This window comes from Dipteris shenzhenensis, chromosome 23 (assembly GCF_047967505.1).
Source record: "Dipteris shenzhenensis isolate YYH24624 ecotype China chromosome 23, Dip_SZ_1.0, whole genome shotgun sequence".
Classification (NCBI taxonomy): domain Eukaryota; kingdom Viridiplantae; phylum Streptophyta; class Polypodiopsida; order Gleicheniales; family Dipteridaceae; genus Dipteris; species Dipteris shenzhenensis.
In genome coordinates, this window is record NC_141618.1 from 36,687,012 (window position 1) to 36,759,100 (window position 72,089).

General features: G+C 38.7%; 1 protein-coding gene and 1 pseudogene across 2 annotated transcripts; both read right to left on the reverse strand.

Moving 5' to 3' along the window:
• Nucleotides 1-23,735: 23,735 nt before the first annotated feature.
• LOC147887324 (agamous-like MADS-box protein MADS2) lies at nt 23,736-24,812 on the reverse strand. Its single transcript, XM_087394875.1, has 5 exons — nt 24,712-24,812; nt 24,568-24,609; nt 24,446-24,487; nt 24,205-24,346; nt 23,736-24,116 (listed from the first exon to the last, which is right to left on the reverse strand). Exons 1-5 carry the CDS (start codon nt 24,802-24,804, stop codon nt 24,112-24,114), a joined length of 324 nt encoding a protein of 107 aa, XP_087251001.1. The 5' UTR covers nt 24,805-24,812; the 3' UTR covers nt 23,736-24,111.
• A 44-nt stretch (nt 24,813-24,856) lies between these two features.
• LOC147887325 (agamous-like MADS-box protein AGL16 pseudogene) lies at nt 24,857-42,735 on the reverse strand (annotated as a pseudogene). The gene is made up of 3 exons (XR_015543208.1): nt 42,312-42,735; nt 29,229-29,301; nt 24,857-24,949 (listed from the first exon to the last, which is right to left on the reverse strand). The product of XR_015543208.1 is annotated as an agamous-like MADS-box protein AGL16 pseudogene (transcript).
• Nucleotides 42,736-72,089: the final 29,354 nt, after the last annotated feature.

Here is a 72,089-nt window from a genome sequence, read left to right on the forward strand (position 1 = left end):
ATACATGCTCATGCTGGTTGAACGGAACCTCTCTCATCCAAGGTGTGTGCCTAGGAATAAGACCTACCATTAAAACATAGCGCAAGACACATTCAAGTCCAATATGAGTACTCTATAATCATTCTCCTCTGTAAGTGGTATACGATTTACATTAGGGATGCCAATTTCCAAGATAGCCAGCACTCATACAATTTCCTTTATGTCTTCCTCTACTAGTAGTATCATTCTCTCTTATGGCATCTTTCTTTTCTTTGGTTTCCTAGGAGACAGAAGATTTTTATTTGCTAGTTGCCCAAGAGACAACAATGTCTTCAAATGTTCATGACACAATACGATTGGTATGTGTACACATGGAAAAAAATGAAGAGGCATGTATGCTCACAAATACATCAAGCCAAAAATTTTAGGCACCCATGCAACATGCATTAGGACCCCTGATGACCAATCAATGGCAATGAATACGAAGGGAGCTAGCCAGATAACTAGTGTACAACCATATAAAGAAAAGCATCCTGCATAGAAAGATGCAGTACTTAAACACAAAAATCAAAGATCTTGAGACATGCATAAATAGGAAGTTGCAGTACTTAAGCCAAAAAATAAAAGATCAAAAGAGAACATATATCCACTTGTAGATCATCTATCAAAAATACTACCAGCCCAATTAGCATCAGTGTATCCATGCAATTGTATCTGAACCCCAGTCTCATAAAATAGTCCATACTGCAATGTGGACTTCACATACCTCACTATGCATCTAGCTGCATCCAAATGCGATTTCCTTGGAGCCTGCATAAATGGAACTACCAACCCAATAGCATAGCTCAAATCTGGCTTGGTAATAGTCACATAAATCAAACTTCCTACTATGCATCTGTACATAGTAGCGTCGTCCAGAATCTGCATCTGTGCTCAACTTCACATTTTGCTCCAACTGCATTGTGCTTCACCTTATAAACCCACTTGTAGCCAATTACATTCTTGTCTTTAGGCAACGACACCAATTTCTATATAGCATTTGCTTCTAAGGCATCCATTTCTTCATCCATGGCTTTCTCCCATTTTTCTTTTCCCATGGCTTGCTCAAAAGAAGTGGGTTCTGGTTCATGTATCACTTTGACCATATAGGCATAGTGAATGGCTGTAAATCCATTATATTTTAGCCTATCTATAGCATACCTAGCTCTAGTAGACTTGCGCAAAATAGGCTCACTACTAGGCTCAGGGGGGTCACTCATCATATGTAACCCTATCACGTGAGTTCAACAAAAGGATATTTTTTGTTTCTAAAATTTACAGAAATAAATATACATAACGGACTATTTAAAATAGTTTTGGAAAAAATTTACAGATTTGTATAGAAAAGGGGTACATTTTATTAATGAAAAATTTATACAGATAAGGGATTTTAGAAATATGCCTTGAACGCACGTGGTATAGAGGGTTTATACATAGTGACCCCCCTGAGCTACTAGGTGCTCTCAAAACATCCCTTGTCTTCCTTACTCTAGGTGTAACAACAGAAGGAATACCCAACTCATCATCAAAGCTCTATTCTGAGCCACTGGATTCACCATCCACATAAGAGTGACCTGCATTCACATCAACCATGGGCTGATCTATTTCTCTTTTCCTTTTCATGATACTTGCATACCACTATCTGCATTGCTTTGAGGAGATCCTCTTGATCTCAATCTGCCTGTCCATGGCAAAGTATGTGAACCACTGCTAGAGGACACTATAGGTCCACTAATATTTTGTGATTGCTACTGTGAATTCTGTGCAAAATTACCATTTTGTGCATCTACATTATCAATCACATTTACTGGTTTATACCAGCTACTCATCTCATCAAAAACAACATCTCTGCTCACTGTAAACTTACGAATAGAAGGGTTATAGCATATATACCCTTTCTCTTGCAGAGAATAACCAATAAAGATGCACTTTTCAACTATCCAACTTGGATCTCAACTCATCTGGCACATGAACAAAGGCAATGCAACCAAAAACTTTCAAATGAGAAATATCTGGTTTCCTACCAGTATACCTCTCCTATAGTGTCATGCCATGTATTGCTACAGTGGGAGTCCTGTTCATTATGTAGACTACTGTAGCAATTACTTTAGCCCAATAATATGGCAGGTCTTTTTCATTGGAGCATGGCATGAGATACCTCTCCAATATGCCTATTTTTTCTTTCTGCTAATCCATTTTGCTGTGGGGTATAATTGCATGAATATTGCTGCTTTATGCCATGCTCTTGCAGGAAACTTGCAAACTCATTTGAGAGGTACTCTCCCCCTCCATTTGACCTTAGGCATTTTATTTGCAGGCCTGTTTCTTTTTCAACCATAGCTTTAAAAGCTTTGAAATACCCAAACACTTCACTTTTCTTTTTCATAAAACACCGAAAATTTTTTGATATAGTCATCAATAAAAGTGACAAAATAATGACAACCTCCAATAGATGCAGCTTTAGGAGTTCACACATCAGAGTGGATTAATTCCAATGGCCTCTTACTCTCTTTAACATGTTAGGAAATGGTTTCCTTGCCTGTTTTCCAAATTGACAAGCTTCACATACCTTATACATTTCTGCAACCTTGAACTTAGGCAATCCTGCAACAATATTTTGGGCCTGCATTAATTTAAGTCACTGTACATTAACATGACCAATGCGTTTATGGTAGATATCAATATCTGTAACTACATTGGTCCCATGTGCAAACATTGCTGCACTCAATTCAGGCATGTCCACATCCAACGTAAAGATCTTGCCCTTCTTCTTCCCTTTTGCTATCAAGTGACCTTTATTTTTCATATCCTCAACAAAGCATCCATGAGGATTAAATCTGACCTGCAAGCCCTGCTCCACCATTTGACCGACAAAAACCAGGTTCTTGGTGATATTCAGGACATGAAATACATCAGACAGGTATTTCTTTTTTCCATCTTGCATAGACAAATGAATTTTACCAATCTGCACAATACGATGTGCAATATCATCACCAGTCTCCACAAATCCTGGTCTTTCCATTTTCCTTGCATCCTGCATCCATTCTGCATGACCTGTCACGTGGTTTGATGCACCTGAGTCAACATACCACACATCATTGCTTTCTTCTGCACTTGTCACAGAATTGGTCATGTGCTGCACCATAAATAGATGCTCATTTCTATCATCACCCTTTCTACTAGAGGATACATAATTGCCTTGATGCAATTTTCCAGTCATGATGTCATTCTACTTTTTATAGCAGTCTTTAACTATATAACCCATTTTACCATAGTAGTAGCATTCAACATTGTTGTTTGCATTTTGGCTTCTCTGCCATCCACCATGACCTCTTTGGCTCCCCCTGCCTCTAAAGTTACCACATCCTCCTCCATAGGACTGGTTTTCTTAAATTTGCTGCATATTTTGATTTATGCCATGGCTTCCAAATCGGCCTGCTCTACCTCTGCCTCTACCTCTTCCAGTATTTGAGTAGAAGATGGCTTCTTTTGAAGTTCCTCCTGAAGAAGATGCACCACCATTTCTCTGCTCTTCAGATACTAGAAGATCAGGGAAATTCTCACGGACGGCAATGGATGTCCAGAATTGTGCATAATCCTTTCCATTCAAGGTCACAAAAACTAAATCATCATCTTCCACTGGCGACCCAATAGAAGCAAGTGCATCTGCAATCTTCTTCACCTTCAAGTGGTAGTCATTGATGCTCATATTTTCTCTCTGGACATTATGCAACTCTTGCTTGAGGTGCATTTTCTTAGCTTGCATATTTGTGTTATACATTTTTGTCAAAGTATCCCACGCCTCCTTTGGTGTACTTGCATCCTAAATATGCACAATCATAGAATCTAAAATACTGATAGACAGCCAGTGCATAGCTTTTTTGGCTCTCTCATGCTAGCCTATAAATGCCTGCAACTCCTATTGATTGGGAACATTATGAATAACTAGTTCTTGTTTAGCTCCAATAATGAACTCCCAATAGCCTTTTCCCTTAAGAAAATTCGTCATTCTAAACTTCCATGCTTAGAAGTTGTTCTTATCAAGCTTTTCAGTGACAATCTATGAAAGAGCATCAAACTCCATTACAAAACACTGCAAAATATTTTGTCACTACAAAAAAACACAACTTCTGCCTCACAAGGGCAAATCTACAAAACTGACGAGAGTGGTATTTGACCACACAGTCACTTCCTAGTGACGATTATGCATCAACAGGCAATAAGAATGATTCTGTCACTCCCAATATCTCTGCACACAGGCATCGGATGTAATTTTTGTGATAACTTTTCACCGACTTGCAGAACAGTGGTCGCATAGCAAAAATAAGGCACTTTCTTGAGTGCCTGCGGAAAACTTCCGCCACCAAAACGGGCCCCAAAATGGCCTCGAATCAAAAAAAGAATTTCACCAAGGGATTTGCCCTATCTCGTAGCATATATTGCACTCTCGCCACACCGCGAAGGGCATCCCAATCTGAGACAGTGCACTCTTCCACTTTCCGGCTATGCTACCTACACAGATTTGATCCCAAACTGTCAAAAAAAAGGAAAGCAACACTGATCCTCTTACTAGGACAATGTGAACTTGGTTTGCTTTCTTGAGCTCCTTACCATGAACCGAGCTCTAATACCATGTGAAGAGAGTGGGAGAGAAGAAAGGAGTCTCACTTGCAGCCGCTCTCACATACACAATGGTGGAGGCTGAAAACAATTTTCCTCTTCTTAGTTGTATACCAAAGAACTCAACACAATGCCCTAAAGAGTGTGGGCTTTATTCCATTATGGAGTATTTATACTAGTTGGAGAGATTCTCTCTCTGAATGTAGGAATTGTAAGATATTCTCTATCTACATGTAGAACTTGCATATAGAAGTTGCATGTAGGAGTTGCAAGATGCATGTAGGAGTTGCAAGATGCATGTAGGAGTTGCATGTTGCATGTAGAAGTTTCATGTTTCATGTTGCATGTAGAACTCGCATGTAGAACATGCATGTACGAATCGCATGTAGAACTTGCATGTAGAACATGCATGTAGGAGTTGCAAGTAGAACTTGCATGTTGAGGATTCCTAAGAGACATTATTCCTAGCCTTATGCAAGTACATGCAAAGCTTTGCCTCTATTTTCTTCTCTCTTTTCCTCTCTTCTCCCCTTTCTTATTTCCTCTCTTCTCTTCTCTCTTCTCCTCTCTTCTCTTTTTTCCCCTCTTTCTCCCCTCTCTTTTCCTCTTCCACCCTCTTATCTTCTCTGTTTTCCTTCACTCCTCTCTTTCCCCTTTCTCTTATTTTCACATCCTTGTTCTCTCCTCTCCTTTTATCTCTTATTTCCTCTCTTTTGTCTGTTTTCATCCCTTTCTTTTCCTCTTCCATTCTCTCTTTTGCCCCTCTCTTTTTTTCCCTCCCTCTTTCCCCTCTCTTTTCCCCTATCTCTTGTTCTCTCTTTCCCTTTTTTCTCCCCTCTCTTATTTCCTCTCTTCCCTTATTTCCTCTATTCTCCCCTCTCTTCTCTTTGCCCCCTCTTTTCCCCTCTCTTTTCCTCTTCTATCCTCTCTTTTCCCCTGTCTTCTCTCCCCTTCCTCTCTTTCCCCTCTCTTTTTCCTCTATTTTCCCCTCTCTTTTCTTCACTATTTTCCTCTCTTATTTTCTCTTCTCCCCTCTCTTCTCATCTCTTCTCTTATTTCCTCTCTTCTCCCCTCTCCTCTTTTTTCCCTTGTTTCTCCCCTCTCTTTTCCTCTTCCATCCTCTCTTTTCCTTCACTCCTCTCTTTCCCCTTTCTCTTATTTTCACATCCTTTTTCTCCCATCTCTCTTTCTCTCTTATTTCTTCTCTTTTCTCTCTTTTCCCTCCCTTTTTTCCACTCTCTTTTCCTCTTCCATCCTCTCTTTTTCCCTCCCTCTCTTTCCCCTCTGTTTTCTCCCCTCTTTTTCCCCTCTTTTCCCCTCTCTTTTCTCCCATCTCTTTTCCCCTTGCATCCTTGCTTTTCCTTCCCTCCTCTCTTCCCCCTTTCTCTTATTTTCACATCCTCATTCTCTGCCCTCTCTTTCTCTTATTTTCATACAGCATAACAAATAACAAAGAGAGGGATACAACATAATCTCATCATGCATAGAGTATAACAAATATCCAAGAGGGGTTACAACAAATATCCAAGAGAGTTCTCCCTCTCATATACTAGAAATTTAATTACATTCTCCCAATCAGAGTACTTTATAAACTGTAATTACATTCTTCATCGTTTAGTTTTTGATGAAGTGCTACGCTCTCCTTTTTCATCTCTCTTCATCTTCTTATCCTTCACCTCTTTTTTCTTTTGCTCCGTAGCCCAAGGAGCTTCCTTTGGCATGTGGCCTTCCTCTTGGATATAGCTTAGCATCTCGTCAATAGAATCCTCTAGGATCTTGCAATATGTCTTGTCGTAGTTGGAATGATCCTCACCCTCGATGTGTGCAGAGGGACATAGATGTGCAACAGGGAGTGTTGGTACATCTGCCTCCCCATACTTGATATCATAATATTGATGGTACATCTCCTCCAAGTATGCTATCAGAGCTTTTTTGATAGGGTCCATTTGGAATAGCAGAGTTAGAGCGACAAGAAGGGAGCAACAAGAAGCGAGCGATGAGAAGGAAGCAAGGAGAGAGCAACGAGGAGTAGTAGAGTGAAAGGAGTGGAAGGAGGGGAACGATGAGAAGAGAGTAGTGTGAGAATGGATATAGCAGGGGAGTGAGACAAAGAAGACAGGAGGGGAGACTTTAAAGAGTGAGGGAGGATGAAGTGAAGAAGGGAAAAGCAAAGAATCAAACGTACAAAAGCTGAGGATAAAGCAAATAGGGCGATGGGGGATGTCATTGGCATAGATTGTAGAATAAAGGAGAGTGGATGCAATAAAGTTTACTACGATTGTCTTTTCAAAATATATTGGCTTGTGCAATATATATAATTTCTTGAATAGAAGTGAACGTGAATGTAGCTTGTTTGTATCCTAAATTCTTTTACAGATCTTAAATGAGTGTGTGTTTTATATGCCTGTAGTTGGTTCTTTTTTTTCAAACATATTAAAAATGGAACGCCCTCCTCCATGATAGTCTTCCATAAACCCCAACTTGGTTTCCCATGTTGATGTCATTTGAGACATCCAGACTCTGCTATCACATGTAGCTGAAAATATTGTGCATGATGCAGATTGGATAAAGTTTAACATCGAAGTGCATGCACGTGGGTGGGATCTAGACCGATTGCACATGAAGCGGCATTTTTTTAAGGAAGGCACAAAACAACCTACCAGATCTCCAATAAGCTTTAGAGAGACCTCTTGAGTGACTGCTTAGCATGGAGGACACTATCAAAGATATAATTGTTTTTATGTAGTCATCTTCTTGGACATAGTCCAAGAAGAGTATAATTATATATTAGAAGAGGTGGAAGATGACATCCTGAGTGACCCATCTAGCTGTGAGGAGGAGGAAAGTACCTCAGATAGTAATGCACAGTAGTAGAGCTCCTACTTGAGAAAACATGCGTACCTCAGGATCTATGGGGCGCTCTAAGGTGGATGGAACCTATGTGGAAATATGATGAAGAGAGTGCTCATGACATGTACCTCAAGTCAATTAGGTTCCAAGATAGATTAGCTTGGACTCATAAAGAGAATCGTGAGTGAATGTGCTTTTTTCCACTTGTACTCAACAATACATGATAGGCCTCTTATATAGAGAGTGCCCTTTGAATAGTCAACCATGTGGGATCCTCTCATCCACATCTCTCCTTGTGGATATCCTCAATCCACATCTCCACATCTTGTAGTCCACATCCTAGGGTGGCTACTTTAATTCTTTCCTATACCATACCTTAGCCCTTTAATCTATGTGCTCATGGCACCACAACTCTCAACACCTCCCCTTGGTGCCATAATCCTTTGGCTACTACAAGGTGGTCAGATGTGAGTTACATTCCATCACCTCCCCTTAGTGCTTGCATTACTACTTAAGGTGGTCAAATGTGGTTTTTACATGTCAATACCTCCCCTGGGTGCTTTCATAGCTACTCTCAGGTGGTCAGGTTTGATTACAAACATATGGGCTAAAGGTGGCAAGGATGTAGCTTTTCAATGCTTCATGTCAATGGCGTTTGCTTCTTTGCTTGACGCATGATGCTTTGTTCTTCCATGTGCCTTAATGCTTTATGTGTGGATGCCATGCTTATTGCTATGGTCATCTCATGCACTTGCACTTTTGGCATGCTTATGATAGCGATGTGTGCATTCATGCTTTGATTTGTCATTTGTTGCAAAGGTCTTACCAATTGATTTGTTTCAATATTGGCAATGTCTAATTGCTAACAATGATTTTGATCTAATAGCCGGATCTAATAGCCGCGTAGAGCTCAAAAAGAAGATCACTTTTCCTTTTTGGAGTATGTCCAAATTCTTCCTGGATTGCAAGTTACGCCTTGTCGCAGTTTATGTGAAGAAGAGGGGGCCTTGATGATGTGGCACAGGGGTTCATATGCTGCTTACATGGACTGTGCTTAGAAAGGGACTGCACTGTGGTGATCTTTTAACCTAGCTTAGTTAACTAGCCTTGTCTTGAAGGCTAACCTAGAGTAAACTCCACCCTGGTTAAAAATGACCAAACTTGCCTAACTCTAGGCACTCCTAACCATTGTTTAATATTAACCACTTGACTAAACCTTTTCTAACCAAGGTTGGCTTAAAGTAGCTTGACCTAACCAAGGTAGCTGAACCAACCCTATCTCTTAGGTTTGGTTTCAATATTACCACCTGTCATGCAGAGCAAACCTTAGCAAGACAAAGCCTCTGAGGACTCAGCGATGGCGATGGAGGCAGCGTTTATGGAGCTGATGTGAAGGGAGCAGCTTTTAGAGGTTTTACCCATGGGCTCATTTGGAGGCAGGATTGCATGGAGGCTAGCAGTCCAAGTTGAGTGCCTCTGGGAGCGAATTTCTGTTGCCCTTTGATGGAGGCAGTTGGAGAAGGAGCCATGGTTTCTAGTCGATGTGCAGCATTTGAGGAGCTAGTTGGAAGCATCGTTGGCGGTGGCTAGGGGTTGCAAGAGCTGCTAGAACCATCATGAGTCATAGGAGAGCAGCCACTTACTGCCAGATGAGCCTTTGGAAGGTGTTGAGGGAGCTCATGAGCTCCATGTTCTACTATAGAGTCACCATTGAAGTTGGCTGAAGGCAGAGCCTTAGCATAAGTGGCACGGAGTCATTTGTCACTAGAGCTTTGGCAGACAGTTGGTTGAACCGCCTTGCTTTGGAGCTTTGGTGTTGCATACGAATCTGCTGTGGAGATGGTCATTGAACCGCTGGCTGAGCAATGAAGGTTTTGTTGGCATAGCGAGGCTCTAGAGAGGCTACTAGTTAATGGAGAGTTGTAGCATAGCTAGCTATGGAGATGCTTGGATGAAGGTGCGCCATGTGCAAGCCTAAGTTGCCATGAGGAGGCTGTTCATCAAAGTTAGCTTATGGCTATGGCTTAGGAGGCTGTTTTGTTTGCTTTCCTGCTTGCTAGGATAGTCGACTGCTGGGTGTCGACACAGTGGCTAATGAGTTGCCGGCTTGCAAGCATTTACATCAATGCAAGGATTGGAGCCATTTTGGAGCTGTAGGTCGAGGAGACTATAGTCAGCTTGGGAGTGAAGGCCATTTGTAGAGCTAGGAGTCTACAACTCGATGAGTAGCCTTTCTTACAGAGAACCTTACTGAACTCAGAATATCTCTCAAGAGGATAGTTAACAACTCTCGCTCCCAAAAGCACTCTCTCTCATGTGAACGGAAACATCTCAAATGACGGAAATATCTCAAAGAATGGATGAATATCTATCTCTCTCAATCTCAATCTAGGCTTAGCTAAACCTAAGCTCTGATACCATGAGAAAACATGCGTGCCTAGGATCTATGGAGTGCTCTAAGGTGGATGGAACCTATGTGGAAACATGACAAAGAGAGTGCTCATGACATGTACCTCAAGTCAATTAGGTTCTAAGATAGATTAGCTTGGACTCATAAAGAGAATCTTGAGTGAATGTGCTTTTCTCCACTTGTACTCAACAATACATGATAGGCCTCTTATATAGAGAGTGCCCTTTGAATAGTCAACCATGTGGGATCCTCTCATCCACATCTCTCCTTGTGGATATCCTCAATCCACATCTCCACATCTTGTAGTCCACATCCTAGGGTGGCTACTTTAATTCTTTCCTATACCATACCATAGCCCTTTAATCTATGTGATCATGGCACCACAACTCTCAACACTCCTCTCTTTTGGAAGTTTTGGAGAATGTCTCTTTTGGAAACAAATTTTGTTTAAGAATACTATTTTTGCAAGAATTTTTTGTATGAAAACTCTTTAGAGATAAGTTTGTACCTCAACACTCTTTTGGACCCAAATTTGGTATATGAATACTCTTTTGGATACATATGGTAATGTATAATATAGATGGAGTCTCAAGTAAATTGTCTTTTCATAGTTTTAGTAAATTGAACTTGAGTTTTAAGTAGTAAATTGTCTTTTAAGTAAACTATAAGTATTTATTGCTTTTTTTGCTTCTTTCCTGCTCTTATGTTTGTGTTTGTTTTCTTGTTTTTGTCTATGTTTGTCAAATACCCCCAAATTAGACATGCCAGCACATTGCACATCTGGAGAGCATGGACCCCATGATCATGGGGCCCCTCGTAGGAGGAGACGTCATGGGCTATACTCTCCAAAGGACTTTCTTTACACATAGCCAACTACTAAGGGGCCTAACCCTATGACTATCCCTAGGTGGACTCCCCATGACCAACTCCTCAAGGGCCTACCCTTGCGAGACTACCCCTTAGGGATCTTCTTTGCTAGTAGCCCATGGCTTTGTCTCAAGCCCCAATGAGTTTATCCAATCCATGAGTGATGCGGATGCAGTGAGATTCTTCTCTCTTATCTCCTCGAGGACCTCAAATATTCCCTCTCTTGGCACCCCTCAGGGGTATATCGGGGACATCGATAGATTTACCTACTCAATAGCAGTCCCCTGTAGCCCCTTCTAAGGGGTCATCACCTGGGCATACCCATCATAGGTCAAAAAAGGTAGTAAGGGTCAAGGATGTTGTGGTGGCACGAGGGATGTTGATGAGTCTGCACACTCACATCCCTATAGGTCTCCCCTTCCTCATGAGATGTCGTACCAGTCAAGTGCCTTTCTGTCTCCACTCATAGGCTACAGTACTTCAGAGACCACTCACTCCCTTACTCCTCTCTCCTTAAGCTCTCTCTCCACCCCTTGCTCCACCCCTTGCTCTAGCTCTACTACTCCATCCACCATGAATCCTTTGGACTTTGTTTTGCATGAGGACCTATCCTATAAAGTGAGCAGCATTGGGGAGGCTATACAGGATGAGGACGGGAAGGCGATCACAAGATACATGAGGAGGTTGATGAGTACCCACTTTCCCAATGATATATTCAAATCTTGGAACCAACAGGAGAATAAATCCAAGGATTCTATCATAGATGCCCTCAAGAGACAATTTCCAAATCCTAAAGGGTATGATTTTGATCAAATTGCCATTCATACTTGCATGGGGGAGCTCCTTAGGTCTTGTAGATATGAATTAACGGAGGCTATTAAGGAGGGTAAGCACAAGCCAGGGTGGGAAGACTCTAAGGATTGGAAGAGAGCCAAAAAAATTTACAAGGAGAATCCAGATGCATTTGAGCCTCAATGGAGGGAAGCGAGGATATGCCTAGAGACAATGGAACCTTCACACCTTGGGAGCAATGGTAGATTTGGCAAAACAAGGCATGGGTGGTAAGTATATATTTATCTTCTACTAAATTTCTAATATGTTCAATAGTCCAAATGTCTTGTCCTTCATATCTAACTAATTGAATTTGGATCAATTTGGATCCACAGGAATCTATTATTGGAAGGCCTCTAGACAATGAGGAGTACAAAAGGGCATTTGGGATTTGAGCCAGGAGAAGGAGAAGGAGAGAGAAGGACTCCACATTGATTGGAGCCAGGAGAAGGAGAAAGGGCTTAAGGAGAAGGAGAGAGAAGGACTCCACATTGATTGGGAAAGGATGGCAATGTGTCATGTGAGTATACCCTATTCCTCTTCATCATCATTTGACTATTACCATTGTCTTACAATCAACTCTCTTAGTTTTTCTAACTGGTTTCATTCTTTGGGAGGCACGTTTGACCCATCCGGAGATCCGTACGAAGATGTGGGGTCTGAAGAAGAAGCGGTTAGGCTAGCAGAAGAGGAGGTCGAGGGATCAAGCACACATAGAGAGATTGAGGGAGAGGAGGGCGTGGAGGAAGAGGAGGGTGCATGCAAAGAGATCCAGGGCAAGTAGGGCAAGTGGGACAAGAAGGAGTAATAGTAGGATAGGACATTTAGTGGTTCAGTATTTCGGCACTTATGCTCTTTTGTAGCAGATTGCCTCGATGGATTTGTCATTTTTGAGTTTAGCACTTTTGCCATTCTGTAGCACATTAGTGCATTACTCTGATGGATTTTTCATTTTGTAGCACATTGCTTCGGAAGATTTTCCATTACTTTGTAGGATTTCTTTGCAAAATTCTAATGTACACCTCTGCATTTGTAATATTTAATCGTGATTTTAATGGGAAAAAAATTTATGTCGAATAGGATGGGATTGAAACAAGCCCCATCCTACCCCTTTTTTTTTTTTTTGCTTTTGTAAAAATGTCAGTATATACCAATGCCTGTACTGACACTGCAGTGTTAGTATATACCGATGCCCATACCGACACTGTCGGGAATATTTTACCAATGGTGAAACCGACAACTCCCAGACTCTGATGGTTTCTTTATGATGTCCACATTGACGGAGTTTTGGACATATTTCACCTGTTTTTTTAAAAAAACTTCGTATATAGTATTTATATCGGTGTCAAAAAAGCGGCCCGTGTCTTGTAGTGCACCTTGGGTTCGCAGATGCATCAACAAGGATAGTACAAGACCCTCCTAATGACCTCATTCTTGACCATGCCCACCATATTTTTTGGCTCGCCTTCATGCCTCTTGAGTATCTCTCCCAACAATAGCCTTCCATAGAGCCATACCACTTCCCGATAAATGGCAAGGATCATACAAAACATATACCAAATTTCAAAACTCCAACCCTATGTGTTGTTGTGTCCGCCAAAAATTCAAACCTATTGAGAACATGATGAACCTTATCCCTTTTAAGGGCAAGTTCCAATTTTTTTACCTCATGGAGTTTGGAGCACTCAACCCACTTATAGGCTAGTACCTTGATGATGGAATTGGTCCCTTTTTTAGAAATGCAGGAGAATCACCCAAACATGATTTACAATTTTCCTTGCTTCAACTTTCCTCCAGTTGGCACTTCTTATGGCCTTACAATACAAATGATGTACTACATCATCAAGTATAAAGAAGTCCCTGATCTAGTGGTGGTCACCTCAATCCATTTCTTTGACCTCTTGATCATTTTGTTATGGAAGATACTAGAGCAATGGCCAACATTGGAAGAAAGGAATATCAAGATCCTCCATGAGCTCGTTTTCAACTTGGATGAGGGGCTTAGCTTGAAGCAAGTTATATGCATGTACCTCCGAGTCCACAATCTTCCTACACACCATACACAAACATTCAAGGAAAATTCATGACACATTTTTGGGATCCCCGCTTGCCGTTCTATAGAATCTTCCAATGACATTTTGACCATCACTCCCTCTTCAATCCACGCTGAGGCAATTATCCTTCTTCACACCACTTGATCCAAGGATGGATCAAATTCAAGAAGGGTGGCATGTTAAAGCCCAGGAGATACAACAAAGGAAAGGCTAGGATGATAATGGAATTTCAATGCTTGCAAATGTCCAAGTTCTTGTAATATGAGGAATTGGGAGAGTGGTGAGGAAAAGTAGGGTTGGCCCTCCCTTCAAAAACTACTATGTATAAAAACTAGAAAGTTTGAATGTTGGTCTTTAGTTGTATGAATACAAGTTTAAGAAATAGAAGATTTCCTTCTATCCAAGAGGTTTTTCTTATGTTTCTCATGTTCTTGCCTTTGTCAATGCCTCTCACTCCCCCCTCTTTTCCCCTTCTTGCTTCATGTATTCACTCCCCTTTATATCTCTCTTTTCCCCCTCTCCCTTCTCTCTTCCCTTCCCCTTCTCACCTTTGTTCTCTTGAGCATTCACATTGCTACAAATCTGAAATCCATTCAAATGACGGCTTGGACCTCATGGGCTTGCATTGCTCCCACAAGAAGTAGTAGCAGGTGAAGAGTTCCCCTGGGATTCCTCCAAGATCCCCTCAACACGTGGAGTCACCATCAAAGGCTACACACTTCATTTATACATATATACATGTTTTCACCTTTTATGTTTTATAGGAAGCTCCATACCAACTCATCAATCATGGGTTTATAACTAGCTCCACACCTTTCTTGGACTTATAGGTAGCTATGCACCATTTGTGTTGACCTTTGATCTACAAGCAACAACTTACTTTCTAAGGATTTCAAGACTACCCAATACCAACTCCTATGCACCACCACACAACCAATGAGACCTATGCATCAAGCACACAATTGGAAAATCATGTGCATATTCTACACAACTAGGAGGAAGAGAAACCTTAGCACCAATTTCTCAATTGAGAGAAAGAGAAGCCAAAGCATCAATTTCTTGCATGGGAGTAACCGCTTGCTTAAATGGAGAGGCATCAATTATGTCACTCAATTTCAATTTTGCTGGAGGTGGAGACAGCGCGGTAGTAGCATCTAAAGCATTTAATGGGAAATTTTCAAGCAAAATCCTTGCATTTGGAGTACCCTCAGTTGTCTCCTTTGTGGCTAGATTGGGCAAAGTGCAGATGTGAGCTATGCTAAGATAGGTTTCCTTGCTTGGGATGTCTTTAGTCTCAGGAGAAGTCAGTCTGATGCCAAGCACACGTAGCCACCTGAGATTTAACCTTGAAAAAAGCAGAGGGCTGAAGTCCCAGTAGGTGATCCATCAGTATCATTTGTAGATGCTTTAAAGACTGGACAAGATGGCTTGCATGCCATCAACCTTGCATGTTTGAAGCACGACCTCAAGGACTAGTTTGACTGGTCATTCCAAAAAATTAAAGCACATTCTGACAAGTGGTCGGGTAAGACACTTTCCCTTATAGGAAGGATAACTGTTGCCAAGCATGTTTTGGAGTCTTTGTTAGTCTATGTCTTGTCCATTTTACCCTTTTCAAAGAACTATTTAAAGAAGGTAGACAACTACATCAACAACTTTTTGTTGGAAGGAATGTAGCATGCATTTAGTACAAAGTTGATATTCACTGCAAAATATGGAGGGTTAGGATTGATGAGGATGAAAGAGAACAACAATGCACTGTGCTCGAAGAGCCTGATGCAACTAGGAAGCAATCAGCCTTGGGAAAAAATGGCACTCAGTCTCATATGTAGGAGTGCACTCGTCGGGTTCATTCACCATGGTAGGATTTAATCTTGTCATATAGGACCTTTAGAATTATGTCCTTGGGAACTCTACAAAAAATGCTTCTATTGTGGAAAGAAAAAGCAAGGGGATCCACTTGGGAAGAATGCAAAATGCTGGAAGGTGATGCTTCGCTTGGGAGGAGGTCCCTCTAGCTGACTAATTAGGCATTTGAAAAAGGACCAGCTTATATTGAATCTCAACCAAGATTGGCTTCTTGGTTGTTTAGAAAAATCCTAATCTCTTTTAGGCAAATTTGGGACTCAGGAGGCGGCAAATGTTAAATTACACGACGCAACGGAATAGAAACTAAACAAAGAATAGAGAGTACATAGCAAACTCGAGAGGAACAAAATTTTCCTTCAATACTGATGTAGTACAGATGATGGCTCCGTCTACCCATGCGCTCCCATAGTAGAGCTTAGATGGCAATCTAGATAGATACTAGGTGAAGAGCTACTAGCTAGAAGATCTGATCTAATACAATGGATTGGGAAAGTCGCCTCTTTATAGCGATGAGGGCGGTAGTCGGATCAATGTAGTCGGTGGAGCCGACCAGTCAACCTAGTCGGTGGAGCTGACCAGTCAACCTAGTCGGTGGAACCGATGTTGGCTCTTTCCTACAGCTTTCATAGGAAGAGCAGGGTATTCTTCATATGCAGGGTTCTGAGGCATTTTGTTACCTATAGATATATTGGGGTTGTCGTTTATAGTATATGTGTAGCTTAGGACATCGAGTCATGTTCCGTTGAGAGACGTAGGCTTAAGTGTGGTAAGCAAACATAGTACATGCATGTGCAAAAGGAACAGGTATCATCATGGTTGAGATAATGAAGACTTTCGCCATTCGAAATAATCAGTTCTAGGGCAAATAAGACACTATCGAGTTGCGAGTAGTGCATTACGGGTATCTTATGATATAGGCTGAATTTTGATCTACTTTCTAACAAAAGTTATAGAGGCCTTTAAGCTTGATATTTTTTGGTTTTACTTCATCTCAATCTAGCATATATGTCAAAGTTTACTGCTACTACAAGAAGTAACAAAAATTGACTTGCAATAAGCGATAGTAGAAAGATGGTCAACTAGTCTTCTTTTCGAGTTTCTCTTTCTCACTTGAAGGTAGCAAGCGATGCAACAAATCTCTCTCAGAATGGTAGCAGTTAGTAGCAATAAGATGGAAGCATAGCAATAGGATGATCTACTCTAATACCAATGTTAGAACAACCAAAGAAGAAAAGAAGAGAGAGCATGTGATTCACCATTTATCCACGCCATTATATAACAATCCGTGAAGCTTTTTCCATGATTCGCATGACCTACAAAATATAGCTTACTTCATCATACTTAATCGATCCTATCTTTACATGCTTGAATACCACTTTACTATGCAGTAGTCATGTCTACTCGATGAATTTACTAGCTTCGAGTGAACTCCAACTAATGGACATATACCTTTACTTTACGACCGTTTTGATCCTTTACAATCATAGTCAATTTTTGGGTCCATTCCCTTTCTTTCTCTCACTTTAAGTCCAAAAATTACAGTTGTCATAACACCAATCATGGCATACTTCTATAATGTCATGAGTACATGTCTAGAAAATAAGTCTCCCAAGACTACTACAAAAATGGGGCATCAACTACCTACATCCACCTCAAAAAAACCCTTTGTATGCATCATGAGAATGATAAAACGAGGATAAAACACCAGTGTTTAAGATTCTAAGGATACCACCAAAAGTCTATTATATGCCCTCCTTCCTTAAATCTTTGTATTTTATTAGGCATTCAAATTATACCATATTTCTAAATTTTATATTACATTCTCTTAATAATAATGCATCCTACTAATGACTATAAGTGTCGGCAAGTAGTTCTTAAACCCTTGTTCTTATATGCACAATTACTGTCACAATTTCTTTTAAGCCTCCCTTCCCCACGATGAAATGGGCCCCTCAAGGGAGTCATTCATCATATGTAACCCTATCACGTGAGTTCAACAGAAGGATATTTTTAATATCTAAATTTTACAGAAATTAATATACATAAGGGAGATTTTTAAATGATTTTGGAAAAAATTTACAGATTTGTATAGAAAAAGGTGCATTTTATTAATGGAAAAATTATAGATAAGGGATTTTACAAATAAGCCTCGAACGCACGTGATATTGAGGGTTTGTACATAGTGACCCCCCCGAGATGGGCCCCCTAGCTTAAATTTAAGATTGGGATAAAATAAAAAGGGCCTTGACCCTTAACATTTTAAATTATGTCTCATCTAGAAAAAAAACTCTACTATACTTTCACGTGATATCCTAAGTTTTTCCTTGTGAATCCCTTGGGCTTGGATGTATGAATAATTCACCTAGGAAGACTTGTAGAAATTTGTTGAGAAATGACTTGAAGGCAGTGTACACAACTCTACTAGAGCATTTCGTAATCCAAATGGCATGATTATGTATGCGAACCTTTCCAAATCTCTTACAAACGCTAACTTGGATGTACCTTTGGGAGCAATTTATACTTGGTTGTATCTGCTAAACCCATCCAAGAAGCTATCTAATTTTGACCAAGCTACTCATTTTGGAAAAAAAATTATCAATGATAGGGGATAGTGATCTCTAATTGTAGATGAGTTGACATTTTTGGGATTCACACATATCCTTAGCTCCTTGTTTTTCTTTGGCACAATCACATTCAGTGATACTTAAGAAATGTCCTTGAATTTCATAAATGAAACTAGCATTCAATAATTTTTTTAGCTCAATTAGGATTTGTCTTGTAGGGTCCATAAACCTTAGGTTTGTATCCTTCCCTAATAGGTATGGTATGTATTACAAATTCATGAGAATCCCTTTCATTTCTTTATAGGACCTAGCCATACAATCCTTGTATTTCTTGAGTAATGTTTAATGCTTTTTCTTTCTCTGATGTGAGTTGATCACTGATGTACGAATGTTTTTCTTCTTTACCTTCCAGAACAAGATTCAATTTCCCCTCCTAAACTTTTCCCTAGGATATCTGTTTTCCTTGAGTTATCAACCTCTTATTTGTTTAGAAATTGTTGTTATTGTTCCTACCCTCATATAGTTTTTAAAGTAGTCAACTACTTCTATAAGGCCCTCAAAGGAGTATGAAGTATTTAATTAATTACTATTGCCATCGGTTATTGAATACGCTTGGAATGTTGCTTTGTGGTTTTTTGTCTTGTATCCTCCATTTAGCCTTCATTCTCACATTAGGTTTGAACTTTAAACCTTGCACTCTATGAGACTGCTACTGGATTTTCAATGGGACTCTGGTTCCCAAGAAGTGTTTTCTCTATCATGCATTATTTTTTCAAGCCCCTTTAAGGCCCATTGGAAATTTTTCATTTCAATTGCTTGTATGGGATTTGTTAAGTATGATTTCACCACCTTGGGTTGTATTCTTTTGCATTCATTGAAGTACTTCACCTTATATCTCTAACATCACACACCCTTCTTCTTTTTTTTTAACTATCTACTATTTTAGAGTGTAGGATTGTCTGCCTTGGGGTTCTATATTTGCATAAGTACTGAGAGAATTGCCAAATCATCATTAAAGACTTGGCCTTCTCTTCTATTTATAAGACCCAGTCAAAGTTTTCACCATAGCTATTGATTATGGCCTTTTTTGGATCACTATCCCATTCCACTCTTGCCATCAAGATTTATACTTTTATACCTTCTAGCTTTTCATCATAGAGTGATGGTTCTAGTTGTATCATTTATGTGGTGACATCTGGGAGCATTTGATACTTCTATAGCTTCTAGTTCTTAATTCTACAGTGATGGTTCTAGTTGTATTATTTATGCGGTGACATCTGGCAACACGTGATATGTTGTTTGGAAATTATCAATGTGGCCAATACTTGTATTTAATCGTTGATGTTGCTTTGGGTATCAGCTTATATGGACTTGAGATCTTTCACTACCAGAAGAGATGCATGACTGGGGGTTGTGGTGGAAGAGGTGTCATCAATGTTTCTCGATATAGTGGGCTTAATTTCTCTTGTTTGGGCATATTTATTCTGATAGCAATATCTATATTTTGGATTGTGATCTTATTTTTTCCCCAATCATGGAGGATTGATTCTTCTCTTACCGATGGTCTTCTTAGTAGAATTTGGTATAACGTGAATCCTTGGGAAAAGGAGTGAACATATAGCAAAGGATCTCCTTGAGGAATGGTCCATGAAGACTACGACTAATTAGGAATTCCACAGGACAATAGGCCTAGCTGATTACATAAAGATAAAACCTCTGGGGTTTGTTGATAATGTACTAAGTCAAATTGGAATCAAGCTCACCATAAAATTCACTATACTAGGGCATTGTTTTATCATCCCTATCACTAAATTCATGAAAATATCCTTCGGTGCATCTTCTGGCTCTACAGGAAATTGAGTTACTCTATCAAGTTGCAAACAAGAAATTCACTTTCTTTATGGTAGGGGGTCAAGAAAACTACTACACATACAACAAAATCCTCATCTATTTATACATGACATGACAACTTATGTAGAAATACTACCCTGTAGAATAGTTTGGCAAGCACTTGGAGGACATTACAATGATAAGAGAACCCTCTTCATAGATGGTAGTCCATATAAGTGTTATGTAGACCATGATTGAAATTGCATATTTGCAAACACATTCTCACATTGTGCCAACTACAATTATGATGTCTTACACTTTGAGCTTTTGCCTTTCTTAAACCGATTAAAGCATGTCTCAAATGTGAGGTTGGTGATCAAAGCACAATCGACTGAGACATGTTTCAAAGGTGAGATTGGTGGTCCAAGCACATATACCTAGATGAATCTAGGAACATTCCCAAACTCATCCTCTAAAAACACAACATAGTGCAGTTTCAATCTCATGATAGTCACTCACAAGGTTGAAAACCATAAACTCCATCATGCATAGCAGGGACTAGCTACTATGACATCCCCACTGACGTCATCAGCGCCCAACAGTGGGTGTAGGCCATAGTATAAAAATATGCTCTCACACATACAAATCCACACACCCACACATACTTGAGCATCCATTTATACAAAGTCTTCGTACTGAGTTTCTGTCAGCACTCCGGAGGTGAAGGGCAGACTCAGCCATGATGAAGGCTAGCACGAAAGGAGAAGGCTAATCAAAAGGTAGTCCAAAATCTCTTCATTCAAGCTACAACTGCTTGTGAAGTCTAAACATTTTCATTTTAGTCTCTCCCCAACGAGCATCTAAATCTAAATCTAGCTGATAGGGCAATGCACCATTTAAGATAGAAAGAATTATCATAATACCAGCAGGCCGCAACTTGGACGAAAACTTCACAAGGTGAAATTTGCATGTTCGCTAATACGGCAGAAGCATATACCTAGATAAATCCAGGAACATTCCCAAACTCATCCTCTAAAAACACAACATAGTGCAGTTTCAATCTCATGATAGTCACTCACAAGGTTGAAAACCATAAACTCCATCATGCATAGCAGGGACTAGCTACTATGACATCCCCACTGACATCATCAACGCCCAACAGTGGGTGTAGACCATAGTATAAAAATATGCTCTCACACATACAAATCCACACACCCACACATACTTGAGCATCCATTTATACAAAGTCTTCGTACTGAGTTTCTGTCGGCACTCCGGAGGTGAAGGGCAGACTCAGCCATGATGAAGGCTAGCACTAAAGGAGAAGGCTAATCAAAATGTAGTCCAAAATCTCTTCATTCAGCCTACAACTGCTTGTGAAGTCTAAACATTTTCATTTTAGTCTCTCCCCAACGAGCATCTAAATCTAAATCTAGCTGATAGGGCAACGCACCATTTAAGATAGAAAGAATTATCACAATACCAGCAAGCCGCAACTTGGACGAAAACTTCACAAGGTGAAATTTGCATGTCCGCTAATACGGCAGAAGCATATACCTAGATGAATCCAGGAACATTCCCAAACTCATCCTCTAAAAACACAACATAGTGCAGTTTCAATCTCATGATAGTCACTCACAAGGTTGAAAACCATAAACTCCATCATGCATAGCAGGGACTAGCTACTATGACATCCCCACTGACGTCATCAGCACCCAACAGTGGGTGTAGACCATAGTATAAAAATATGCTCTCACACATACAAATCCACACACCCACACATACTTGAGCATGTGTGGTGGTCCAAGCACAACCAATACAGAAACCACTTGTGGTAGATGGATACAATCTATAGAAAAATTTCAAAGATGTCATAAGACATTTCAAGCAATGAGGATAATGATGCCTCATCAGAACTCTAGGTACTTCTCTATGGAAGTAGATAAGAAGACAAAACCTTCAAAAGGTAAAATAACTAAGCCAGTATGGAGTAAAGAGGCAACCCACAATGAAACCCACTAAAGCACAAATGGATATATTTAAAAAGAACGGTTAAAAGTTTAATCATTCAAATGGAAGCAATGGTAAGAGCTCAACAACTTGGTTACGATAATCTTGTATCACCAAGAGAGTACAAAAGCCCATTTACAACCTTTTTATATGGATTGACGAAGCAATAGATTTGACCTATGTATTTCAAATATATGATGACATTAATGAGAAAATCTATGTTACTTTTAGTATCATTTTTTTTGTGGAACGAGTATGTGATCCATACTTTATATAAAACAAAAATACATGGCATGCTTCCTTAGAAGCTTGATGTCATATAAATTTGATCTTATGTGGTAATAGTTATTGGGACAAAAATATATGGCATGCCTCCTTAGAAACTTAATGTCATAAATTTGATGCTACAAACCTAACTTAGAATGTTGTGTGTGAGCATTTGCGTTCTAAAACAAAAAATGGGAGTGATATTTTGATATATCTTTTAATATTAGTCAATGTGTTGCTTATTAAAGTATAGTTAGGAAGATTACAAGTTAGGAGGATGTAATCTGATAAACATAAGTAAAGCAATACCAAATACATTACATTAGGGGAGATTTGGGGTCTAAGAAGAGCCACCTAAGGAGACTCTACAAGTTCATGGGGATTTTGGAGTAACAATTTGACAACCATGGGCAACCTATAACTAGAATCACCCAAATTTATTGGACTTCATAATTTCAAAATTGTCTCATCAAGAGCTTTCTAGTGATATACATGTTATAGTATACATTGGACAAGTACTAGAGCTCTAATTTTCCCTCCAAAATTCAAATTTGAATCTTATATGGTATTAGATGTATTTTCTTAAAGAATCAAACTAGCATGCAAACTTTTCTTTTATCTTTCCCTTGGGGGCCACTTTTGTTACCCCACATCTCCCCTAATGCAACTCTTAAATACCCATCGAAGAGAGATTCAAATTCAACAAAACCTATTCTCTAAAGATAAGTCAACCTTGCAAGTGGTAGGAAGAGGAGAGAGATTCAAATTCAACAAAACCTATACTCTAAAGATAAGTCAACATTGGAAGTGGTAGGAAGAGGATTGTTTGCACACTCTATAGTTCAACAAGAGGTAATTATTTTCCCTCGTAGTGGCACACAATATTGATATGATGAATGGAGAAAATTAACAACACAAAATACCAAGAATAAGAAGAATTGGAATTGATAATATTATCTTATTTCAAAAACAATCTTATCATACGACAATTGAAGACACCCATAATCCTAAATGGGAATATTTATATTTATATTTGGATGGAATCCAAGAACATCCTATAAAAACATAATGAATAGTGCAATTTGAATCTCATGACAATCACAAGGTTGAATACCATAAACTTCATAATGCATGGCAAGGGCTAGCCACTTTACATCGGATGGGTACTCTCTCAAGAGCCCAAGGAAGCGAAGCATCATCGAAAAGCGAGAAACGCAGATCAAATCCATGCACCGACACATACTTAAGCACCTATGTTTACCTGATACTCAGTTGCTATCAATACTTCAAAGGTGAAGGCTAGACTCGACCATGTCAACGCTAGCACCAAAGAAGAAGGCTAATAAAAAGTGCCCTCATTCTCCTTATTCAAGCTACAACTACTTGGGAAGACTTTAGTATTTCATTTTAGTCTCTCCCAAATAACATCTTGGAGAGAAAAATGCTTAGAAAAGATAGCTAACATTACCCGTAAGGTAGATAAAATTTATCCCAATATCAACCAACCTCAACATGGTCGAAAACTTCAAAAGATGAACTGTACAATTCTGCTAGTGTGGCAAGAATACATATTTAGATTAACATAGAAACATGGGTCCTCTAAAATCATAACAAATAGTGCATTTTCAATCTCATGATAGTCAGAAGGTTGGAAAACCATAAACTACAGGGATGAGCTATTATGATATCCCATCAATGCCCAAATGGAATGTTGTCTCCCACTAATCATTTCAATGGCAACACATGGAATTAGCTCATAGGAGGAAGTATCAGCAAAGTAAAGGGCACTACACAATGTCTTCCATGTACCACCAGGCCAGACTGGGGGATGACACTTGACCATTCTAATCTTTTCTTCCATACTTACAAGAATCACTCTTTACAGTAATTGCATCCACATAAAGCTCAGAAAATCGATGATTTAACCTGTGCACCAAGCATTTCAACACATCAACACCGAAGAAATTTGTGGGTGGAAGAGAGACAGATAGAAAAACAGAGAGACACACGAAACCTGATAAGTTAGTCCCAAGTTGCAGGGTTGTTTCGGTGGCGGTTATGCTTGATTGAGCTTTAGAAGCACCTTCAACACTCGAAGAATCCTGACAATCTTGAAAGTTGATTGCCAATGTCGTTTTTCCTTCCATGCTGGCCATCTGGAAAATCTTCAAGCTCAAGGACGTCGACGATCAGAAGAACAGGCATGGCCTCATCTGAAATTTGAAAGCTCATGCAGTAACATGGTGTTGCCTTACCTTCCTTCTGAGCATCTCATTCTCCTGGAAAAGCAGATGTTCCTAAAGAAAGCCCATGATAAAGCAGTCAGACAACGACTGCCCTATGATTCAAACAGCCAGAAAACAAACAAATCACGCACCTTTTTACAATGATTCTGTAATTCTTCCTTCAGCAGTTGAGTCTGCCCAGACAAGTGAAACTTGGATGATGACGAGTCTAGGATTGTCCTGATTCTGGAAGACTACGTTACGTTTGATGCAAGCAAAGACGATTGATCACAAACCTTTCTGGCCTCCACTTGGTTTGCCCCAATTTCTAATTGCCTTTCTAGATTTTGCAAGTCTTTCAATGACAATCCTGCAAGATTTTGGCCCATGCTGTGTCTGCACTGTACAGAGTTACCAAAAGATCAAAAAATTCTTAAGAGCTTACACCAACCACGCTGCATAATCACACCTGTTTTCGTTTTTCAGAAAAGCCAATTGCTCCTTCAATCTGGCAGATTGTTGTCTCCACCACCCCTGCATAACCAGCAGGCCATGAACAGAGGAGTGTTGTCCTTAATTTACTTTGAGATCTTGAAGAAATTGGAAATGGAAAATACCAATCTATCTAATGGGTCCTAGATCTTTCAACAACTGTAAATTGTTGTTTAGTTATCCATTGTGCTAGGATGCTCAGAAGATATAGAAATGATAAATTGGATAAATAGCACGCAACATTTATGCTCCTTTTTGTGCAGCCAACCATACCAACCATGTACTGATCTTGAAACGTTATGCTTTGAAATGCGCAAACAAGCCGGTTAGAGATTTTGAAGAATTAGAACATAATACATCAAGCTCGACGATGCTTAAAACAACAGACAACCATATTGACTACAAAGGTTTCTGCAATTTCAACGTTCTAAGAATTTGAGGTGACTCATGAGCTGCAGCGAACATGCATGATTCCCAGTCCTTGAATTATTGCATTTTGAAGACATCCATATTCTTTTGAAGTTACTAGACATGATCGTGAATCTGAATGCCTTAAAGTGACGTGTTTAATTCAGTTGTAAGACATAATAAGAGCTTGATTATCAAGCTCATGGTTGAAATTTTGAAGAACTGGAGACTCGTTTCAACCTCGTGTTTGTCTCAGCTTGCAACATCTTATTTGGCGCTTCCAATGTCTTCTTTTTTAATATGTATCAAGGGTTTTGATTGATTCGGCTCTTGCAAATTCTCGTGCTTTTTGTCACTGGTTCCTCTAGAGCCTCTCAATTTGGATTGTTACAACTTTTCCGATAATTTAAATTCTTTATATTTCAAGAAAAATCCCAGATACTGAGCGGATACTTAGATAAATTATATGTACGCTCACTTTTTTATTTGCGTTTTCCATCTATTTTTCTTGTGTCTACTCATACCCAATTCTACCATATACATAGCCTCATCATGCATTGGACTGTCTAAGAAAAACCAAGAAAAAATCCCATTGACAACCTTGATCCCAAATCGAATTGCATATATGCTAGTTGTGAGAGAACAAATGAAATTAGGGATCGTGATCCCCTCAATACAATGACTTGTGAAAAAAAAATCACTTTTTCCTTCCACTAATTTACATGAATTTGACTACATAATGTCTCTTTACAAGCATTAGTAGATGATGTTCAAACTTCGAAAGGTGTATGCTCTCTCTACATTGAAAATTTCCACTTTAAGATAGCCAATCAAAAGGATTTCCCTCACAATCAAATTAGTGTTTCTATTGCCATCACATTCTTAAGCTCTCGTAATTCTTGGCACATGGTGGGGTTATCTCAACGGCCAAGTTAGTGACATTGCAAGTAGTGTAGTCTGTTTCTATTTCTTTGTGTATGTTAACACAAATCTTTAGATAGTTTTCCAGGTTTTATATTTAATTAAAAGAGTTATGCACATTACTTAGTAGTTTTTGTTACATCATAATGTCTCTTCTTGTAATCATTCTTCTCATAGGTTTGAGGAGATAATTATGTAGATTTGTTGTTTTTACAATATATCTTTCAATTATGTAGATTTGTCATTTTTACAATATATCTTTGTGTAACTAATCTAATAAAACAAAAAATCAGCGAATTTAGAAAGTGGTGACCTCCACTCAATAAAGATTTAGTAAAGTCCAAAATCTAGTTCAATTATAACACTGTGCAATGCCTTGCTTTAGTGTTTGATAGAGAGAAAACATAATAGCATAGTTAAAAAGATCTCATCATGAATTAAATAAAATAATTAAAGATTTTGTTAAATTGAACATATAGGTGGTGTAAAGGTACAACATTTTCCTGTTGTATTATATGTAGGTTTTGTTTCCAATGTATGTATTGCCTTCCATATTATATAGGGTCTATACTCTTGATGAATTTTAGACTTGGTCTAGTGACAAGGATGTGAAAAGTATAGAGCTTTATGTATGTATTTCTTTTTGTATTATATATAGGGTTTGTTTCCAATGTAGGTGTTACCCTCCATATTATATATGATGCTAGATTGCACTTCATCCTTATATGTTTTTTCCTACACAAGGAGTTAGATGGTAATCACTCCCACGAGGGAGTGGGGGGAGTTGTAATGGAACCTTTAGTCCATGGAGGTACCATGCAAGGTCCATAATTAGTCTCAAAATCAAAAGACATCCACATTAATAAAATTAGTTCCTCCACTAGAGAGCGGCCTTCAATTAACTTTCTATATCTTTGGTCCCAAAAAATAAATTTGTATGGCATAAAAACTAATGCAAAAACTAGCACTTGAGGATGGGAACATATATCATGAATGAATGTAACCCATTCCATCTAATTCTAAGAATGTATGTTATTTTTAGTTGTAACACATCAAATCCTTACAATATCCATAGCCTTGGATCTAAGAATTAAAACTATAAATAAATTAGCCAAGGATACAAATATACATTCTTATATTGAGCTCAATATACAGTGAGTCTCAAATATCAAACGGACATAAGTTTAAACAAAATTCCATGATTTTTATAAATAAAATACTTCTAAAAAGGACATCATAATAAATTTGGATTACATGTGGTATTATCGTCAAATAACCAACCAAAGTTCTCTAATTTAGAGAACTTTATTACCTTAAAATTGTCTATGCAGGAAATTTAATCTTAGGGTATAAGGCATTCTCCCACAATGGAGACATTTTGTCTCTTCAAACTTAGGATTCCATTTCTCACTTATATTAAATCTAATTTCCAAACACTTAAAATGCTATTGATTTTACACAAATGAAGTATAATGTTTGCAAGGTGTAAATCCATAACAAATCCCCCAAAATTATTCTAGGTAGTATCCCAAAATCTACTAGCATTAGTATAAAATAATTTCACTTATCATCTCATTGTAGATATCAATACATTGCTTAAACACATGCTTATATGGAGCCCAAAAAGAATGAGTTTCAAATAGCATGCCTCTAGAATTTGATAGATTGAGACAAATTTAAAGGAAATTCCATGATTGTTTACTAACAAATTATCTCTAAAAAGGACGTCATCATAAATTAAGTTTACATGATGTATTATCATCCAATAATCACACCAATGTTCTCTAACAGCATTTTATTACCTAAAAGTAGTCTACAAAGGAAATTTAATATTTAGATATATGAAATCCCACAACGGAGCCATCTTATCCATTAAGCTTTTTTGTTTATTTCTCTATTATTAAGTCTACTAACCAAACACTTGAATGCTATAGATATTACTAAAATGAAAAAATAATATTTTCAAGGTGTAAATCCATACCAAATCCCCCAATAGTTATTCTAGGCTAGCATTAATACAAATTAAGCTGAGTTATGCTCTCATTGTAGGTATTAATACATTGCTTTGAGTCTCATTTTAGTCTTCACTTGTAATTTATTAATATCTTTAAATAGCTCTCCAAATACTTCTATTATCCATGTGTTGATAGGTTCCCAAGGAATCCCTGAGTATATAGATGATTAGATCTGCCTAACAACAAGTAAGCGAGATTCTATGTATTTGGAGAGGACAATGATGTGGTGAGCTAGCAAATATAAAGGAGATAGAATGAAAGGTTCATCATGCCTTATTAAAAAGGAAAGAATATTGTTGAATATTCTAAGCACTATGACCTCATGCTATGTGCTCAAATTTAGACTTGGATACAATACCCTTAAAGGGGTAATTTCTCATAAGAATAAAAATCATATATTTATCCGTATGTATGCAAACTATGTATGTTCTAGTTGGTATATTAATCACATCAAAGCATGTTTATCACCAATGTAATTTGATTCTTTATCCCAAAAATAAGCCTTCTTTGAATAACTCCACAAACCTAGTTTTCAAGGAGTCCTATGATTAATTCGTTTTCAAGAAAACTTCCTTTTTCCCTTGTGCTACCATGACTAATTCCATGCTTAAATTTTTAAATTGCACTATTTTCTTTGAAATACCATGATGATGAGGAGAAATATAGGAACATGTCTTAAAGTCAAAATTTTAGCAAAGTGTCACTTCTCTTTACCTTGAAATAATCAAATAATCAAGATCCTTCTTAGCATGAAAGGTTATTTTCATGACATGGATAAATACTTCCTTATTCTACCTCAAGATAACAACATGAAAGTACTAGAACTTCAGCCATAACCCAATCATTCCATTATAGGTTAAAGAATCATGTGGATTTGTGCAAGTTCTTACATTAAGGCTTATCCTTATATCTAGTTTGTGTACCATTTTTCACACTATAGCCACTCTTTGATCTATAAATTTGAGCATTACCTCAACTTCTTGATCTGGATTACCATGTTCTTGTATTCTACCTCCATATTTTGTGTATCTTTCTATGATCTTGCTGATGCTACAAAATCAAAAGTGCATGCTAGTTAGCCTCTCTCTCTCTCTCTCTCTCTCTCTCTCTATATATATATATATATATATATATATATAGAGAGAGAGAGAGAGAGATGCATAACATCAATAATCAATAATAATATTAGAAATTGTAGATCTATGAAGAATTCAATCTTCAAACTATAATCCTTCAAACTTAAAATTACAAGAATACGTTAATTTTAAGTAGAAATATTTCCTGTTTCTAACTAGAGTTCATATAGCCTTTCCTTTGTAATCAACAATCCACATTAGATGTAGCCTCTTGATCACTATATGCACAAGTCAAGCCACCTAAATATATTGGCTTCAAGTTAATGTTTTGTGTTGTGCTAACTTGCTGGCTTCATTTATTTTTAAATACCATGTTTCATATATCAAAACTTTGTGGCTTTGGACCATTGCAATTGTAGCTTCTCTACTCAACAATTTTTTGTTTTGGGCAAGGGATTATAAACATAGTGAATAATGATATCACTTTTCAAAAAACTCTACATTGTATGACATTTGGAAAATTTTACATATCAAGCTAACACATTTGGATCACATTGTATGGTAATTTCTAGATTTTCTTACAATAAAATGAATATAGAATACTATGATTTATCTTCATTCCTTTTAGGCCTAGGAAGTATAAAGCATAACCATATTCATATTTAAGTGCATCGAGCATGGTTAAGAGCTAGGCAATAAGTGATAATGGTCTACCCAAACTATTCATTTTGTCTTACATTGCACTTTAATTTCTAGATTTTGATACTATCACATGAAGATAGAATTATTCTTCCTTACATGCCTGGGGAGTATAAAGAATAATCATATTCACATGTGAGTGCATCTAGCATGTCAAGATGCGGGCACTAAACTTGACAATGGCCTACCCAAGTCCTACCTTGTAACTAGTGGGGATAAGATAAGCAACAATTTTTCAAGCACCAAATTGATTCAAAACTGAATAGTTGAATGTATATACCACATATGTTGCATGAGAATATAGGAATCAGCTAACTTTACCACATGTAATGGATCACCTATTTTAGATCATGCAAAGGTATTGATGCACAAAGAACTACCTATTTTTTATCAAAATTTGCTAGAATACATTTATTTTAAATACTTGACTTGCAATAGCACCAAACATATAAGTACACTCAATAAGACCTTTACAACTTCAAACGCTACAATCCCTCAAATGGGAAATGAGTAAACTTGGAAAATTAATAATGATGAATGGGCCCATGTAGAAGTAGGTGAGTGATCATGAAGAACCAATATTTCATTTTTCCCCCGAAGATTCAAGCACAAGATGAACATGAAGTCTAAATTTAATTTTGGCACTAGGTCCACAACTAGTTATTACTAATGTATTTTTGAATTGCATGTAAGGTGACATGTCACATCTCACACATTCCATATTCTCTTTGATATCTTTTATATTTCGGAATTCAAAATTTGCTTTTCATCCTTGTCGTAGGCTAAAGACATATGCAAGGACTTGAATTTTTTGGGGAATTCATGATGGAGCCTAGACTAAATCTCTACAAGGAGAAAATTATTTGTTTTACTTTTTAAAAAAATGGTCTAGTTATAATAAGGAAAAGGAATACAAAAACTATTTTGAGAAATTTTTATAGCTTTGGACGTAAGATGTGGATGACTATTTTGGGGCCTCAAATGTTGAAATTTTGCAAAAAAAAGACTTTCAAACATTTGAAGTTGAGGTAAAGCATACAAAAACATGCATATCTTATGAGATTTTATTTTTTTTCATTCACTTAAGATTTGTAGGTTTCTAGACAAATTAAATGTCTTGAACACTTCTTAAAAAGGGAAAGTATTACAGAAGCCGTGGTTGCCCAGGAGTTCAGCACTTGCCTGCTAGGGTGGTAGACTCTACTCAAGCCCAATTGTGTGAAGTGTAAGCCAAGAGCAAGTGCTCCTCAATAGATCCAAATCGGTGGGTGAGTGGATGGGTGACTTTTAATATTTTTTAAATTAAAAAAAGCTATATATAAAAATAAAAACTATTTAAAAGAGCTATTTTATTGTTAGCAAACGGCTCTTGAAAGTGATGCGCTTTTGGGAAAAGTGACTTTGGAGAACACCAAAATCATTTTAAAAATAAAATGTCTTGTAGACCCCCTATCGCTGATGAACTACTACTAATGTGGTCAATCAATAAATAATCTATGTAAATATGATTGCTAGCGGGACAAGATATTTTTCAATGGTTCACTAGAATGACACATCTTGAAATACTATGATATACCTCCTTAAGTTTCCCTAGTTACAATAAAGTGAAATTAGCTTATTTATTAATAATATTCATTATACGATTATTGAATTCTTTATTAAAAATGTCTCTAAATAAAGTACACTTATTTGAAGATCACCAAGTAGTCTATTATGCCTTGTTATATTATTAATGTAACATTATTAATTACTACTATGAAAGAATCCTCTTAACCTTTGTTTTAATTTTGATTAAAAACCGAAAGGGTCTCCTCTTTATTATGAATTCAGTCCTTTAGGTATGGGAGTAAAGCTTTACTATAGCTAGATGAAGTTCAAAAAGTTGTATCAACCAACCATATGGACTTGTAGAAATTTCACAAATTGGGATCTATTTGCAAGCTAGAAACTAGCGAGGGACCCAAATAAGATCCTCTATACATCCATTTCCTAGGTCAATATACATGTTTTTTTAATTACAAGATGAGTAAGATATCCAAGAATCCTAATTTTTTATTGTTAATTAATTACAATATTGTATTTATCTAAGACTTTTCTATTGTCCTTGACAAATATTTGGCCATGTCTTATGGTTCCATGATTAAAAGGCCTAACTAACTATTTTGAGTGAATTTCTGAATTATAGACAATCAAGTTGTGGTAGTAAGCATCATATCTTGCCTTGTTATTGTCCATAATGGCATGAACCTATAGGGTATACAATGCTACCTTTGCCACAAATTGGAGCACCATGGAGGCTCACTTCTAGTGCATCTTTTTGCCAATATTGATGGGATACCTTCATGCCACCCATTACATTATAGTTTAGCAAACGATGATAGTGGATTAGTCTTGGCATCTTTTGCCAATTTTATTTGTTGACAATTTCATTGCACTCTAAAATTCTTATCTAGATCATTAGTAGCCATCTCTAGATTTTCGTGTGCACTAGAGGACCATCTTGTCATTTCTTGATGAAGTGAGGATTGTATTCATTAAATCTAGGTACATGGGGATTTCATTTCATTTGGAGTGAACCATATACTATCAAGCTGTGAAGGATGTATTATCATATCGCTCAAAACTTAGCTATCAAGCTAGATGTCATCAACGATTTGCCCATGCTTTTTGTTAGAGTAATTTACTATTTGTTTGCATGTTGATTCTTTACGAAATGACACTCAAAATATTTACCATTTGTAGGGTCTAGAAAGCCTAGTCTGATACCCTTAGACTAAGCTTGTCACGTGTTTTGTACTTCATGACTTTTACAATGGATTTGTGATATGCTCCCAGACCCACCATACATCCCTTATCAAGAAAATAGTCCATCGACCTTTCCTGTAATTCTGTCCATAGATTCAACTATACTCTAATTCCTCTGAGTCACGAGTGGGGGCGACACTACAAGCTACCTTGTGTCCAAGTTTGAGGACCAATGCTTGTTGAAGCAAGGAGGATTCACACAAAGACCAGTTAAAGAAGGCACACTTCTCCCAGAAAGAGTAGCACATAATTCCACCTAAGCTCTATGCTAGACTTACTTTGGTATTCAAGCTTTAATTTTACATGGAAATCCCTTTTAATCTCTTCTCTAGTTGCATGAATTCTGCCCTCCAAGTTGAGTTAGTGCTCTGCAAGGCACTTTCATAGTTTTTTAGATGTTTGATGGGTGAAGCAAGTTGAGTTAGTGCTCTGCAAGGCACTTTCATAGTCACTTATCACTCAGTTGATGCTGATAATTTGGTTCAAATACTCTCTTATAGTGTTTTATTTCATTTGTGAGTATCTTCTTTGATTTGAAGATGATACACATGCACAATGATTGCTGATGAACATTTGATCAGTTGTAACCGTGACTAGCTCTTGTGGTTCTTGTAATGAGAGCTATGTGAAGAAGTCCAAGTCAACACAAAGGGAAAAGATCAAGGTAAGAAAACTCCTTCCAAGAGACTTTAGGAAAAGCCTACTAGGTATTTTTATGGCAAGAATTTATGATTTTCTGAGTACATAGCAAATAACTTACATTTGTATGGTGAGGGAGACCTCTTTGTTAAAAAAGATTGACCATCTGTAAGACAGTAGACACTGCCTAATTATAAAGATAAGACCCTCTCAATGGCCACCTTTAAGATAGATAAGTTTAATGGCCAAGGTTTTCATGCTTGGCAAATGAAAATCAAATTTGTGCTTATGAAGGAGAATTTGTGGGACTTAGTCAAGCCAGGGAATCAATCATCTAAAGAAGGAGAATCCACCATAACCAAAGGTAAAGGGAAGGCAAGTGAATCTTCTTTAACTACACTTGTAGATGCTAAAAGGCTAGAGAAGGCTTATGCACGCACTGCTTTAGGATTTGGAGATGATTTTGTGCATCATATTTCTAATTTGGAATCCCCGTCTGGCTTGACATAAGTTAGATATGTTATTTGATGCTAGTTCTCATACTTCTAAGTTGAATTTGAAAATTAAGTTCTTTGAACTTACGATGCATGGAAACATTGTTGTAGCTCATGTTAATACTTTGAGAAGTCTTATGACACAATTGGCCTCAGTCAACTCTCCAGTTACTAAAGATGATGCTATGGCTGTGCTCTTGACGGGTATGCCTCAAGACTATGATTATTTTGTGACTACCTTGAAGAATCTTCCCCAACCCATACTAGAGGAAATCATTAGTGCTCTACAAGAGAAATAGAGAAAGAAGACTTCAAGAAAGGATGGAGAGCACACACAACCACTTGCAGTGAAGTATTCATCAAAGAGCAAATACAAGGCATGCAAGCATTGTGGAAAGACCAATCATCTTGAAAAAGATTGCTACAAGATCAATCCTTGCACTTATTGTGCTAAGATCAATCATTTAGAGAAGTTTTGCAATGAGAAGAAGAAAAGCATGGCAAATCTGGCTAAAGAGAGAACTCCATCAACAAATGAAGACACAAACATTGTGGTAGAAGAAAATAAAAACTTTATCTTTTGAGCTTTCTTTTATCATCACTTGGTCAACTTTGACGTTCTCTTCCTAGAGTAGTACTCCAAAAATAATGTTATGTGTTTTGTGTTTTTTCTTTTGTAATCACCTCTGGTCACTATGTAAGCCATGTGATATGTATTTGCCTCCATGGACATAAGAAACTAGTTCCACACAAAGGCCTAAGATTAATCCTTATACATGTGAAGGATATAACCATTTTGGGGGGGGTCTATCCCATTTTCGAAAACCTTTACCCTTGGGCACCTTTGCTAGCATGAGATCCTAGCCATACATTTATCCTTGACCATCATGAGATGGCTTGTGAAACTATGTGCATGGATGTATCCTTGACATACCAAGAGGCAAACCCTTGAGGGGGGCATGTTGGGAATCATGTGATCAAGTGTCTGTCCTATGATCATGTGTGTGTGTGTGTGTGTGGGTGTGGGAGTAGCACACTAAGTGCTATGATGTGTCTAGACCATGACATAAGTGATGATGTAAAGCAAAGGCCCCCAGATGGGGAGGTGCCTTTGATTTAGGAGTCTCTATCCTTTGATGTAGGAGAGGTACCTATGATCTAGGCCACCCTCTCTCCCATTCTATAAAAGAGAGGACTCCCTCACACATTAATGGAACATTTTTCCCTTTGGTTCCCACACTCTTTTCCCTCATGTCCATCTTCTCTCCCACTCCCCAACAGTGACTAGGTGACTGAGGGTTGAGGCAACCTTAGTACATAGATCGATGTAATGTTAAGGTCACTTATCTATATCTAAAGAGCTAGCGGCTCTAATTCTAAATGAGACAATGATATATTGGAACCCATGAGACACAAAAATGGACCAAGGAGGATGGATTCAAAGGAAAACTTAAAATTCCACTCATGATTGAGGGAAGCTATTGAAATGTGCACAACTATGAGGTACATAGATGGTGCAAGTGTGAAATAGGGAGAGGGCTACATTGAACTTGACCTTGGAATGACATGTGGAAATGGGTATGCTAGCTTAATCCCACATACAAATTTGGGGCCTAAAGTTGAAGTCATACGATGCCTTAGTGATAGGACTTGTCAGCACACCTAGATCCACTTCTAGGAATAATGTTGTTTAGAGTGGCTAGGTGGTTGAGGGTTCAACAACTCCACATATTGTCACTGCCACTTGTCTAAATCTCAATAATCTTGTGAACCTAACTATCACAGAGTGAATATAGAGGTGAAGAATATTATATGATTAGGAGTTGTGGTTTTGGAATCATGTATAAGGAATGATGCAACATCCCCCTTTGTCTTTATCACTGACTTATAGATTGAATAGTCACATTTGTCGAAAAAGTTTAGTTTACTGGGAGTGAATTTGGGACTCAAAGAAAGGAGATTGGTGGCTTCTTCGAGAGATTTGCTGCTGCCATTTTACCTTAAGCACTCACGAGATTGCATTTCTGAGGTAGATTTTACTAAAGTAGAATGAGGGCTGGCCAACTAATTGCATCAATATTGAAACCAGAAGGCCTCTCCACTGGTACATAGGAAAGACGAAAAACCAAAAGGCCTCTCCACTGGTACATAGGAAGATATCTGCAAATGCAATATATAGGATGTTGATGAATGAACGGGCTGAGCATGTGGATTTGAATAGACAATGGAACTTGAGGCGGGCACTTAGTTGGTGGCATCGTAGATTTAAAGTGATTTGATGCAAAGGGCTTGTGGGAAATACAGCTTCATTCTGTAGAAGATTTCAAACCAATGGTTTCCAGTAAGAGGCAAATTGGCTAAAAGGTTCCAAGTGAACCCGCTGTGCATACTTTTTGGGAATGCTATAGAGCACATCTGTCACTTATTCTAGAGATGCATTGTGTCTAGATATGTCTGGACTAGGGTCGAATGAGCAATTGGGTCGACTGGCTTAACGACCAACTTTCGCTTTGACAAAAACTGGAAGCTAGTATTGCTAGGAAATTCTTTTGGATTCCCTTAGACCTTTCAAGCCTGATGGCCTTTTTTGAGAGGGGTAGTCTTCTTTGCCATCTGGCAATTGAGAAATCAGCTCGTCTTCTGTGACCGGGAAGAAGAAAGGTTATGGTGGTGAAAACTGATAAGTGTGCTACTCTGGATACATCTAAAGTTATGGAAATCTCCCATTCTCTGATTAACCAATACCTATCAGATATTGGAATCTCTAAGAGCAGATGAGGAGGCTGTCTTAGCATAGTCCTAGGGCCCTGCCCTTTTTTCTTTGACCACTTTTTGTAAAGGGTCTTTTGAGACCAACCCCCACTTTTTAATAATATCCGGCATATTTATTGTTATAAAAGCAATTTTAATTTTCAAAAATGAATAATAAAAATTCGTAGGCTTCCATGAAGGTACCTAAATTTTGGAAATCAACTTCTATATCATAAATTCATAGGAATGAATGGGAGAAAGAAGGAAATAATGATTTGTATAACTAAAGATAATATATGTCAGGACTTTATTTGCAGCTTAAGGAATGTTAGGAGAATGTAATGTTTGAAGATAAGTTTAGTCCATTGAAACACCTATACTAAAAGAAATACACATTTTAAAAGGAAGCATGCATCTTAATTAATTAACATATAAGAAACATCTAGTCTTGTAACACACAAACATATCAATGTTATGCTACTAAACTCACACATGCAAAAAAAACGTGAACCCTATGTGCTAATGCAATAGATCTCATTTTGGAGAAAAATGCATAAACCTTGTTTTCGTAAGGAGCCACATGGAACATGCCCTTCATAATTTTTAATATTTCGTATTTACCAAGAATACATGGTAGGAATACAACAAATTTCACATAGCCAATATGGTAAGATTACAAAAAAGAAGTTCCAAATCTATGTACTAATGCTATAGGTGTAGAGATGGAAATATTAATTTTTTTCACTTTTCACAAAATTGTATTCATAATATAATATATATTCTTGGCATTATGCTTGTGTGTGTGTGTGTGCGTGTGTGTGTGTGTGTGTGTGGATTGATTAAACAATCGATTGATCAATTGAGGGAGGATGGATGGATAGACAAAGGGGAGGGAAGGAATGACTAATAGATAAACTGATGGATATCCCTTTCACTTGCTACATTCCATTTTGATAGAGTTGTATCAAGAAAAAATTCATCTCTACTAATATAGATATTTTGTGATGACTTTTGTGGGGCTATTCATGGATGTCTTTAATAGGGATTTGGTGAAAAATAAATAGACCTATACTATGGATACAAAAGTAGATTCAAAATACTCATATGTATGAAGAGATGCTGAATTCCATTTGCATCGGCATTGAAGTTCTATTAAAATAAGAAATTAGCCAACAAGCTAGGCACACTTGAGGTTTTATTAGAGGAGTCTAGTATTGCATCTTGAATTTAGATAGAAAATCATGTTAAAAAGTCTACTATTTCAGTGTTAGGCTGAGGTATCACTACAAGGCATAGGCACTTTTACGACGTTTAGCACGCGCGGGGCGCTAATCGTCGGTATGCAAAGTGGGCTTAAAAAGTATCGCTATAAGGCATAGGTCCTTTTTCGACGGTTACGCACCAACGTTTAGCACGTGCGGGACACTAATCATCGGCATGCAAAGCGGGCTTAAAATGTGTCGCTATATAGGGACACTTTTTGAGCCCGCTTTGGTGCTAATCGTCGGTATGCAATGCAAGCTTAAAAAGTGTCGCTATATAGCGACACTTTTATAATAGCGACATTTATAAAAGTGTCGCTATATAGCGACGTTTATAAAAGTGTCGCTATATAGCGACACTTTTTAAGCCCGCTTTGCATATCGACGACCAGCGCTTTATAAAAGTGTTGCTATATAGCAACACTTGCCAGACTTGTATAAGGTCATTATATAGCGACGTTATACAGAGAGTGTTTTTCCCCATACCAACCTTTAAAGATAGTTTTATCCAATGACAAAAAAAATTTCTTTTCATACATGTTTGATCCTTTGAAAGAATAAAAGTACAAGAGCATGTACATCAAGTTTGAAGCTCATATATTCATGTCCACGTTTGAGACTTGGCTTCATCCTGAGCCAAGTCTAGTATGCCAAACAAGTCTATCTCCAACTCTATACTGAGTTGATCTCCTATATCATCATCGTACTCTAGCATCGTACGTTCACCATAGACTTGATCATCTTCTTCAATAAAGTCGGGTGATTCTTGATGATCATCATCTTCTTCCTCAATATCGTGATCTCCATCTTTCTCCCATATGATGTCATTATACACATCTTCCTCTTGGCTCATATTGTGATCTTCATCTTCTTCTGTAAATCCATCTAGATCAATTGGATCCGACATTGGTAGTGGAATCTCCATATCCACATCTCTATCTTCATATCCATGTTAGTAGTGTGAAGGTATACGCACACCACCCTCCTCATCCTGTCTCAAGGTTTCGTATAAATATAAGATCTTGTCTCAAGATTTCGTGTCGTGTACGCATGCAATATTAATCACGAACTCAAATAGCATTGACTTTTCGATGATCCATCAACATGTGCACCACCAACGGTGGGTACTGGTTTGGGCTCCTCCCCATACATTCTCAAGTGGCGCATGACAATACGGCATTGATGTCGTACTTCTCGCTTGCAATGAGTACAATGACAATACAACCTCTCTGTAAGCCACTCTGCACTCCCAAGCATTGGTGCATCATCTGACAAACTTTCACTCGTCCCTTCCATCTGCACACCTCCAAAGTCACAACACAAAATACAAGGAAATCCATTAAGATCCAAAAAATAGCCACCCATGAGCTCCTTCCCTCTCTTCTTAGATCAAGTGCCTTGAACTGACACTTTTAAGGTATAAGTGTCGCTATATAGCGACACTTAGGATTAAAGATTGCTATATAGTGACTTTTAGGATAAAGTATTGCTACATAGCGACACTTTTAGGATATGAGTATCGCTATATAGTGACACTTTTAGAATATGAGTGTCGCTATATAGCAATGCTTTTAGGATATAAGTGTCGCTATATAGCGACGCTGGGAGACTAAAACCCGAAATGCCGTGCGATGCCATCTTTCATAACTCTATTGCGAGAAAAGCAAAAATCTCTCCTCCCATGCTTTTCTCCTCTATTCGGCGACCTCGCTTTCCTCCTCTATTCCCCACACTCCTCACCCCTACCAAGCCCCTCTCCCATTGACACTTGTGCTCCCTCTCCACCCTTCTCCCTCTCTACTTGTGTAAAAGGAATTTTTTCAAGAAGGTGTGCCTCTTTAAGCAATGTAGGTTCATTTTTTGTGAGATTTCATTTTGTGAGAGTTGAAGCATGTTTCTCCTTGCATTGCTAAGCCAATGTGCTAATTTTCATGCTTGATTTTCAGAGATTAACGACAAAAAACGAGATTTGCTCTTCTCTTTTTGGTATTTCTATTCCTCCTCTTTTCCTTCCTTTCGTGCTTTCTCCTTGTTTGTAGGCTTATGCTTGCCCCTCAATCCAATCCCTTTGGAAAGTTGCTTCTCCAAACTCCTCCTTCCTCTAACCAGTTATCTGAAAAATGGCATGTTTCCTCTCTTTTGTAAGGCCAGTCCACGAAACACGGAGGGGACTTTTCCAAGTAAGAAAGTGCTTCTTCTTTTTTTTTTTATAATGTCCGTTATTTGCATTGGTCTGCAGCGAGTGCTTTAAGTACTAGCTGTAGTGCTGGGCGTAGGAACCCTTTCTTCCCCTCTCTTCTCTTATTCCCTCTTCTTTCCCTCTTTTCCTCTTTTCCTCCCTCTTTCCTCCCTCTTTTCCTCCCTCTCTTATTTCCTCTTCTTCCTCTCTTTTCTTCTTTTCCCCTCTCTTTTTTCATTCTCTTTTCCCCTCTTCCTCCCTCTTCCTTCTCTTCTTTTCCCCTCTCTTATTTCCTCTCTTTCATCCTCTTTTCTCTTCTTTTCATAAGCATATGCATTTGCCTATGCTTATGCTTATGCTCATATGCTTATGCTTATGCATGAGCATATGCTCATATGCTTTTCCCCTCTCTTTTTTCTTCTCTTTTTCCCTCTTCTTTCTCTTCTTTTTCCCTCTCTTATTTTCTCTCTTTCATCATCTTTTCTCCTCTTTTCATAAGCATATGCATTTGCCTATGCTTATGCATGAGCATATGCTCATATGCTCATGCATAAGAATAAGCATATTCTTTCTCTTTTTCCCTCTCTTTTCTTCTTTTCCCCTCTCTTTTTTCCTTCTCTTTTCTCCTTTTCCTTTCTCTTCTTTCTCTGCTTTTCCCCTCTCTTATTTCCTCTCTTTCATCCTCTTTTCTCTTCTTTTCATAAGCATATATAAACAAGCTTACTCCATAGTTTACTAGAGTTAAAGGGACAATCACTACTGGACATAGCAAATTATATGTTAGATAACCTAGCCCAAAGGCTAACAAAAGCAATCAAACACAAGCTATGAAGCTGAATTAAATTTTAGCTATCAAGTTGACACAACTTACACCACTACAAATATGAAACATTATAGGGGGTATTCCAAGGGATTTAGAACTTTCCTAGTTGCATTGTTTCTTTAATGAAACCACAAAGAGGATATATATGCAAAAATATTCAACCAAACCTTCTATGTACATATCTCACATTCATCCATCTACATATGAGATACAACAAGAAGCACAAGGATTAATAAATTATATTTAGTGGGTGTACCATATAATGTTATGGAGCGCTTAAAATGAATATTGTACTTTCTTTGCAAGTATTAATGAATGAGAATCATGTTTCTCAAACATGCTATACCTAGAGAGTTGGGCATATCAATACTACATTTATGTCAAGTCCAAGAGAACCACCCAAAACAAGCCAATCCAAATGGAACTACAAATGAGTGCAAAACCATTTGAGCTTATCTTTCTTTACAAAGTTGGGAAAAATGTCGTGTGTGTATAAACCTTGTTCTATCTTTATTGAGTCCCTCTTGGTCTCAAATATCCAAGGCAATTGTCGCTATGACCACAAAAGCATTGCAGCTAACATCAAGCATAGTTCCACAAGACCTAGAAGTAACAATGGTCTTTATGACATCTATGACCTCACTTGCTCTTTTAAGGATCTCAAGATAAACCAATAACAAGTGCCTGCATGCTTTTTACTTAGTCTAACATGTAAGCTAATCAATTCCGATTAATTTGTAGGTGCAATGTTCATCTTGTGTATCCTAAATCGCCAATAAATTTTTTCTTTCTCGGAACCTAAACGCTAAACGCACTAATCAATGATAGATTTTTTGAGAGTGGAAAAGCCCCGTAGCAACTACCACCACTAGGGTGTGACTCTCTGTTATCCCATTTCAAGAAAGATGGATGTAGAGTTCTTTTGGGAATCTGCTATTTTATGAGATAGTGAAGGCATGTGCTACAAAATATGACTCCTTATAACAGCAATCGAATTGTTCTATCCCTACTGTTTATACTAGGATGTTACTCACGGTATCATCCATGCTGCTTCGCAATCTGCATATCAGCGTCGGAACATGTGAATTCATGATGTTGATTATAGGTAGGCTCCTAAAATCCGTAAGTAATCTTTATGTAGTCTCACTCATCGTGCGAATGGAAACATAATCTAGCTGGAAACAAAGGGTTCCACCGTAGCCATTTGTTTAAGCAGTTTAGCAAGCGAATGTTCGATTTTCAACCACTCATATTTGGAGTTTTCATTTCAATGAGTAAGGATTTTTTAACTGGGAGAATAGAATGCAAATTTCGTCGGGTTTGTTCTCACACCTGGAGCTGGAGTACTCGTAAAGCCTCCCAGTGGTCGAGAAGATAATGGCAGCTACATCAGCGTCGCACAGGACGGACAATTCGCAAGCTTTCTTGAGCAAGCTGTTTTTGCGCTTGGAAAATATGACTTGGCGGCTGGTGATGTTCTCGATTCGTCTGATGGGTATTTTGCGACGACGGGTGGAAGAGCTCTTGTATTCAAAGTTCTTGACATGGGTCTCTTGTTTTTTTGGGGTGAAGGGGTGAGGTTGAACGACTGCACTGACAGAGGACATGGTTGGTTTGGGGGGAGGGAAGAAGCTATGGAGGATTTGAGGTGTGGGAGGTTGGCTATGGCGGCTCTCTTGGGAGCTTTCAAGTACACGAGTACAAAGTGGGTTGGTGCTCTCACCCGTCTATTGTCATTATTGTTTGTCTTCCCCACTAGGAGCGCACCGCCGCCACATGGAACCATTGAGATTTCCAGTAATAGCTCGAGCACCAGCTCGACACAGAATCTCAGCTCCTCCTGGCCACATGGACCTCTGGATTGGGGAAGGAAACGTGCAAGGGCACACTCGTCGATGCAACTATAGAACTCTGGAGGTCTCACATGCGGGGGTTTTTGCCACCTCTAATATTCACACCCTCCATACTGCTATTCTCCAGCTAGGTGGCTTTCAAGGTAAATTTAATGCACGTTGCTCCTCCATCCACCTCCGTTTTGCTCTATTCTTGGCGGAGGATGATCCGTGCATGTGGACACATTCCTCAATGCAAAATCTCCATTTTCTTTGAGTTTGGCATTGCATGTGGCCACGCCCTTATAGGGCTAGTGCACACTACGCCCAGAGCCCAGCCTTTGCGCATCCCGACTACGCTCTGGATACGGTTTGCCAGCATCTCAAATGGAGAAAGGTATTTTCATACACAAGATTTTGAGCTTTTTTTGTCATCAGCTCTTGCTTTTGTCTTACATGTTTGTCGTCACCCTCTGAAACTCCCTAGACCTCCAGATGGCGACAGTTCTTCCTTCCCGAGTGGTTGCTGCCAATCGAAATAGGTCTATGCACCCCTACATCTCTGGCTGCACCTCCAAAATGGAGGGTGCATTTATGAGCACTAATGGCAATTTGGATGCTCTCTTCAATACTTTTACGTGCACAAAAGTCATGCACAACCATCCGTGCTCATTTGCGTGCGTGTGCACTAAGCCTTAGTGTTGATGTTCTCCTTGGAAGGGAATTGCGTCTATTGGTCCACGTGGTTTGTGTCAAGGCCTTGTTATGTAACCTACCATACTATCCTTCATGCCAACATGAGTTGGTTGTATCAATTTTTGATTCATTATTGTAACGTTCTGTTGTATATATTACCATTTCGCACCATTCTATTATATACCCCACGACAGGCCTACTAAAGTTTCTTTTCTCTCAACTCATAGGAGCCACGAGTGCTTGTCGTCTACGGCCCATGCACTACTACACATGGGCCTTGTTTCGATGGTTAAGCAATGACATTTAGCATGCGTGGTGCGCTAATCATCGGTACATACGACGGGTTTAAAAAGGTCGATATATACAGACCTTTACCATACTTGTAAATGGTCGGTATATACTGACCTTTTTCAAAAGTGTAAAAGGTCAGTATATAACGACTCTGAGACACTTTCCTATACCGATGTTTTATAGAGAGTGTTTTTTCCCATACCGACCTTTAAAGTGAGTATTTCCCAATGACCCAAAAAAAAAATTTTCATACATGTTTGATCCTTTGAAAGAATAAAAATACAAGAGCATCTACATCAAGTTTGAAGCTCATATATTCATGTCCAAGTTTGAGATGAAAAAAATCAATCCATGGCATTTACATCAACGGCTTCATCCTGAGCTAAGTCCTATGTGCCACACAAGTCTATCTCCAACTCTATACTGAGTTGATCTCCTATATCATCATCATCGTACTCTAGCATCATACGTTCACCTAAGACTTGATCTTCTTCAATAAAGTCGGGTGATTCTTGATCGTCATCTTCTTCCTTAATATCGTGATCTCCATCTTCCTCCTGTACGATGTCATTATGTGCATCTTCCTCTTGGATCATATTGTGATCTTCATCTTCTTCGCTAGATCCATTTGGATTAATTGGATCCGGCATTGGGAGTGGCATCTCCATATCCACATCTCTATCTTCAAAAATCTGTTTACTTCGTGGTGCAACTTGGATCACGTACCACCATCTTGGATCAGAACAATTTGGATGAAGACCCACCTACATTGAAGATGGGTGTCAAATGCCATCAATTATATGAATTTATGCTTAAGGACATGTACCAATTGATCTTTTAAAAAAAAAGCATTCGATTAATTAAATCATTAGTATGCACCTGCTCACAATCCTCAAGAAGAACAAAAGTATCACTTTTATCGGTCCAAAGTTTGGTGGAGTCTATCGCAAAGAAACACTACTATCTTTTCTCACTGTAGCATGGGGACCATTGTAGATAGTTCTAAACCATTTTTCATCAAGAATGAAAATACTAAATCGTCTGAAATCAATTTCATAAATTTTGCATATGGTCCCACAATAATCCAACTATGAGGAGAGAAGATTGGTATCCAAAGCACTTGCTTGGCCACCTTGTGTGAAGTTATCCATGACTCCACAATCATATGTGACTCTCTTTAAATCGATGCGTTCCATGCGAAAATGTCATCCATATGACCATAATGCATTGTACTCTATGTACTGCAAAAGAGCATCATTAAAACAATGGGGATGCATCTATTTTATAGCGTATATTGCCACAAATAACTTAATTATGTCAAGAGGTAAGAAACTTACATGCATCATACATCTAGATGATAACTCTCTCTCACTCTTGTTTATTGTCTCACCATCGTGTTTGACTTTACGTAGAGCCAGTTGTAGCCAATCAAGTGACATGTAAGTGGGGAGAAGGGCAAGATCCCATGGATATGGTTGCGCTCATCGTTGCATGACTCTAAATCTCATCCTTGCATTTATTCTTTCTAATTTGACCAGTTCGTATCTCTCAATCCACTTCTACACTCCTTGCTATTCAAGATACAAAACTTATTGAATTTCTCCATTTTCTCTACACTGATCTTTCTTTCAATCCCTTTTCCTTGGGGAACCTCACCAACGATGCGATCATCATCCTTGTTATGCCAAGCATGCAGCATATCAGGATCCATGGATGCAACAAACTTGGTGATATATACTAATGAATATTGCACAAGACATCCCTCTGCCTTTGCTCTCTACCTTACAAATCCCTTCTAAGTTTTCATAAACCGCTCGACAAAAAACATCCACCAACTATGAACAATACCTGCAATGGCCACCTCATCAACTATGTGCACAAGCAAGTGCACTTGAGTTGTCATAATGCTCGAGGGAAAGTGCTTCTCAAGCAAGCATACGGCTTCGATGGAGTCCACCCTAGCCTTCTCGATGCTAGATATGGAGATCTCTTTATGATATATCCACCTATTTCACATACCCATATAAGATTCATAATCAGTCTATAGATTATTCAACTTAAATTAAAGAAAATGCAATCAATGTGAGTTGATAGTAAGCATACCTCACAATACCACCACTGATCTTGAATATAGCATTTCTAACATCTTCTTGTAAGCACCCTTTCACTGTAATTGGGAGGATGAACTATCCAAGCAACAAATAAGTCATGTCAATAATACAACATAATCATAATTACACTAACACATCACGATTATTGGTACACTAATCCTACAGCTTAGAGTACCTACAAGACCTTGTGCGAATCATGGGACTTGATCCCACTAAGCTTATTTTCCTTTGAAAATGCTCCTTTCAAGCAATGCATGTACCCTGTCGGTGTTCAAAAGGAGGCAATGTCTGCCTTGACCGCTACCTCCTCTCTCTTGGAGAGGATCCATGTTGCTTTCGAGAGGGTAACTTTACAAACACACACTTGGGGCCTCACAAATGAGGCGTCCTATTCATAGCATGCAAGTCTTGTTGCACTCCTCTCAATCTTTGTCACCAACCCAAGTGTGCCCAAATAGTAGCCCCCACATTCTTGAAGATATGCATGGGATCCAAGAGATGATTGATTTGTAACTGACCCCAATAAGGAAGATTGTGAAAGTTGGATAGCCTCCTCATACCAGGAGGAGGTTCCTCTCCATTCGCCCTCCAAGCTTGAATCCAGTCACTTGCCTTCAAATATGGTGCTCATGGATCAAGCTGGTCTCCATGCGCGAGATGGTCCAACTAAAGGTATCGAGCATGATCTTCATAAAAAAATTTTCTCATATGTTTGGAGTGTCATGCAAGCGCATTTAAACCCTTCCCACAAATAGGACGAGCATGTTACCCACTTCTTGCAAGTCCTGCATGCGTGCATGAATGTGTTTGTATAAGACATGCGCTAGAAAAAGAGTCATAAAAGTATCATTATGCATGTAAAGACACAAGTCATAAAAGTATCATTATGCATGTAAAGACACAACCACACGTACCTACACACTCTCCATATCCTATGTAGTCATGCATGGTCCACATCAAGATTTACCTGACCAAAATGTCATTGGTATGTCTAAGAGCTCTTGAAACGTCAAAGACCCACACTCCTCTCCATAAGATCTATAACTCCTTTATCAAAGGCGTCCCTATTTTTGGCCTTGTACTTCCATGGCATAAGCTGTGCAAGCATGAGGTGTACCTATCTTACTGTTAGCCATGGTGGGATATTGTAATTCACCAAGACTATAGGACATGTTGACCAAGATGTCGAGCGTAACCTGAAAGGATTCAGCCATCCATGGTGAGCTCAAGATGTAAGCTGTGTGACTCCCTCATTAAGTTTGGCCATTGATTGTCTATGTGCTTCCAAGGAGCAAAATCTGCAAGAATCCTCAATGTGTCATCAGTGGACTGATGTGTAGCATTGCTATGGATTTGCATTGGAACATGTGCTGTATTCTAGCAATGATGGGAAAGTGTCTCAAGACCTTTATTGGGATCTACTCACCCTGCAAGTCATCTTTATAGCGTTGTTCAACACTCCGAATAACTAGCCAAATCTCCACCCCAGTCTTATTTCCTCTATTCTCTCTTTTCCTATTTCCTTTATTCTCTTTTCTAGGTGCTCCTCCTATGTTTGAAAATGTGACAAGTTTGATTCGATACGTATGTTCTTCAAGTCTTACTTGGCTATTGTAAACGCCTCGTCCATTCCAATGCTAAAGAAGAATTTTCCAAAGTTCACTTATGGAGGATGGAAGAAGAGAATAAAATGTTGAGATATGGTGCCATGAGCACATAGATTTAAGGCTAAGGTATGGTATAGGAATGTATTAAAGTAGCCACCCTATGATGTGGACTACATGATGTGGAGATGTGGATCAAGGATATCCACAAGGAGAGATGTGGATCAGAGGATCCCACAGATGTTGACTATTCAAAGGGCACTCACTATATAAGAGGCCTATCATGTATTGTTGAAAAAAGAAGAAATGCACATTCACTCAAGGTTCTCTTTGATGAGTCGAAGCTAATCTATCTTGGAACCTAATTGACTTCACGTACATGTCATGAGCATTCTTTTCATCATGTTTCCACATAGGTTCCATCCACCTTAGAGAGCTCCATAGATCCTAAGGCACACATGTTTTATCATGGTATCAAAGCTCCCTTGCCTTCCACTGAGGCATTTTGATCTTTGAGAGAGATTGAGTGCTTCTATTCTTTCATTCCGTTGATGAAAGATTTCTATTCATTCATTCTTTAAAAAAAGTTTCATGTGAGGAATTTTTGTCCATTGAGAGAGAGAGAGAGAGAGAGAGAGAGATTCCTTGTGAGCTCTCCTATTGAGAGAAATAGAGAGAGTTTTTGTCCACTATTCCTTTTTTGTATGAGAGAGAGTTATTTTATTTACTTTGTGAGAGAAATCTTCTAAGAGGGATTCAATTCATTGTTGAGAGAGAGAAAGACTAGAGAGAAATTTCCATCCCCATTGTTCTTGTGAGAAAAAGATAGGGAGAGAGGATCAAAAACTTGATTTTGAGAGAAAGGTAGGCTTTAGACTTCTGTTATTTGTGTGAGAGAAGATTACTTCTCAGGCCTCCATAGCTCTACATGCAAGCCATCGACTCTCTATCTGTAGCACCATCCCATATGAAGAAAATCCTTGCCTTCAACTCCTCTTGGCCTCTACCTACAAGCAGCTCCGCAGTGTTTGCATGCCCGCTCTACAACTCCCACTAGCTTCAACGTCTTCTAGAAGCTGCTCCATCAACAAAGCCTAGACCAACCGGCTCAGCAAGGCTGGATGCCGGCTTCTCACATAGCTAAAGAGAGAGAGATTGGGGATGACAACGACGAGGATACCCGAAGGGATAAAGAGAGGAGATGATAGCTACATAAAAGTAGACGAGGGACAATATATTTTTCAGGAAGTTAACTAATTGAGGAGCCATGCTATTCAATGCCTCCATCAAACTAGAGCTCCATCTACTCCCGCTCCACTGTAGCGCCCTACAACTAATTTAGCTTAACTCCCTGTAGATCCGCCTCCAACGATCTTTTAGATAGTGACCGATAGCCACACAGCTCTACTCACCATCGACGAGTTGCATGCTCCAATGACTCTTGCTCACTGACAAGGCTCAGCCGTCAACAACAGCACTACACAATGCAAAAGCGATCTCCTATACGAGAAGGGCTATAGATTCCTCTGGCTCAGCTCTTTTGCCACTGCCCAGTAGGCTGTCTGCACCTACAACATTGCTTCTGTGTGCCTTTGAGGCTTGAAACTTTCAAAACTCCGAATATTGAAGAATCATGTGCAACTCGTTGCATCGCCATTTGATTTCTACTTTTCCCAAGGTCTCCAAAGGTTTCCCACAATTGACACGTGGCAGATAGGAACCTACCTGGGTTAGGTCCAACTAATCTTGGGTTCACTTGGTGGTTTGTGTTTTGACATGTGACACATTGGGTAAAGGTAACCGAGGAAAATTTAACCCCAGGTCAGATTTACCACAGGTTAGTGAAGCTTGAAGCTTGTTGGTCAGTAGCTTGCCATGTGGCACACAGGACCCAACCCCATAATAACCATGGTTAGGGTTAGGATTGGTAACTGCCCCATCTCCAAGTGCCACCTAAGCACATAGCCCTTGCCAAGAACAGTTTGGAATTCAGCATATGAATCCATGTCCCACATCATCAGGCCACCTCTTCTTCCATAGAATTTTCGACAAGCCGTAACTTGTAATCCAAGAGGAATTTGCACACACTCCAAAAAGGAAAAGTGATCATCTTTTCAAGCTCTGCACAGCTATCAGATCGATCAGAATAATTTTATGCAATTAGATACTTCCAATATTGAAAGAAATCAATTGGTAAGACCTTTGCAACAAATGACAAATCAAAGCATGAATGCACACATTGCTGTCATAAGCATGCCAAAAGCACAAGTTCATGAGATGACCATAGCATAGAACATGGCATCCACACATAAAGCATCAAGGCACATGGAAGAACAAAGCATCATGCATCAAGCTACATCAAGCAAAGAAGAGAATGCCATCATTTACAATAAGCCTCAGATAAGTTACACCAAAAAATTAGATTTAGTAGTTGTAAACTCTCTTAATATTTATAATGGTATTAGCAAACACCTTCAAAAGTCACAACTATATTAAGAAAACTCTCACAATATTTATAAAGGTGTTGACAAACACCAAAAGTTACAATAAGTCTCTCAGTGGAATGCATTAATATTTGCTCTTGAAATCCTAAATTCAACCCATTCAAGGGCTGAGTTCATCTCATCATCATCAATGTAGTTTAAACTACAGAAGAGAAGTAAGGAATTATAAAATTTATCTTGTATAGCACTTTACTGATTCCAAATGGCTTGCACTTCTTGGGATGGAAATCTTCCATAACAATCCACACGCAAAGTAACCTCACTTAGAAAGTGTGTTAGCTCTCTCCTATATGAATGTAATCTATCTATTTTTTTAGTGGACCTACTTTATTTTCCTCTCTCCTTCTTCTCTAAGCTCTTTGACAAGCAAACTCGTCCTTCTCATACTAGGTTAACGAAGATCAATATCTCTTTCTTGCCTCCCTCTTCGCCTCATTCTCAGTGATCCATTCTTTGCTGGTGCTAATGGCTTCCTCGAATCGATGACTTCAAAAAGATCCATAAAAACAAGAGGAGGAAGGTAACAAGAGTGAGGAAGGTAACGAGAACAAAGTGGAAGAAGTATTTTGTTGTAAGGCTTTTGGCAAGATGGAAGGAGTAAACTTGAGGAGAGGAGGAAGGTAATGAGAGCAAAAGTGGAAGAAGTGTTTGGCTATAAAGCTATGGGCAAGATGTAGAAGACAAACAACTAGAGAGGGATTTATAGAATTGCATACTCATATTGTGAGATCAAAGATTTAGAATAAATAACTGGGAGAGGCTGAGATGTCCCTAAGATGATGGTTGGAGAACGCTAGACTACTAGACTGTGTGAAGAAATAGATGCAAGACCGTAATGCGAGACATAAGAGATGGTAGATTTTGAGTATAATGAAATCTATAAAAGAAAGTGATAGAACACAAGAATGATATAATTATTAGATTCTCATCATGAGATATTTATTTTATATAATAAGTTAGACTTGCAGATGCAAAATCGTAAAGCGAGACATGTGAGACAATAGATTTTGAGTACATCGAAATCTATAAAATAAATTGATGGAACACAAGAATGATATAATTATTAGATTCTCATAATGAGATATTTATTGTTTATAATAAGTTAGACTTTGAATAAAGTGAAACCGACTAAATAAATTTAAAGAGGTGAGTTGTCGATTGATTGAAGTAAAAGATGCAAGACCGTAATGTGAAAGACATATGAGATGATAGATTTTGAATACATTTAAATCTATGAAATAAAGTGATTGCAGACATGAATAATATTATTATCACACTCCCTTCTTTCGTCCATCCTAGTCGTTCTATAAGCACATTCTTCTTTCATCACTCTTAATTTATCATCTCCCCACCCACCATGGATGTCCTTGGCATCGTCGCAGACATGGAGTCCGAAATCGACAATCTCAAAGAATGGATTGCAAACCAAGGAACAAGGAGAGATGCAAGAATTCAACAAGGCTCTCCACTTACGCGGATGGAGAGAGAGGAGTTCAATGCACAGAGGCGGGTAGAGAGAGAGGAGACTCAGAAGATAGCAGAGAGCGAAAGACTTTTGCAATGTATTATAACATCATGACAAGATCTCTTAAACTTCTTAAGCAACCTACGTTATCACAACACTCAATATGGACGATTTGATGCAGATGCTGAAAGAACAATAAGGGCCTCACAAAGAGATTATAAAGAAACAATCTGTGACTACTTGAATTTCTTCCTTCATTGTAATTATGTTGGGGCTACGGACGTGGAGTCCATGGAAGATTGGATTGTTGAGAAGATAAGAGATACTAATGATGAGATCTTCTAGTGTGATATTGGCTTTTGTGACCTATAATAGTCATTAATCTTATTTTTTATTCTATGCAACAAGCCTAGTAGGGCTAAGCAAATCATATTGGAATTGCTAATACAATTTATTTTGGAGTAGCAAATTCTCATAAAGTGTGGCTCTTATGACTCTATAATGTTATAAACTTTGACCCTATAGCATGATTTGAGTAATCTTATTGTTTTGAGTCGCAAATTCTCATCAAGTGTATCCATGATAAATGTCCCTTATGTATCCATGAGAGACTTCCCCTCATGTATTCACATATAATCAAATAATAATACAAATTGAATAAATATCATAAGTAAATATCTTAATGTATTGTAACATTTAACATAAGTAAAAAGAACACTATCATTAGTCAACACAAACAAGGTAAAAATATTCAATGACTCGTGTTTATTTCTACGTGTAAAAAAACAAGAGTCTGATGAATCCTCTTGAGGCTGTGATGCTCTAAGAGTACATTGAGTCTCTACTTCTTGTTTAGATGGTGTATATTGAGTTTCTACTTCTAGTGCAATCTGTAACAAGCTTGGTAGGGTTGAGCTCGGGATAGACTCAATCTCTTCCTCCTTTGCAAGATGTGATGTTGTAGATGCACATTAAGTCTCTACTTTTGGTGTAGGAAGGATGCATTGAGTCTCTAATTCAAGTGGAGACTATAATGCTATTGCTATAGACTCATTCTCTGCTTAAGGGTGTGATGCACAAGGAGACCGAATTGTCTCTTGTTTTTCTTTGGCTCCCTCATGTTCTTCATTGACATCATGTTGTTTCCCAATGGTAGCAATTAGGTCATGAACAGTCTTAGCCCCATAAAATCTTGTAGCTCGAGCTTTGTATATGCTTCTATTGAGACAGCTTAATAATTTTATTGAGGAGCAACATGAAGCTGTAGGCAACTCTCCACCCACTACTAAACTCATCTTTCTACTCCACTATGAGGCGTGTTTGGAAATTTGGTTGGTCTTGATGCTCCTTGATTTTTATAATCGCAGATACTAACTTGTTTGCTGCTGACCTGTCCATCATGACATATGACAAAGTGAATTTGTGTAGTAAATAGTAAGATGCATGTTCATAATGATATGATAAAAGAACACTTACTTGAACACCCTGTGAAAGCCTCTAAATGAATTCACAAACCAACAATGGTTGTCATCAAGATCCCATACTATCAAGCTCCAATGTGAGCTACATCACCAATAAAGAAAAAAATATTTATTGACACAATATTAAGTATTAATTAACACAATATTACAAATAAAAGAGTAAAAGAAAGGTTGAGATGATACTTCTCATAATATGGCATAACGACGACTAGCATGCCATCCAAGTCTAAAGGTTGTAGCATTAAACAAACATCATCTACCGTCTTCTTGGTATCACTAAGTATAGCTGAAAGGAGAGAATCGAGCATACACACACGATTCTGTACTAATCTAGGAAAGTGAGATATAACTGTACTGCATCAATAAATAAGCAAATGTTAGAAGCAGATTGAATCAAATGATTGAAGTATCAAGCCAAGAGAAGTTCATATCAAACCTGAGGATGGCCATCATGACTTTGTCATTAGCCTATTTTAAAGGGTCAAAGAGGATTGTAACTTCCTCGCTACCAAATGTCAAAACATGAGGTCACTTGCCTACGATAACCCTAACCTCAAAAGAGCTCCCCATTTCGTCCAATACAGTGGCAGTTACATTAGGATAACTTATGGGTGCAGCAACCAATGTTTACTCTGGACACTCCACCATGTTATCAATAAATTCCTTAATGGTAGATGACATAAATGCATGCAGATGCAAGTCTATATATGTCGACAACGAGGTTTCACCACCACGCAAATTAAAAATTTGAGCAAGGAGCAAAAAGCAGTTATATCTGACTCTCCACCCACAACTATGGCCATCATTCTACTTCACTGCAGGGCATGTTACATACTCTATTTGATCTTCTATGTCACCTTCCAATTGCACGATTGCATCTATAGCACCTACCAACTTTCGAGCCGATCTACACATCAAAATAGATAACATAAATGAATGTGTGCATTGCAAAGGATGCATCTCATTGAAGTAATTGTGACACAAGTAGGTTATACTTACTCTGGCACACTGCCATGGATAGATGCTATTGAATTGACGAAGAAACATTGCTAGGCTAAGATATCCATAGTCACCAAGCTCCAATGCAAGCTGCATTATCAATTAAGAATAATTATTATTTAATATAATCCTCCACAATGTAAGACATAAGCTAAGTAAGGATTGATACTCACTCCTCGTGATATTCAGCAAAAGATAACTCGTGCCTCAATCAAACCAACTGGCTGCAACTATTAGATATGCTCAATGCCCCACCATCCTGGTAACCTCCAGTGGTCTAAGGTGCTCAAGTTGTAAGGCCCCCATATGAGGAGAAGCAATGTGTGAGCTCGAGGCACTGGATGGATCCTGACTTGCATGTCAGATGAGGTCTATCAATGAGACTGTTGATGGTAGAAAGGTGATTGTGTGGGAGGCCCTTATTCTTGCTGGGGCTTGGGGGCCAGCGACCCCCTGGTGGGGGTTCACGGGCAGGAGCCCCCGAGGCGATGGTATAGGGAATATTCCCTGAATATTCCATGGACGACTAGTCGGTTCCACCGATTAGGTTAACTATGATTGACTGGTCAACTCCACTGAGTACGTTGATCCATCGCCATCATAGCTATAAAGAGGCAAAATCCCCAATCCATTGTATCATATCAGTTCAGATCAGATTAGATCTTCCAGCTAGTAGCTCTTCACCTAGTATCTGTCTAGATCGCCATCTAAGCTCCACTGTGGGAGCACACGGGTGGATGGAACCATCATCTGTACTACATCAGTATTGAAGGAAAAGTTTGTTCCTCTCCAGTTTGCTGTGTACTCTCTATTCTTTGTTCAGTTTTTGTTCTGTTGCACCGCATAATTTAACATGGTATCAGAAGGATCGAAGAATAGAAGAGAGGTGAGGGCTTTAACAGCATACGGAGTGATGGCAACAGGAAGCGGCTCAAGTTCAGCAGCTGCTGATGCACCAACAATCCAGGCATTGAGGATTCACCCACTAGCCTTCACTGAAGGCAAGCTAGATGGTACAAACTAAACTCTATGGAAGTTTAAAAATACTGCTATTCTGGATTCATATGAGCTTCTAGAGACAGAACTGGGGACTCACCCAGAACCACAAGGAACCCCCGACCCAGCAAATCTGGGGAGTATGATACCTCCTAATGCTGACCTTCTACAAGCTTGGAAATGCACGAATGCAGATGCTCTATGTGCCCTAGTTACAAGTACTACTGATAGTGTTTTGACCTTGATTTAGCATACATCTAAGGCAATTGTGGCTTGCAACATATTGAAGAGTTAGTATGAGACGCGAAATCAGACAAGGATCTAAAACATGGAGAATCAGCTCGCAGCAGAGAAGTTTAATGAAGGAGAGACAATATATATCCTGGATCCTCATTTGTCACTGCCTCATTCAAGCAAAGATTTAGGTTCTTCATTAATAACATTTTTGCTTCTGAATCTGACTCCATTTCAAGACCCTCCGCATCCTCTTCATGTTCTTCCTCTTCTCTTCTTCACCCTTTCTTAGTAGATGAATGACCTCTTTTTTGACTATGTGTAGCTATCATAGGACTTGGAACTGTAGCTCGTGAAGCACTCCCATTTCGCATTTGATGTCGAGGTTTATTTTTTAGGGGCTCTATGTGAACTGCTCTAGAGCGCCCTACTTTTTCTTCTATTACCTCCACTTCAAGTATACTCAAGGGTTGCACTTGTTCTATTATCCCATCAACTTCATGAGTTACACCATCTAAGTGAGTAATACCATGAACGAGAGATGAGTGCATGTCGTGTCTCATCTGATGCATGTCGTGTCTCAGCCAATTCAATTCTTGTCTTAGATGTAGATTCCTTGTAAGCATCCACGTGTACAAGACCCTCATCCAATGCTACAATGTGTTCTGTCTCATCCATTACAGATCCTGTCTCATTCGTATTACCCTTAACTAGGTCTACATGGCGTGTCTTGATGCACTTCCTTTCTCATGTGTGGATTATTGCACCTTAGGTCCCTCCAATGAAGTTAGACCTTGTTCAATGACACCCTGAAAGTATTCAAGGATTATATTTGATTGCATTTTTATTGCTTCCTCAATGGGAAATTCCTCCCACACATGTTGGAGGAGCTCCAATGCAAGAACCAATTCAAGAAATCTAGGTGCGTTTGGAGGCAACATCACAAAGTGCATTGCATCTTTCTTTGAAAGATGAAACAATTTGTTGCTCATCATTCTTGACTTTGTGTAAATCATCATTATATTGCTATCTTTTTCAATTTTTATTCCTAATAAGGTGCCCCCTTGAATCAAATTACTCTTTGAGAAAGATACATCTAATGCCTACTCATCTTCTCCAAAACTCTCTTTGTCATCACTAGAATGATATTTCCTTTCCTCAATACCAAGAACGATGCTTTCTTTGTGGTGTCAACAATGGTCCAGTTTGTGAAGTCCTTTGGGGCATAAATTCTTCCATTGTATTTCAGTGTCATACCATTGACAAATGTTGTAGCCTCAAGATCCATCCTATATTAAAGCATACCAAAAATTTTAGGTACAAATAATATAATACTTTTGCATGAAAACTACAATTACTTTGATAAATAAAAAGTACAATGAGTCCCATTGAAATACCTCAATTTTCATTCTCCCTAATTGTATGTCAATTTCATGCTTTAGGAATAGCCTAAAAGGCTTTACAACAATGAACTCGTGGATAGTGTAAAATGAAATAAAGTACAATCCAATACAAATCTGAAGTTTGCCTGATACAAGTGCAATTCGCTCTTAGCTTTGGTGGATTGACACTTGCATTGCAGCTGCTAGAGGTGCACCATTAGTTCTTCTACAGGTAAATTATAATTCTTAGAGTTTTTCAATGCCTTTTCTGCTCTGGAAGAACTCCTTATGACAGGGATGTTTTTATCGAAACTATGCTAATATAAACTTGGCAAAAGTTTTCAAGCTCGTTTTTTTGGTTTTGCAATATTGGTAGTATGTAGTACTTTTTTATCTATTTTCTTTTGAATTTTGAAGGAAAAAATGAAAATCTTGGCGAAACTTTAAATTCTTTTGCATAAAAGTTTCAAATCCTATGGCGAATGTTTCAAACATTTATTTTTATTAGGGCATACAAACTTTCAACTCCATGCCTTATAAAAGTTTATCTTCTTAACGAAACTAACTAGAAAAAGTCATCCATGCCTTATGAACCTGGGAAATTTTCTCTTGATACTGACAGTTCAAGTCTCTACTTGCTAACAATTTCTTTAATCCACTCCTGATACTGATGCTTCTCAAGTTTGTACTAGGGCTAATCATTTCTTAGAGTTTCCCGTCATAGCAATAGAGATCTTCCTCCAATCTACTTGCCCTATTCTTTCTCTTTGGCCTTCTCTTGATATTGAGAGGCACATTGAGCTTGCTTCAAGCCTTCTTCATGGGACTAGACAAATCCTATGAATTTTGTTGTGAGAGAGCTAGCTTCGATCAATATCTTGTCTTTTAAGCTATTGATCATTGTGTCCTGCTTCATCAAATCTTCCACTACTTCTCGAGCATGCTTAAGGATAAGGTGAGGCTTTCAAGAGGATGACCCTGCCTCTTGTTCTAATGCTCGTGATTCTTTATCTATTTAGTTCTGGGTTTCTACCCAAGGTTGTCGCTATGGCTCTAGCCTTCAAGAAGGAGAGACAAATAACCTAGGGAAGAGGAGGCATTTCAAGCATGAGAGAATTTTGGGGGTTTTCCTATAGTGGAGGTGACGAAACTAGTTCCTAAGAGATAGAATCAGCTCCTTGGTAGTAGAGGAAGAGATTTGTCCTCTCCACTAGATCCACTAGCTGGGAGATGGTGATTCCTTAGGATGTCCTTTGTTGCTTCACCTTCTTCCTGAATGACTTCCCTATGTCCTCGTCATCTATCTGTATCTAGCAAACATCACCATGCTCATCCCACTAGTGGTCAAGCAATACCCCCTCAATGGCTTCAAGGTCTAGATTGTTGGGGCAATGGTCAAAAGGTACATATGGATCGATACAAGGTAGTAGCTGATTGATACATTCACCTTATTGAGAATCCAAGCCAACATTACCACACCCGTCCCACCAGTGCAGCTGAAGGAGTACCACAATGGCTTTGAGTTCTCGATTTATCTCTTCATAAATCGTTCAGTAGGTTTGTGGATCAATGGTCAATGGTCAAAAGGTACCTATGGATTCACATAGTTGAGAACTCATTGATATGTTCTTAGCCTTGGACCTTTGTCCCTCATGCAGTTTGAACTTGGGGTGCCAACTGCCTTTACTTTAGTAAGAAAACCCAACAAAATCTTGAGTATGAGATGAATTTAACAATATGCCATGAGTAGAAATTATTCAAATTAACATGGTTGTGTGTTCTACACTAAAAGAGCTTCAAATATGTCTTTACACTTTCAAATTTAGGTAACAGATGAAAAAGTTACATTAATTTGAAAGGAGATGGGTTTTCATATTTTAGTGTATTTTTTGTTTTACCCCCCCTTATCCAAAAGAACCCCCCCCCTTGGGCCTCACATATTATGAAAAATATGTACAAATCTTAAAATCTTGCATATTTTTCAAGGTATATACCTTATATTTTGAGGGTGGGGGGACATAAAATTTTCATATTTTTCCCTTGCATATTTGAATTTTTTAAAGGAAAGCCATGTATATTATTTATGGACCTTGTCCCCCCATACCTTGGATTTTGGATGAGGATAGTAACATATTACATATTGAGTTGGTGAAGAGTTTGACATAACATTTGTTTGCAATTTCCATAAGATTTTTTTTTTAAATGATAGAGCTTCTCAACCAAGATTGCAACTTGGATTATTTTTGCACTTACGTAGGTAATGCTGTGTCTATCATATACCCTATGATAGATAAAATCAATGAGTTCGCACTTGATTGGGTCTGGAATTTAGCTTCCATCCACCCTGCAGCTCTAGCATTGTTCCTCAACCGTATATATCCTCCACTAGTTTGAGGTATGGTATCATTGCATTCAATACAAATTTTCCATCATACCATTCGGTTTCACAAGTGCATCAGCGACATTCAAAAAAATGATGCTACAAGTCTTCAAGAAACTCATTGGTAAATCAATCTATGTTTTTCTTGAGGACATACATATTTTTTCTAAATATCTCATCGAGCATGAGCTACAAGTTAGACAAGTCTTGCAACTTCTATGGACACAAATCCACTGCAGTCCTCTTTACTCGTTATGAACAATCCCTTGCTAGTGGGGTCCAACCAAGAAGAGCATCTTCCTTTTAGACCATGGTGCCTGCAAATGCATTAGGGGGTGCATCTTCAGGGGATCTTACCAGGCATATGAGCACATCAAGCATCTACCCAAGATTTTCATACCGAGGACCAACAAGCACAAACCATCTGCTTCATTCTAGAGGCAATTAAAACCTTGCATTTTCTAAAGAAAGCAATTCTTGTAGGCACCTATTTGGCATTGGTTGTGTATGGCAAACCATTGGATGTGATGCCAATTGCCAAGGACTACACCACCATCGAAGTAGACCTGAAGTAGCAAGGTCACTCTGTCTGTTTGAAGCATGCAAGCTAATCCTTCAATCATTCACCCCCACAAGACATGAGAAGAATTTTTAGAGTAGGAATTCACAATATGAACTAGGCCTTCGATTGCCCATATTAGAGGATGTGATTGTCAATGCTCTCTGCAAAAATGGCTTGGTTTATTACTTCCATTGAACAAGAACTTAATGCTCCTAGACATGATATAGTAGTGCCCAGATTAGAGAATGTAGTTATCAATGCTCTTTGCAAGAAGGGTTTGGTATCCTCCATTCCATTGTACGTAAGACTACCACATCTTGGACATGAAGAACCGATACCATGCCCCTCTCAAGTTTTGGATTCATTGGTACGAAGTGATATCAGACAATCACCCTTAAGATCACATCATATATGATGGGTAGTTGGATGCCTATGAGTTCTTTTCAATTTCGACCTGGCTTGTTACACAATTCCCACACTCCACAGTTGGTGGACACAAAGATGTACAAGGCACCTTCGAGAAACTAGAAAGGAAGTTTTTATGGCCTCTGCATTGACATCCACGAATATATGTTTCCACTCAATCCTCAATTGGTGGACACAAGGTTGTACAAGGCACCCTCAAGAAACTGGAAAGGAAGTTTTTATGGCCGCAATGACATCCACGAATATGTCATTCATTATCAGGTATGCCAGAAGGTGAAGTTCCTGATGGGAAGTTCCTTGGTCTGCTCCAACCCCTTCAGATTCCTAACAAGCCAACCTTGCAAGCGAAATAACATAGGATTTGTCACAAGCTTCCATCCTCCATTGATTATAGAAACCTCATGTGCTTAGCTAACCATGCTAGAAAATTTTAGAATGTTTATCATGTTGAATCTTCCATGTACAAGTACTATCGTTGAGGCACAAGACGACCAAGTTGTTTCTCCTTTGGTGATATCCTATGCTTAATATTCCAAAGGCCATCATTTCCAACAATTACTACATGTTTACCAATTAGTTTTAGAGAGCTTTGGTACAAATCCACCGACTTTCATCCTCAACCCAATGGTCAAACCAAGATCTATAATCAAATTATCATGTTTACAAATACACAATCCTGATGGGAGCAGCTCAACCGTTGTTGGTAGGACTCCCTACCATGGTGGCGAGAAACATCGTTTAACGCCCAAGAAAAATAGAAATGAAATGGCAAAAGAAATGCAAACAGCCAAAACGCTATTTTTGTTTTCTCGCTTTTTTTTTAAAACCCCAATTAGAGTTTTTCGACCACCTCAAGCCTGTCGCCTACACCGTACTGCACTACCACTCTCCTCTACCCTTTAGAATATGTCACTTTAAGCACTATATTCATAATTGTAATATGTATAAAAATCTTATTTTTACACAGATTGTACTATATTGTTGTTTCATCTTGGGCCGCAAACTCCGTTTCTTGCATTTTTGTAGTTTCTATTGCTTCCGTTTTCATTCTGGTTGGCAACTATGCTCCCCACGAAGCGGCCTTCAGGAAGAAGTTCGATAGCCTTCTCACAAAGACCTCCAAGGAGGTATACGAAGTGGGCTGCATCACCAAGTCCTATGAGCGGATCATGGAGCTTGTCAAAAAAAGAATTGCCAAAGCCCAAATATCTTACCAAACCCAAGCCACCAAAGATTTGATGAGTTATTGATACAAATAAGGGTAGTGGGTCATCTCCGCATCACGAAGAAAAGACTCAAGCACATTGGGAGGAAGGGGTAGTACCCCTCTCATCAAAGCTTTGACCCTTTCATATAATCTAGTTATTTAGTGATTTATCTATGATGTTGAATTTACCCTCGAAACGGGCCAGGCATCCAATATTCAATGCATTTTGGCTCAACCCTTATGTCAGCCCAGAACTGATCGTAGTAACAGAAGTTGAGCTTGACAAAACAGAGCTGGTTGAGCCTTGCTTCAGAGGTTCAAGAAAGGTACACGCAGCCACTAGCCCTTGTCGACCATCAAGTTCAAGCAGCAGGGATCCCACAAAAGAACCATGGACCGACAAGGATCCCACAAAAGAACCTTCCTCTTTGCTTTGCATGGCGAGTATATGCTTGTTTTTATAGCCTGCTCTTTGGCTACTATGACCACATTCCAAGGTATATTTACTATGGTATACTCAATATGACCACAATCCAATGTATACTTATTGCGAAATTCTTAGCAACTTTTTTGTGTTTATATAGCTTTCTTTGAATGCTTTTAGCAAATGTTTACAGTGCTTGTGGTAAATGTAATTAGTATCATCTCTTGTTTTTTGTGCTTGCAAGCAACTATGAGTAACTTTCTCTTTGCATATTTTTATAGCCTACTCCCTCACCCTATTCCAACCTCATTCCACAATATACCTACTTAGTTATTTAGATAAGTTACTTTGGAATTCTTCTTATGCTTTTCTTTGAATATTTTTTGCACTTGTGGGAATCTAGCTAATATCAACTCTTGTTGTATATGGTTTTTTTTGTGCTTACAAGTTAGTAGCTATATTTTCTCATAGGTCTTCATGATATCAATCTATTCTAGCTCTCACTCCAAAACCTCATGCATCTCACATAGGTTTCCCACTAAGTTTGCTACAATATCTCGCAACTCTACTTACTTAATTGCACATCATAGAGAGTCATACATAGTTAGGCGATTTCATGTGCATTTTCACCAGGTTCCAAGCCTCATAGCATCCATTGCTGGATATAGATGCTTACTAGTGAGGCATCCTAAGTAGGAACACAACTTCATCATCCAAGTACGATAGTACATATAGGACTCATTGAAGGGTATTCTTTCTGTGGGCAGACAATGTGTCTCTCCAATGAATGTGAGATGAGAGCTACTTCCTGAGACACAAGTAGAAATTATAAATGTATATCCCTTACATTCCTATTGGAAGTTATACCCCTTGCATTCCTACTATTATGACTCTAGACGCCCCGCATCCATCTGCAACATCACATATGACCCCTCCATCCAACTCTTATATGGGCACCATCTCCTAAAAGTTTGCCATATGATGTGGATCAGATGAGACATATGATAGATAATAACTAAGGTTCTCATTCCATTTGATGCATGAAATAATCATATAGGTGGCCTTTGACAACAACTATTTCACAGATCAGTATTTCCATTTGTGTAAAAAAGACTATGTCATAGAGTAGCTGCATAGGAAGTTTGCTATGCCTAAGCAAATAGATTTTGATGATACGTACGTTCTTTATCACATACATTTGGTCATGAGCCACTATAGATCAAAGGTTTGAGATAAATTGAGAGCTAATACACAAAGGCCATCACATGTGCATGAGAGTGATTGAAATTATGCCAAGGCGGAGTTGCCATATGACCTTGAGAAGTTTAACCAGCAACCAACAACAACAAGGTCTCACCTTGGAAGTGGAGGCAAGGATCACTTTGCATCCCACTTCGTGTCTTCAAACTTTTTCTCAATCTATTCATTTTTTGTTATTTTCTACATGATAAGTAAATCATTGTATCATAAATAAGTATTCTTGATTACAACCCTCGCGTGGTTGATCATTTGCCAACCAACGAGAGTATGACTATGCTTTTCATGAGAATACATAGAGCCTCCTTAACAAGTGGGAGTCAAACAAAGTATAATTTTATTGGTTAGCTATGCATGGAGTAAGTCTTCAGCCCTTGCTAGCCACTTTCATCTTACAAAATATTGGTCTACTTGAGAAGTTTTTTCTTTTCACATGCTTCCACCAAGGTACACCATCTATTAGCAAGAGTGAGTATGAGGGCAGGCACAAGGGTAAGGGAGAGTGTGAGGAATTAGGCTAAAGTCAAGAGGACTCAGAAGGACAGATCCATTAATTGTAGTATCCTACAAGGGAGCACTCCAAGTCACTATTATGATGACATATAGTGGTGTAGAATGGGGCTCAATGTGCCATTCTATCCCACAAAAGAATTATCCATCGGTAGATAGTTTCCTAACACTATATTACCAGTCCATAATTGTCTTGAGAAAATAATTCTCTACCATTAGACAATTCCTTAACACTTGAGAGGAAATTTTGATGCATATGGTGAGGGAATATGGCCATCTACATAGTCCATACTCTCACGCATGGCGAGTGTGGGTTGGTTATGATAAAGTCCTAACATATGGTAAGCCCTCTTGGGGCACTGCATGACCTACTCCCCAAGTGCTCTACTCCCCAAGTGCTCTGTAAAAAACAATCATCCACATTGGATGCATAATTTCTAACACTATAGAGGATTTTTTGAACAATATGGTAAGAGAATTTCTCTCCCCCAAATTCTCTTGGGGCTGTCCATGACCTATATGCTTTTCCCTTCAATATTTCATCGACACCTTGCAGAAAGAATAATCACTGATAGATAATTCCTGCTCTTTTTCAAGAAATTATGTCTCAATGGACCAATTGGTCCATCGACAAAAATTACCTATTGGTCTGTCGGTGGATCATTCCTTGCAAAAAAGAAGTATCCACCACCCATGGAGCAATCTTTCATGAGCCCCAAGAATCTAGTGTTCCTTGAGGGCACTCCATTATCTTCTCACAAATGTAGTCCAACAAGTCCAAATAGTTTGAACCACTTGAAGTACAAACCTACCTACCTAAGCATCATCATTCTCTCGCACAAGATGTATACTAGCTTACTGTCATAAAAATAGGCCAAAAGATTTTCCTTTAGATCCCAAGAGCTAGAGTACTCTGAGATAGAAGAATCTGAGCTCCATGTAACCATGGCCAAGTTCCACTACCATCTTCAAGGCACCACCTTTGGTGCTCTACCATCAAATAACCCAAACCAATCCTCGAGTAGCGATGCATGACTTGAACCAAACTAACCTTCCAATCACAAGATCCAACCAATCACAAACTGGCTCCGAATGCCCCCCTATGGGGACTTTATCAAACCCTCCCATACCATTATCGTTAACCCCTTTTCCCACACAAGAACCTCCCCAATAGGAGGAAATGATGGTAGGCACCCAGCCATACAACTTACAAAATTTATCTCTTTCAAGAAAGGAAGGAGTACATCAACCTTGAGTATTTCAATGTGTTCCCCATGAGATGCCAGATACAGTTGGCAACAAGGCATTCCTAGAAGAGGTGTCAGATAGTTTCAATTAATACACCACATAAAGACATCAGGACTCAGTTGAATTTATCTCAAAAGCTTCACCCCGGTGAGCAAACACGTCCTCGTTAACTTCCAACCCAGAATTTTTCCTTTCCAACTTGCACACCTCCCTGCATCTTCTAAGTCACCATGTCGAGCTCTACGCAAATCCCACTTCTCATTAAGCTCTCCCAAAAAAGAATGATCCTATATCAAAATTGGCGGAATATAAAGCAGCACCTCAACAATGAGGTTCCTCTCCCACAAAGTGAACACTAATTTCTTGGACTAACTTCCAGTTAGCTACTCAAGCATCCCACAAATGCTAACAATGTTTAATTTACATCCTATGAAGGCTTCAAGTTTGGGGGAACTCAATCAAAGCCAGTGGCCTATTATCCTTCATCATAGTTTTACCCCACCAAATGCATTCCAAAATATTGGCATCTTCATGTACCCCACCATCCCTTCCATTTCAATCAATCACCTATCACTTTTCAATGCCCCAATTAACACTGAAATGAAATCTGAGTTAAAGGTGGGGATGTAGAAGAGAACCACATACTAGCTTAAGGTGCTCCAACACATCTACCTGCACACTTTCCTCTTTCCACAAACCACTTGGAGCATTCAGTCCATAGAGATGCACTATCAATTATTTTAGGAAGCCATTTACAGAGAAGGGCTATATTGCACACCTGAATATCTAGAAGCCCACGTCCTCCTCGAAGCTTAGAAGCCATCATCACTTCCCAAGTTATATATTGAATTCTCCTTTTCCCTCCCTCATCCCATAGAACCCTCCCTCATCCCATAGAAATACCCTAAGCAATCTTTGAATTTCATTCTAACGAGACATTGAAATTCCAGATCGATGCCATGGCACCAAAAGATTCTCTAATTCTACCCATCTTGAGAGATTCTGATGGCAACACTAGGTTTCACATATCAATCCTCATTGACATCTTGTCCATGACTTGAACCCAAAGTATGTCAATCACCTCCTTGAGGTGACCTTCGGTCCCTGGTGTTGATTCCTACTAAATTTTATTGACCACTTCATTGAGAGCTACCTTGTATGCCTTGCCCTTCTACTCATGATGCTCCTTTAGAGTATCTTTGAACCAAGATCTTAGAGAAGCCCTTAGAGATGCCTGTGCAATCTCCTTTTGCTAGATCTAATGTGCATGATGGTCCCCATGGCTTTGGTGGATTGACACTTGCATTGCGGCTGCTAGAGATGCACCATTAGTTCTTCTACAGGTAAATTAAAATTCTTGGAGTTTTCAATGCCTTTTCTGCTCTGGAAGAACTCCTTATGACAGGGATGTTTTTATCGAAACTATGCTAATATAAACTTGGCAAAAGTTTTCAAGCTCATTTTTTTGGTTTTGCAATATTGGTAGTATGTAGTACTTTTTTATCTATTTTCTTTTGAACTTTGAAGGAAAAAATGAAAATCTTGGCGAAACTTTAAATTCTTTTGCATAAAAGTTTCAAATCCTATGGCGAATGTTTCAAACATTTATTTTTATTAGGGCATACAAACTTTCAACTCCATGCCTTATAAAAGTTTATCTTCTTAACGAAACTAACGAGAAAAAGTCATCCATGCCTTATGAACCTGGGAAAATTTTTCTTGATACCAATAGTTCAAGTCTCTACTTGCTAATAATTTCTTTAATCCACACCTGATACTGATGCTTCTCAAGTTTGTACTGGGCCTAATCATTGCTTAGAGTTTCCCATCATAGCAATAGAGATCTTCCTCCAATCTACTTGCCCTATTCTTTCTCTTTGGCCTTCTCTTGATATTGAGAGGCACATTGAGCTTGCTTCAAGCCTTCTTCATGGGACTAGACAAATCCTATGAATTTTGTTGTGAGAGAGCTAGCTTCGATCAATATCTTGTCTTTTAAGCTATTGATCATTGTGTCCTGCTTCATCAAATCTTCCACTACTTCTCGAGCATGCTTAAGGATAAGGTGAGGCTTTCAAGAGGATGACCCTGCCTCTTGTTCTGATACTCGTGATTGTTTGTCTATTTAGTTCCGGGTTTCTACCCAAGGTTGTCGCTATGGCTCTAGAAGAGACAAATAACCTAGGGAAGAGGAGGCAGTTCAAGCATGAGAGAATTTTGAGGTTTTCCTATTGTGGAGGTGACGAAACTAGTTCCTAAGAGATAGAATCAGCTCCTTGGTAGTAGAGGAAGAGATTTGTCCTCTCCACTAGATCCACTAGCTGGAAGATGGTGATTCCTCAGGATGTCCTTTGTTGCTTCACCTTCTTCCTGAATGACTTCCCTACATCCTCGTCATCTATCTGTATCACTTCTTGACACTTTCGGATCTATGATTGCTATTTGGTTCACCTAGCAAACATCACCACGCTCATCCCACTAGTGGTCAAGCAATACCCCCTCAATGGCTTCAAGGTCTAGATTGTTGGGGCAATGGTCAAAAGGTATATATGGATCGATACAAGGTAGTAGCTGATTGATACATTCACCTTATTGAGAATCCAAGCCAACATTACCACACCCGTCCCACCAGTGCAGCTCAAGGAGTACCACAATGGCTTTGAGTTCTCGATTTATCTCTTCATAAGTCGTTCAGTAGGTTTGTGGATCAATGGTCAATGGTCAAAAGGTACCTATGGATTCACATAGTTGAGAACTCATTGATATGTTCTTAGCCTTGGACCTTTGTCCCTTATGCAGTTTGAACCTGGGGTGCCAACTGCCTTCACTTTAGTAAGAAACCCAACAAAATCTTGAGTATGAGATGAATTTAACAATATGCCATGAGTAGAAATTATTCAAATTAACATGGTTGTGCATGTTCTACACTACAAGAGCTTCAAATATGTCTTTACACTTTCAAATTTAGGTAACACATGAAAAAGTTACATTAATTTGAAAGGAGATGGGTTTTCATATTTTAGTGTATTTTTTGTTTTACCCCCCCTTATCCAAAAGAACCCCCACCCTTGGGCCTCACATATTATGAAAAATATGTATAAATCTTAAAATCTTGCATATTTTTCAAGGTATATACCTTATATTTTGAGGGTGGGGGGACATAAAATTTTCATATTTTTCCCTTACATATTTGAATTTTTTAAAGGAAAGCCATGTATATTATTTATGGACCTTGTCCCCCCATACCTTGGATTTTGGATGAGGGTAGTAACATATAACATATTGAGTCGGTGAAGAGTTTGACATAACACTAGTTTGCAATTTCCATAAGCTTTTTTTTTTTAAAGATAGAGCTTCTCAACCAAGATTGCAACTTGGATTATTTTTGCACTTACATAGGTAATGCTTTGTCTATCCTATACCCGATGACCGATAAAATCAATGAGTTCGCACTTGACTGGGTCTGGAATTTAGCTTCCATCCACCCTGCAGCTCTAGCATTGTTCCTCAACCGTATATATCCTCCACTAGTTTGAGCTATTATATCATTGCATTCAATACAAATTTTCCATCATACCATTCGGTTTCACAAGTGCATCAGCGACATTCGAAAAAATGATGCTACAAGTCTTCAAGAAACTCATTGGTAAATCAATCTATGTTTTTCTTGAGGACATACAATTTTTTTCTAAATATCTCATCGAGCATGAGCTACAAGTTAGACAAGTCTTGCAACTTCTATGGACACAAATCCACTGCAGTCCTCTTTACCCATTATGAACAATCCCTTGCTAGTGGGGTCTAACCAAGAAGAGCATCTTCTTTTTAGACCATGGTGCCTGCAAATGCATTAGGGGGTGCATCTTCAGGGGATCTTACCAGGCATACGAGCACATCAAGCATCTACCCAGGATTGTCATACTGAGGACCAACAAGCACAAACCATCCGCTTCATTCTAGAGGCAATTAAAACCTTGCATTTTCTAAAGAAAGAAATTCTCATAGGCACCTATTTGGCATTGGTTGTGTATGGCAAACCATTGGATGTGATGCCAATTGCCAAGGACTACACCACCATTGAAGTAGACCTGAAGTAGCAAGGTCACTGCGTCTGTTTGAAGCATGCAAGCTGATCCTTCAATCATTCACCGCCATAAGACATGAAAAGAATTTTTAGAGTAGGAATTCACAATATGAACTAGGCCTTCGATTGCTCCCGATGATGCCTACAACCCAATGGTTTAACCGACAAGTCCAATGGAACCAAATATTGTTGTAGTTCAAAGGCATGATAGAACATGTTCCCATATTAGAGGATGTGATTGTCAATGCTCTCTACAAAAATGGCTTGGTTTATTACTTCCATTGAACAAGAACTTAATGCTCCTAGACATGATATAGTAGTGCCCAGATTAGAGAATGTAGTTATCAATGCTTTTTGCAAGAAGGGTTTGCTATCCTCCATTCCATTGTGCATAAGATTCCCACATCTTGGACATGAAGAACCGATACCATGCCCCTCTCAAGTTTTGGATTCATTAGTACGAAGTGATATCAGACAATCACCCTAAAGATCACATCATATATGATGGGTAGTTGGATGCCTATGTGTTCTTTTCAATTTCGACCTGGCTTGTTACACATTTCCCACACTCCACAGTTGGTGGACACAAAGATGTACAAGGCACCCTCAAGGCACCTTCGACAAACTAGAAAGGAAGTTTTTATGGCCTCCGTAATGACATCCATGAATATACGTTTCCACTCAATCCACAATTGGTGGACACAAGGTTGTACAAGGCACCCTCAAGAAACTGGAAAGGAAGTTTTTATGGCCGCAATGACATCCACGAATATGTCATTCATTATCAGGTATGCCAGAAGGTGAAGTTCCTCATGGGAAGTTCCTTGGTTTGCTCCAACCCCTTGAGATTCCTAACAAGTCAACCTTTTAAGCGAAATAACATAGGCTTTGTCACAAGCTTCCACCCTCCATGATTATAGAAACCTCATGTGCTTAGCTAACCATGGTAGAAAATTTTAGAATGTTTATCATGTTGAATCTTCCATGTACAAGTACTATTGTTTAGGCACAAGACAACCAAGTTGTTTCTCCATTGGTGATATCCTATGCTTAATATTCCAAAGGCCATCATTTCCAACAATTAATACATCTTTACCAATCAGTTTTAGAGAGCTTTGGTACAAATCAACCGACTTTCATCCTCAGCCCAATGGTCAAACCAAGATCTATAATCAAATTATCATGTTTACAAATACACAATCCTGATGGGAGCAGCTCAACCATTGTTGGTAAAACTCCCTACCATGGTGGCGAGAAACGCCGTTTAATGCCCAACAAAAATAGAAATGAAATGGCAAAAGAATTGCAAACAACCAAAATGTCGTTTTTGTTTTCTCGCTTTTTTTTTAAAACCCCAATTAGAGTTTTTCGACCACCTCAAGCCTGTCGCCCATGCAGTGTGCTGCCACTCTCCTCTACCCTTTAGAATATGTCACTTTAAGCACTATAGCAAACTCCGTTTCTTGCATTTTTGAAGTTTCTATTGCTTCCGTTTTCGTTCCGGTTGGCAACTATGCTCCCCACGAAGCGGCCTTCAGGAAGAAGTTCGATACCCTTCTCACAAAGACCTCCAAGGAGGTATATGAAGTGGGCTGCATCACCAAGTCCTATGAGTGGATCATGGAGCTTGTCAAAGAAAGCATTGCCAGAGCCCAAATATCTTACCAAACCCAAGCCAACAAAGACTTGATGAGTTATTGATACAAAGAAGGGTAGTGGGTCATCTCCGCATCACGAAGAAAAGACTCAAGCACATTGGGAGGAAGGGGTAATACCCCTCTCATCAAAGCTTTGACCCTTTCATATAATCCAGTTATTTAGTGATTTATCTATGATGTTAAATTTACCCTGGAAACAGACCAGGCATCCAATATTCAATGCATTTTGGCTCAACCCTTACGTCGGCCCAGAACTGATCGTAGTAACAGAAGTTGAGCTTGACAAAACAGAGCTGGTTGAGCCTTGCTTCAGAGGTTCAACAAAGGTACAAGCAGGCACTAGCCCTTGTCGGCCATCAAGTTCAAGCAGTAGGGATCCCACAAAAGAACCATGGATCGACAAGGATCCCACAAAAGAACCTTCCTCTTTGCTTTGCAGGCCCCCCAGAAGAAGAACACCTCAGCGTGGAGCAATCGAAAGCTCCAGATCTGATGCAGAGGATGTTCCAAGAGGACCCAGTGCGAGTATATGCTTGTTTTTATAGCCTACTCTTTGGCTACTATGACCACATTCCACGGTATATTTACTATGGTATACTCAATATGACCACAATCCAATGTATTCTTATTGCGAAATGCTTAGCAACTTTTTTGTGTTTATATAGCTTCTTTGAATGCTTTTAGCAAATGTTTACAGTGCTTCTGGTAAATGTAATTAGTATCATCTCTTGTTTTTTGTCCTTGCAAGCAACTATGAGTACCTTTCTCTTCGCATATTTTTATAGCCTACTCCCTCACCCTATTCCAACCTCATTCCACAATATACCTACTTAGTTATTTAGATAAGTTACTTTGGAATTCTTCTTATGCTTTTCTTTGAATATTTTTTGCACTTGTGGGAATCTAGTTAATATCAACTCTTGTTGTTTATGCTTTTTTTTGTGCTTACAAGTTAGTAGCTATATTTTCTCATAGGTCTTCATGATATCAATCTATTCTAGCTCTCACTCCAAAACCTCATGCATCTCACATAGGTTTTCCACTAAGATTGCTACAATATCTCGCAACTCTACTTGCACAATTGCACATCATAGAGAGTCATACATAGTTCGACGATTTCATGCGCATTTTCACCAGGTTCCAAGCCTCATAGCATCCATTGCTGGATATAGATGCTTACTATTGGGGCATCCTCAGTAGGAACACAACGTCATCATCCAAGTACGATAGTACATATAGGACTCATTGAAGGGTATTCTTTCTGTGGGCAGACAATGTGTCTCTCCAATGAATGTGAGTTGAGAGCTACTTCCTGAGACACAAGTAGAAATTATAAATGTATATCCCTTACATTCCTATTGGAAGTTATACCCCTTGCATTCCTACTATTATGACTCTAGGCGCCCCGCATCCATCTGCAACATCACATATGACCCCTCCATCCAACTCTTATATGGGCACCATCTCCTAAAAGTTTGCCATATGATGTGGATCAGCAGATGAGACATATGATAGATAATAACTAAGGTTCTCATTCCATTTGATGCATGAAATAATCATATAGGTGGCCTTTGACAACAACTATTTCACAGATCAGTATTTCCATTTGCGTTAAAAAGACTATGTCATAGAGTAGATGCATAGGAAGTCTCCCATGCCTAAGCAAATAGATTTTGATGATACGTACGTTCTTTATCACATACATTTGGTCACGAGCCACTATAGATCAAAGGTTTGAGATAAATTGAGAGCTAATACA

Bases quoted from the DNA above. Each gene is read 5' to 3' on its own strand.
- LOC147887324 (XM_087394875.1), bottom strand. From the start codon at position 24,804: ATGGGCCAAAATCTTGCAGGATTGTCATTGAAAGACTTGCAAAATCTA. The intron at 24,488-24,567 runs GTGCGTGATTTG...GGCTTTCTTTAG, and splicing joins TACAGAATCATTGTAAAAAG to GAACATCTGCTTTTCCAGGA. The intron at 24,347-24,445 runs GTAAGGCAACAC...AAGATTTTCCAG, and splicing joins ATGAGATGCTCAGAAGGAAG to ATGGCCAGCATGGAAGGAAA.